Consider the following 65,003-nt stretch of genomic DNA (forward strand, 5'->3'; position numbering starts at 1 on the left):
TCTAAACCTGTCCATCTCTTTTAAGATAGATAACTATTCTATGGGGGAGGGAGTGAAGATGAGAACCAAGAGACTTGAACACAGACCCCCACGAGACTAAAAAAACAAAAAAATAAATAAAAAATTAGGCCTGCAAGCAACATGGAATTCTTTCCATTATCTTACAGTTGGAGAAGACAGTTCCATCCTTTTTATTTCAAGGGATTGGAATTGACCGATTCATGTACAGATTTGAGAGTTAGGGTAGATGCTGGTCAATTCCTAACCGATTCAGCCTGATTTCAGTACCATCTGAATCCCAATTCCGCGTTTTGAATCTTTGATGATTGTCACTTCGGGCTCATGGAAATAAACTGTAAGGGTGGCTCTCAGTAAAGATTTCATAAGAGTGTCGATTGGTTGGTTCGCTCCAGCTTCAGTCGGGCTGAACCGGTTTTGAATTGGTAATGGGTCAAACTGAAAACCAATTAGTTAAGCAACACTTTTGTTCATTTCTAGTTCGGGCTGCTTCGATCTTTTATGTAATTGTATCGGATTCACTGTTAGCAAAAACGTGTTTAAACCATTTTAAACATGTTTTGCCATATAATTCCCAAACATATGGTAAAAAAAACCAAATGTCAAACGGCAAGCATTCCCATTTAAAACGCGTTTAAAACACGTTCCTGTTTTTTTTGGTGTCGTTTTAAGACCATGGACTTAACTGACCATATTTTTCTCTCCCGAACTCTTACCGGTCTGATTCTTTCACCGACGTAAAGATGACTTGAAAGGTTAAATTTTTCATGATATCACCTTCAACTCAAGTTCAATGCACAAATACCGAAAATTGAAGCATGCATTTCAAATAAAAATTCCTCACTTTATATGAGAATAGTGTCTTTTTTTGTTTCCGTCTTTTTGAAATATAAACGTTTAAAATCCGTATCGTACGTTTTTCGTTTTTTACTGTTCTCTGTTTTCTTGACTATTTTATTTGATCGTCTGTGCTCAATTTTTTACCGTTTAAAACCCGTATCGTAAGACTCCTTTATTTGTTGTTCCCGTTTTTGCTAACTATGATCGGATTGGCTTTATGGGCCCTTATCAACCTTTTTTATGAGGAAAAAAAAAAACCATGATGTCGTTATCCAGGTGTTACCCCAAAATACCACTTCTCAATCCTAGTTTTCTGGGCTAGAAAGTGAGCAACCTCCATAAGACCATGATGTCGTTATCCAGGTGTTACCGATTCAGGTTTTCATATAGGCTTTGTTTGGTTGTAAGGGGAATTAAAGGGAAGGGAAGAATCACATGGGATTATTATTATTATTATTGTTATTATTATTATTAGGGAAAAAGATCTCTACTTGGTGTTTCCTATGCCCTCTCGCAGGGCACCATGAGATGATGTCTCTGTCCCCTTGGTAGATACCCATGCGTGCTCCCCCATTGGTCCAGACGCTTGTGTAGAGACCATGCAACCAAGTAGAGATTTCTTGCCCTTATTATTATTAATTTATGCTTATCACAGAATTTATAGGCTCCATTTAGTTGCAGGAAAATTAAAGGGAAGGAAAGTGAAACTTTCAAACCTAAAAATTATACTTTTGTAATTATCATCCCATATGAATTACTAATCATTCCATAAGGCTTTGTTTGGTTGAAGGGGAAGGAAAGGGAAGGAAAGGAAAATTTTTCAAACTTAAAAAGAAACTTTTGTAAGCATTATCCCATGTGATTGTACAAACTACTTATATTTCTTACCATATTTAATAATGATATATTTTACATGTAATATTTATTTTACATTTTAAACCAAAGGTAAATAGATGCAAAGTAAAATGGAATTTAATAACCAAATATGAAATGATTTGAAGTTAGTGATATTGTCACATGGGGGTAATGATTACAAAAATTCCTTTTTCAAGTATAAAAATTTCACTTCCCTTCCTTCCCTTTAATTCCACTTGCAACCAAACGGAGCCTAATGGATTGGAAAATTTCACTTACTTTACATCTAAATCCCTTAATTTGAAACATAAACTGATCTAAAAGATTACAGAATATGGTAAGAAGTTTAAATAGTTTATGGCGAGAGAACTCGAATCATCGTGTATCCCTTGCACCAACATGTGGACCAATGAAAGTACGTACAAAGACATTGGTTTGGATGAAATTTTTTATTTCATGGGGGGCTGAATGATCTTTTCATCAGTTCCTATGTTGGGCGCAGGAAACCATGCAACCGGTTTGTGTTCTTTTTCCCATAGCTTATTCAATCATGTTGTTGAATAATGATTTCGAAAAGTTAACTTTTTAAGTTTAAAAATATTCATTCCCTTCCCTTTAATTTCTCTTTGCAACATGAGAGAGCCTAAGATTTGCATTTTATCATCAATTTATTAAGGTTCTTTTCTAAACGGCAGACATTGTTGTTCGGATTGATTATATATTAACTTACAACCAATTCAACCATAGCATGCTCTAACCACGTTACCTGGTAGAATCTGCTGTGTAAAATTGGCTCGATTTATTTAATTAAAAATTAAAATGGCCCCCCGTACAGTTAAGAACTTTTTTGAAAGAAAAAAAATCAATCCAAAACGTGAAGATATGTTATACGGTGCTTGGGACCACGGAGTATTCCTATTGAAGCATTCATGGAGGTCGACTAAGTGACTTTTCTCCATGCCACTATTGCCATCCATCAAAAGATCCAATTCTCTCTTTTATTTAACCAATGAAACCAAAAAAGTTAATAAATAAAAGATTTTAGACGTGTTCATGGATAAGAAAAAAATATTCATGGATTTCATTGAGCCGATATATATATATATATATATATATATATATATAGAGAGAGAGAGAGAGAGATAAATTCCTTATTTGAATTGGCTGGTTGGATGCAAAAGTTTGAATGAAGCCAGTACATGCTTACCATAAAAATATAGAGGTAAACAGAGACATGACCTGTTACATATCAATTCAATTTTCTTATCATTGAAGGAGGTTGCATCTTTGGGTGAGAGATACAGAAGGTTAGAGAGAGAATGAAAGAATCATATCAAAATCCTAAACAAAGGACTCTTATAGGATGAAAAACCAAAAAAAGAATAATGGGGAGAGAGAGAGAGAATAATAATAATAATAATATAACTGTCTTGATTCTTCAACAATAGCATCACCAGCCTTCTTTCTTCATTTTGGTTATTTAGAACTTTCTTTTAAGAATTTTGGACCTCCTTTTCTCATACTTGCCCTTACCTCCCTGTACCTACTCCACAGTCAAACAAACTGTCTGTATGTATCAGTTACAACCCAAACCCAGACGCTTGGGATAATAATAATGTCAATTTCTAAATCATCACACTCATGAATCATTGAGGGCGGGCTTTGGTTTGGTGCAACCGTGAGGTTGCTCTGATCAAGTGGTTATAGGTTCTTCTAAAAAATAGGGGAAAGGCTGCGTATATTATGATACTCTTCAAACCCTCGTGCATTAGATACGCCCCTTTTTCACTCATGAATCATATCTCCCACCAGATTTCAGATCAACATGGCCCGGCCCCACTCACGGTTCGTGGGAAGGAAGAAAGTATTCATCTGATCGGGTTGTGTTTGGTTGCTAAGAAATGGATAGAATAGAAAAGGAAAAATATATATATACACGAGTGAGCTTGCCAACCAACCATAACCCTAAAACCCCAGACGTGGATTTTTGTACTCTCGCATTCTTAACATGACATGTGCGGGTGTCGGAATCTCCGGTTAGAATGTCAGAAGGACCTTTTGGGAAACCGAAAAGGATTGATTCGGTACTACGGCATGGCATGGGCACGAAGAACGCAAATTGTAGAATAGTAAAGGTAGGGTGAATACCTGCATTAGGAGCCATGGCAGGAGGCTTGGAGATGAGAGTAGGAACGGTAGTGATGGGCCCCGCTGTTGTGGGAGGGAACATGTGAGCATGCACTCCCATTGGCTGCGATTGATGGAAATGGTAGAAAGGGTACACTGGCATCACTGTATTTGCGGCGTTCACCATCCCTTGTCCTCCTGGGTACACCTGCGGCGAGTAGTGAGCTCCGTTCACGTACGAACCTCCAGTATAGCTTAGTTTCTGCGCATCATTCACCATTTCGCCACGTCAGTCCGATTAACCTAAACACTAATCAAAATTAAAAAAAAAAAAAAAACCTGCAAGAGCCATCTGGACCATCAATCATCAAATGGGTCCCATCCCGTGCGGTAGGGCGTAGATGGAGGAACTGATGGATTTTCTTACCGGATTGTAACCAAAATCAGCCGCGATGTAGGCGGGAGAGTACCTGAGGAACGAAAATATTCCAATCATTCGAATCAAATCAATCCGGCTAAATCAAATCGAGGAAAAGAAAGAAGGGGATAGCATTCTTTGACAAGTTACCCATAGAAAGGAACGGCCTGATGGTTAAGTTGATGGTGATTGTGGTAGGGAGAAGCCGGGGTCCTTGCCGGGTAGTACCACTGCACTGGAGTTGCAGGTGCTGATGACGTGGATCTTGGTCCAGCGTTAGATCCTACATTATCATCAATTCATCAGCTAGATCAGAGACAATGTGAGAATGGCATTTTGGTAAATAATATTAACCAGAGAACACGAAGGGTAAAAATGAAAAAAGAAGGAAGAGAAGACCTTGTTGTGGCTGCTGCTGTTGTTCGAGACGAGCCCCTTGGGTTTGAGGAATGGAAGAGGAAGAGTTAGATCTAGGGCGACGAGCACCAAGCGAGGCGAGGTTGCAGTTGGCTCTGCGCCCGTTGATTACCGGTGTCGCATCCTCGCACGCCTTTTTCGCCGCTTCAGCCTCCTTGAACGTCACCTGCAGACATGAAATTGAAAAGAGAAAAAAAAAAAACGAATCTCTCCCGTGGTTAAAATCAAAACTAGCAAAACAAACACAATGCACAGTTAACAGATCCGATCGATAGTGTGGATGTGGGAGGAAACTTACGAATCCATAACCCTTGGAACGGCCCGTAACCTTGTCGGAGATGATGACGGCCTCCAAGATCTCGCCGTACTTCTCGAAGTGTTCTCTCATGGTCTCCTTCTGAGTCTCCCAAGCTAGTCCTCCAACGAACACCTTTGTCAGCGTCGTATCTCCAAACTGTCCCATACTGTTGATGTTACCGTTGTTACTGTTCATCATCATTGTCTTCCTCCTCCGAACTTAAACCAAAACTCACTAAACCTCTTTCTTGTTCTCTTCTACGATCCAGATCACTGAAGCCTCCGCTGCAAACTCCAACTCAAATTCTTCTCCTTCTTCTACTACTCCAAGTCCATAATAGCTTCTTCGGTAACAGAAGAGATTGAGAAGGCGGATCTGGGAGCGCTTGTTGAGGGATATATCATATGGAGATCAGAGAGAGGGTAGAGCTGTTTACAGTTTACAGCTCGGGATGGAAATAAAATAAGAAGAGAAAACACAGACAGACAGGCGGACAGATAGACTTTCCTTAGCCCAACAACGTGGTCTGACTCTCTTGGGCTTTTTCTCTCTCTCTCTCTTTCTCTCTTTCTCTCTTTCTCTCTCCTACATGCATCAGGGGTTACACTGCTGTGTTGTACAGTACAACTGTCTACTAGTTAATTGTGAGGAAATGTTTCCATGTGTTGCACATGCATGTACATCCCAGGAAAACGGTAATTCATAAAACGTTGGGCCCATCGGATGGTCTAGATCGATAATGACAGCTGTACATGGAATGTAAGGCGTTGCAAACGTCCATGCTTCGTGCCTTCCACTAGCAACTAAGAGATTTTTTATTTATTTTTTGGTAAAAAGCAACTGAGAGATTTGGAGATTTGGAGGACCCATGTTTTAAGGTTATTAACACCAATTCGTAAAGAAGCTTTTATTTGCTACTTTTGGAATTTTTTGCTCCCGCAAATACCCTTTTAATTAGTTCATATTCATTAGGAGTTACGAAATGTGTAACGGCGGCATACCATACGGGGTTGGTCGGTTGGGGACGCGGTGGAAAAGTGTGCAGAGGAGGTGTCAAATTCTTGGCTGAACCGGTCGGATGGATTAGAGAAAACCAAATATTGGTTTGGTTTCATTTTGGGGATCCGATAAAAAACAAACTTCCATTAACTTTTGAACGGTCTGTCATTTTTCCAAACATCACAAGACGCCTTTGGATTGAGAACATGGTCTAGATTAGCTATGCATCAGATTTTTCATTCAATCAAAATCCTTTCATTGTATTGGTATTGTTGCCGTTAGAATCCAAACTATCACACGGAAAACTATCCTCTCCAATTCCTTAAAGTGTAGCAGTGCGACAGTGCTAGGTGGAGATGTCGACACCTGCCAACTACCTCATCCAACGGTCCATATCAATGAGCTTGGACGATTGGATGTGGCAGCTGCCAAGTGTCGACATCTCCACCTAGCACTGCCGCATTGCCACACTTTAGGAATTGGAGAGGATAATAATCCACTATAACACTGAGTGGAGACCAGTACACCAAAGACCAAATAACCGAATAGAAAAGGAGGTTGGAGCAAACTTCGAGGAGGATTCTTTGATGCTTAAGTTAGTATTCTGAGCAATAGAAGTATGAGCTAGAAATTGAGTGAGCAGTTAAGGTTAATAAATGAAAGTAGCTGACAGTTAATGAATAACTGAATGAATCTTTTACCTTTGTATTGGATCCTCCTATATATAGGATGGACAATGGTGTCAGAATAGGGCCCTACCCTTAGCAGCGGTAAGGAAGCCGAGGTACGAGATATCATGATGGCAGCTATGCTCCATTGGCTCTGGCCCGACTATACTCCACTTGTTCTGAACTGGTTATGATGGCAGTTGTGCTCCACTGGCTCTAATGGCAATTGTGCTCCACTGACTCTAAACTGCACATGATGGCAGTTGTGCTTCACTGGCTCTGAACTCGTCATGATGGCAATTGTGCTCCACTGGCTCTAAACTGCACATGATGGCAGTTGTGCTCCACTGGCTCTGAACTCGTCATGATGGCAGTTGTCCTCCACTGGCTCTAAACTGCACATGATGGTATTTGTGCTCCACTGGCTCTGGTCTGGTTGTACTCCACTTGCTCTGAACTGGTCATGATGGCAGTTGTGTGACACTGGCTCTAGTCTAGTTGTACTCCACTTTCTCTTAACTGGTCATGATCACAGCTGTGCTCCACTGGCTTTGTCATGGTTGTACTCCACTTACTTTAAACTGGTAACATGTAGATCACTCATAGGAAGGTCAGATTTCTACATATCAGGCATACATCTAAAATATATGCGTCCATATATATCAATACTCTAGCAATTATTTTGCACTTTCCCAATTTTGAGCTGTAGATAGGAAGACCCATGAAAATAGATAGGCTCAAAGTTGTCTTGTGACTTATAGGAGCATCACAAACACTTGTGACACCAATAATTTTCTTTTGGGAGAAAGAACGGTGATAGGTTGCAATGCTACGCTAGTCACAGGCGTCTCTCTCTTATGAAATGGCGTATTTGCTCCTATTATGGGAAGAGATAGTGCTAGTGTAGCGTACGCAACCTGGTAGCATTCTTTCTCCCTTATCTTTTGGGAAAAAGAACATTGCATGATCGCGTAGCGTAGCCTTTGCACCCAAACACAGGAATGTACAAAATTATCACCCCATCCTGTTATAAAAAATCTCATCCATATTGATGCCGCTATTCGCACTCTCATTGGCTATGCAACCAGACAACGATCTCGTGCCCTTATCTTCTTTATGAAAAATCAGAATCAAACTGAAAAACAATTGAATAAAGAACTGATAAGAACTTATTAAGCCGAACCCGATGTAAGCCCAAAACCAAACCTAATCCAAACCAAATATCAACTCAACATTTCAATTCGATTTGGTCTGGTGCATAAGAGAAAAACCAATTTGGATCAACTAAACCAACCTGGGTTTGCAACGGACCAAGGAGGCAAGGATATGGATCCCAGCCTGTATACCACTGTGTTGATTCTGTTTACTTGTTTACGGCGAATTCTATAGTCTCTTGTAGTAATAAGTAAAAATCTAGGAAAGAGAGAAGATGGAGATGGAGTAATTACTACGATGAAACAGAAAAAGTTAAAACGGGACAGCTAAACAGAGTACGGATAACGTGAAGGTACAAGCGGCCATAACGGATTTCATCGTACCCGACGTTTTTAGAATTTAGAGTTTTTGAGAAGTGAGACACCTACCTGGAAAGCTCCTTTCGATTCTGTGGGTGCCAGACGGTGGGGTGGGGCGCTCGTGTTTTTTCACTTTCACTCCCCTCGGTAAAAATATCAAATAAGACAACAAGTTAAAACTGAAACAACGTTCTAAGTTCTAACTAGTGACTTGTTAGAGAGATCTTAACCGTTGGATGAGGAGAGATGATGGTTGGTCTCTCTGGAATCCTCGCCCTATACAGATAGGCGCAGGAATCCTAAAGACCCAGCCGACGACAGGGAGGTAAGTGCTCTTTAGAAGGGCTTCGGTTTCAGGATATTTCGACATTCCCACCCTCTCTCTCTCTCTGCGCTTGGACGAAGCAGTCAAACACCAAATGTCCAAATCTATTACGAGTCAGAGTCGACAGAACCGTGAGAGCCAGAGGGAGAGATTCAGAATGCAACATTTGGGGTTTGCCCCTGGTTTTAGTGCCCGGTATCGGAACCAGTATCGGTGAACTCGGAAATGGATACGGTATCAGATCAGTATTGACAAGAATTCATTGTATTGGATAAATTTGCCCTGATCTTCTTTTAAAAATAATTTTTTTATTGATTTATCCCTTGTCTGTACGTGTGTCACTGATACGGTATCGATACAATATTAGAATCGACAAGATGCAAAACCGGTATGAATCACCCGTATAACCATGGGTTTGCACTTGTAACAAAACCAATAGTAGTAAAATACCTAAATACCTAAATACCTTCACCTACCTATTACTTCTACAAGGGTGTCAATCGAGCGGTTCGGTTTTTTGATTTTGGTGTGAATTTCACAAAATCGAATCTATAAGGGTTTTTTTATTTTGGTTCGTGTTGGGTTTGGCTCAGTTTCGATTTGTATTATCAAGATCAACATGGTTCAGTTTGAAAACCAAGTATGACCTGGTTTTTGGTAGGGATTAGATAGGGTATTACTTGGTTTTCTTAGGGTTTAGGGTCAGTTTCAAGTTTCGGTTTTGGGTTCAGTTGGGCTAATCGGGGGTCTTCTGTTTAACATGAACTGATCCAAAACCGAATAGGGACATAGACAAAAGCCGAACTAATAAGGGCTCAATTCGATTTCGTTCAACCTCAATTAGGTTGGATCATGCCGGTTTTATCGGTTCGATTTAGTTGTTGACACCCTTACTTCTATTGTCAAACTTGTGAATGCTATCTTTATCAAAAAAGGGAGGAAAAAGGGAAAAAAAAAAAGTAATGCTACCATTTGGGCCTACTGGCCCTTAGAATTTAGCTCGTCTCTAGGGAGGCATGCACCCAGGGTGTTGCCAGAGGGCATCCAACGGTCGAACTGTGCTGCACACATCTCAACACATGCCTAGGGATGTGTGCAGCACAACCCAATGGCTTGCAGTACCTTGGGCTTTCCTTGCTCCCTGGACACGATCCTAATCCCATTACTTAGGCCTTAATGGTATGAACGGTTCAGTTTTAGAGGTCCCACTTCTAATTAGACGGACCATGATTTAGACTAGTTGTAAGGGCTCTATCTGTCAAATCAAATTGTTGTTATCGAAGTCTTGGTCCAGTGGTCCATAAATAGAATCTTAACCCACGTTTTTAAGAATTGGAATCCGACCTGCTGAAATGGATCAAGCTAATCGATTTCGATCAAGTCAGAATAATCGATCCATGTGATCGAAGACTCCATATATATTTAAATCTAAAAATTTTAGTCCAAAGTAAGTAAGGAAAGTTTCTCAATCTATGATTCAAAGTTTTATTAAATTACTAAAATACCATCTTATGTAGATGAATATAAAATACAAAATGACATCTTTTATAAGTTTAGCTATTTTTTCCACTCATTTTAAGTTGAAATTGGACTAATGAGATACTTGTACGAGCCTCTATTACATGAATTAACCCATGTACTGCCATATGACAAATAGTGAACGTTATACTTTACTAAACATAGTGATAGTATAAAAATAACTCAAAAAATAATATGGACATATAACGTCAAACAAGGATTTGTGACGTTTGTAAGCTCACAACTTGCCACTTGGCAAACAATTGTTAGCATTTGGGTGGGTATATTTCATTGGTTGAATTTTCTGAAAGTGAACATACTATACTAGTTAAAAGTGTTTTTTTTTTTGTGAAAAGTTAAAAGTGTTTTCAAAGCTTACAAAAGTACAAACATATACCATTAACCTGCATCATTACATATTAGAGATTTATATGGTATTTCTTGTAACTCTCCATAACTTTGAACCATGATTCAACCCATATTATATTTTTATAGGGAAAAGGTTGGGCACACCGCGAGGATGCCCAGCATGTCTCATCCTTTATCCTCCTCCATTTAGAAAAGATCATTTTGCCCTCGTATGTCTAGCCATGTGATTGGTGTATGTCACTAATTTATCAAAAATTGGTGGCAGGCCTAACTCTTCCATTCTTATATTAAGCTGAAAATTTACAAGTGGGTTAGGTACCGAATCCTCTATAGTCATGGACTCGTCTAAGTCCACATCATTTCTTATCACATGAATGTTAACATTTCCCATAAGAGAATCCTCTCAATGCAAATATGAGCTATGGATTGAGAGAAATGCAGGAACCCTAAATTTGCTACCACCTATGGATATTTTTCATAATGCTCATAGTATTAGGTTTAAATTTCGTTCTCTAGCAGAGTTCATTTTCCCATATACATATTTTAGAGTTTAGAGTTTAGGGCGGTCTTTATATATACATATTTCTGAATGCGTTTTAGACCTAGAATCAATCCCGAAAATGCATACTAAATAGAACCTTAGAATCCAAGGTTGCAATTGGTATGTTCTCTTGAAATGCATTCTAAGTCCAGAACACATTTTGAGATCAAAGAACAAAAAAAAAAATTGTTTTAAATGCATTCCAAACAAAGACCAAATATATTGATATTGGGATCTGCGGGCTTGGATCCAGATCCTCTACTGCCGAGCTGCCAGGCAAGACCGTGCTGCCCAAACATGGTGTTGCACGCAATGTCCGCTTTACTCCTGCCCAAATGCCTTGCCCGAGTGAGAGTAAATCGATCTTTGCACGCATCACCGTGTCTGGGCAACATGGTCCTGCCGGGCAGCTCGGCAATAGAGGATCTGGATCCTGCAGGCTTTGCATTGGACTGCCCTTTTGGGTCAATTGCCATGGTTTGACTTGGTTGACTATTGAAACGCCGTTTGCCTCCTCATGTGGATCATAACGGAAGACATGTCTCTCTCTCTCCGTGTACAGTAGGGTTCAATGAACTTAGGCCACGTGAGAATCGTCTCCCAGATTTTATATAGTAACGTGGCCAGCTGTATAGCAAAAGGATAATTTGGTCATTATAACAACTTGAGTTTGACCAAAAAGGATGAAAGGACCCCTTGAGAGGACTGGTGGGGGTGGTGTGAGCTGGACCACCTCATAAGGTGTGAGTTGGATTTTGCATGATAGACAGGTTGCAGGCTTGCAGCTAATAATGTACTCATCTTCTTCTTCTTTAGCTTTGGCATCTTAAAAAGCCACTCCACAGCCCTTCTTCGCCTGTGGTTCGTATTTCTATTTACCAATACGTCACCAATCATCAAGCCCGGCTACCCGGATGGATTGGAGTTGAAGTGTATTAAAGTCCAATTCGAATTGGTCCGACCAAACAAAACGATTGAAACCAAAATGGACCAGGTATAACAGAAACACCATAGCCAAAAATAGGACTGCAACAGGGTTGGGTTGGGCTGGGCTGGGCTTTATAAAACCCTAGCCCAACCTTGAGTCCCCTTAGTTGGGCCCAAGGCTGAAAAATTCAACTCTGATTCGCCCTCAGGGTCGAGCCGGGCTGACCCTGATTGGCCCCAATCATGAGGAAGGGAAAGGAAATGCATGAACTGGAATAGACCAAAGAGAAAATTATCAACTTTACGTAAAATAACACTATAATAAAATGTATTATATCACATATTATCTTCATATATAATATATTATATAATAAAATATGGGTGACGTTTAACATTTATAATATATATTATATCAACATATATTTTATGGTATAACTTAAAATAGGGTCGGGTCGGGCCAGACTTAGCTTGAGGCCTCAACCCTGACCCGACCTGACCCTAACTTAGGGCTAAAAATTTCCAACTCTAACCCACCCTTAGGGTCAAATATCTCAGCTCAAACCCTATTCGGACTCAGGGTGGGTTCAGGCTGACAGGGCCAAACTTGTACCCCTAGCAAAAATAAAAAATACAGATACAACCCTAAAAACCAGGAAAACCGATTTCTGAAAAACCCAAATCGAGATTGAATTTCACCTTAATGGTTTTAATTTGTTTAGGCCTGTACATGTCAAAAACCGATTCAAACAGACCAAAATCAGATCGAACCAACCATTAGACACCCCTTAGTCGGAGCCCTTGGAGGGTTCTGCTTGGGTGAGTTGGCGAGCTCGTGCCGTTACGAAATGATTGTCACGTCGTGGTTTTGGGTCTTTGCCGTACAATGCGCCTTTTCTGGTTCTAAGGATTCTTACGGGATCGCTTGGGGCGTAGCTTTTGAGACTTCATTGAGAGAGAGAGAGAGAGATACATCTGTGATTGATTCCTCAGACACAAACCCCTTCATCTGTGTTTCACGTGCAACTGGGGATGGTCCCCCTCTCCGGAGAACGTGCATCTCACGTGGCATGAGCCACGTGGATTACGATAGGTGAGGGATTTTTTATTGGGGGGGGGGGGGGTTGTAAAATGATAGGCTAGGGATCGGTTGCCAGTTTGGGAGGAGACTGCGGCAGAGACTGCGGCTGGGGCCCGGTGGATGGCTCTTTGGTAAATTCTCTTATTTCTCCAATTGGAATTTATATAGCTTGACACGTGTTAAAAGGCTTCCTAAATTGAACCTGGTTAAAAAAAACCAAAAAAGACAATTTCCAATATTTACGAAAAAGAAAATAAAAATTACAAAACAATTAAGACGTATTAGGCATCGGTGTATCCCTATTGGTATAGGGTCATTATCGTCTTCAGTTTCCTATCTGGTATAATCGTTCGATTCCTCTCATAGTGGGTTGGAAATGATGAATTAATCTCTTGCTCAAACACACTGCCCAAGTGAGGTTAAGTTGTCATTTACACCCCTTATGAGAGGAACTGGACAATTGTACTGAACAGGTAACCGGACAGAAAAAAAATTCTATTAGTATCACTTGATACCATTTTTTAAAATCATGCGTAGGATTAGGGGTGCAACTGGGCCCGACTAGGTCGAAATATTTTTAAAACCCCCATTCCAATCTTAGGTACCCTTAGTTCAACCTAGGCCTAACTCAACCCTAAGTCGGGTTAGGATTTTGCAACTCAAGTCAATCCAACCAGCTAGTCTGACCTTAATTGACCCTGATTGGGTCGGAGTGGCCGTGATTGACTCTAGCAGCCCCTATTTTTTGACAGTTTAGGGTTGGGCTAGGTATGACTAGCCTTGTTTTTTGACCAAATGTATTGTATTATTATCTAACAATACTATAATTATAGATTATATCTAAGATCGAATTGGACCGGTTTTAGCCCAACCCAACCCAATCCTACCCTATCCTAGGCCTAAAATCTCAACCTTAGTTCAGCCAACAGATTGAAAAGCGCAGTCTAGGCCTTGTTGGGCTCAGGGCGGGTTTGGGCTAGTTTGGGTGGGCAACTTGCACTCCTAGTAAGAATACCGATCAAGTGATCATGGGTGGCCATCGGCAGACAGAATTTGCCTTGCAACCCGATCCAATTCAAATGCATCTAAAGCATCATACATGCCTAGCGATTCGAACTGGTTCAAATGCATCTGAGATTTTTCTTGTTTATAATTTTATTTATTTATAAAAAAAAGGGAGAAAGAACGCTACCCGGTTGTGCGCTTTTGTATACCTTGCATGGCTCCCACACCTAGACGCAAAAACCGCTTTGGGTACTTGGAAATGACTGCCTTGCCCCATGTAAAGACGAAAATTCTAGATGCCCAAGGCCGTTTCTTTAAACTTTCATTAAAAAAAGAGATAGAAAGTAAATCTCTCTAATACTCCTCTTCATTCTTTACCCGTATCACTGAGTTGCAAAAGGTTTCCATTGAAATCTTAAGGTACATATGTTTAGGTTGATATAAATTGATTCTCATATATATTGTTTTGACTTTTTATGATTCAAGATTATACTGTTATGAAATTTTCATATTAATGCCATAAACAATTTATACCGCTGAAAATACTATTCTTAACTAAGGTTAATTAACATTCATATTATTATTCAAATCATAACTCATAACAATACTTATCGTAAAAAAATTTATTTTTTATTTTCAATATTTCTTAATATTTATTCATCAAACTCTCGTGCACGGTGCATCGCATGTTTGTTTTATATATAGGGCTTAACAAATGTTTTTACTTTCATAATTAACTTGTACATTAAATATAATCAGAACTTTAAATCTCTTGGCACTAGCAAAATCGAAAGCCATTCCAAGATAGATATTTTTTCTTTGTTTTTAATGTAATCAAACTATGCCAGTTGTCAATACAATACTTTTGTAAAGTCTATCGTATTTGAAGAACTTGATCAATTGAAAAAATATGTAAAGTCTATTGTATTCAATTAAGCTATGCCAATTGTACATCAAAATTTCTTTAATCTTTGATATCAGTTCCCAGGAACCCATATTGCATCATAGGGGCTGATAATGATGTCAACAAAAAATGACCGATGCATGGTACGACTCAGTTCCACCATTATTCTTGTTCATTTTAAGTGTTCTATTCACAGTTGCCAAGTTTTCATGATTATCTATATATAGTTCTTGTACAACACGTAGTTGTTCATTTTCAAGTGTAAAAGCAGTTGAGATAATTTCTATAATTTTTTTGGAAGAAAGAATGCCACCTGGTCGTACAACGCATGCTGTTCCTGTGCCCAAACACAGGGGCGTGTGTAATGACCACCGCACCCGCTAGAAAGATGGAAATGACTAGGGATGCGACAGTCATTTTGAGTCTCTATGTTTGGGTGCAGGGGTGGCATGTGCCGCGGGACGAGTGGCATTCTCTTTCCATTATAAATATTGCTAGGTTAAAGATGTAATGATATGTGATGGGTGTAGACTTAAGGTTGAATGTGAAAAGTTGCTGTTAAATAGGCAAATCTGATTGGGATTTTCTTCCATCAGTATGCATACTGAAGTATAACGCTTCACCATGTGTCACATGCTACTAGTACATGGGTTAGTCAATGTGACAAAGAACCCCTGACAAGCATTTCATTGGTAATTTCAGTTTAAAATTGGTAGAGGACATAACTAAAATTGCAAAAGATGTCATTTTGGTAATTTTATCAAAACTTTGAATCATAGTTTGAGCAACTTCCCTTGTTTTCTTTGGAGTAAAATTTGGTCATTGAAAAGTGTGTGGGGTCTTCTATCATATAGATTATAACCCATGTACTATCAAATGACAAATAGTAAAAACTTCACTAGGCATAGTAATGGTGAGAAGGATCTCTTAACAGATACCCCCACCCCCCGAAAAAAAAAAAAAAACAAGAGTCAAAAAGGTAAGAACATTATGCTTAAACTTACTGTTGCTTCGGGGAGGTTAAGTTTGAGATCATCAGATCACAATGGAGCAACCTTACCGTTGTGCCAATATCAGTCCGAAGTCTCGTCAATCCAACTCGTTCGATCCTTATATGGAAAAACCCTAAAAGATAGGATCTGGATCCTCTACTGCCTACCTGCCCAGTAGGACCGTGCTGTCCAAACACGATGCTGCGTGTAAAGACTGTCTTACCCCCACTCGGGCAAGACGTTTGGGCAGGGTTAAGGCGGACATTGCACACAACACCGTGTCTGGGCAGCACGGTCCTACCGGACAGTTAGGCAGCAGAGGATCCAAATCCTAAAAGACATTACAAGACCGATCCATCAAAATTATCACTTTTACATTAATAATTTCTATTTTCATCGCTAGTATATAATCTCGTTGATCACTGTCAAAATGAAACATTTCTTTTCCGACTATTGATTAGCACCCACAATATCATTTCCTTGTCCCAACCGGGAAGAGACCACCATTATCAGATTCAAACAGACAAGCAGGGTGACTTGGAAATTGGAATAGCCTATGCTCTATGCTACCAACCCTCAAATCATTGGTGTGGAGGAAAATTGGAATTGGAAACAATACTAGCTGTTGGTTTGACCCCTGGATCCCTTCAATCACAGGAAGTTCTATTCAGATTTACTTTCTCAATCATTTCCTACAGTGTTTATTAATGAAATTTTAAAGATCCTTAATTCAGATCGTGATGATCAATGGAGATGCAACTTTTCTAATATTGGGAGGTTTTCCACCCAACTGGATGCAAAATTCCCCTCCAAGCAAGATGGTGGTGCTTTTTTTGGAAAATTAAGACATGCGAAATTTTAAATGTTCTTGAGGCATGTCTTAAATGCACGATTGCCTGTCAAAGCAGAGCTTTCGAAATGGGTGGCGATCGATTCTACATGTGTTTTATGTGGTTCTTGTGATGGGTCCATGTGGTACTTTTTTCTATCATGTGATTGGACTGAGCGTCTTTGGGTAGCTGACCCTCTCGGATTGAGAACAGAGCTTCTCTCCAGCCTTTCTCTTGCATGGTTGTGTCTCTCTCTATTTCACTCTAGAGCTAGCATTGGATAAACAATCCTCTTATTGTTTTTTCTCAGTTTTCATAATTACTTGTTATTATATTTGGTATGTAAGTAACAATGTGATCCATTGATCGATTAAAGCTGATTCCCTTCTTATGTTCGGGTCTATAACTAAATGGCTTGGTGACTTGAACATTTATTCCCCATCCCTTTTATCTACTAATCTTCTCAATGACTGATGATTACAATTAACTATAGTTTTTCCCAATATGTATCTAACCTCAATGTACACTGCCCTGTTTTAATATGCGTAGGCATTTCTGACCTACAAGTAGGATTAACTAGTTGGGTTCTGTTTTTTTTTGCATTTTGATAGCTTGCCAGAATGGTCTATCTTCTGCAGGTTCTCAATCAATTTCGGATGCGATGAAAGCTGAGCTTATAGGAATACTGAAAGGATAGGAAGAAGCCAGAAAATCAAGTATCATACCACAAGAGGTCTGTTGCAACAACAAAGACCTTCATCCCTCTGATAACATCAAGATTCCTTGGAACCTAGTCTCTCCTTATCTTTAATTAGCAACTTAACCACTAACTTATCCAAAGTTCTTTTTAAATTATGGATTGACGACTTTATGTCCGAGCTATTAAGAAATTTAGCTCTCAAAGCCATTTTGGGTACAGATGCTATTCCCTTTAATAGCTAATTTTGTTAATACTTCCGACGTTTAAGATATAGGGATATTTCTTTTTTGGGAGAATGTTTTCTGTGCCACAGTGCAGGTTGCGCTCAAGCACATGGGTCTGCCACTCAGGGGGTAGGATGATCATTGCGCCCACTCTCATGTGTTTGGGCGCAGCCTGCACTGCGGCACAGAGAACAATGCCCCTTCTGTTTTTATGCCATCAAAAAGGAAAAAAAAAAGGGCATTGTCTGGTCGTGTAGCGTTTGAATCAGCACGGGTCAATGAGAGGGCGTACAGGAGATCAGTCCAAATGAAAATTGTTATTTGAAAATTGTTATTTCACTGGGGCTGAAGGGTAATTTCATGGGATCCTGTCTACACAGAAAACACGCGACCAGTTAGCGTTCGTAACGAAATTTTGAAACACCCCGAACTCTTCTGATAGTCTCTCCCTAGTCTTCCCGCTAAAAGTAGATTCGCAATTTGCAGAAACGTCTCCGGTGTCGCAATGTACTGTGGAAAGGAAGGTGCGAGCAAGCATTTCCACTCGATCGAAGTGAGCGTCATCGCCAATCTATGGCCCACTTACTTTCCAGAATCCTCCATGGATGATGACAAGCTCCAACTCGCTTTACATCTTGCCCATTTCTTCTCCAAACCACCTGGAACAAGTCTACTTTCACAGGTACGCTCAGAAACCATGATAAGTTCATTTTTCTCTTCACCAATTCTTTCGTGCAGAATCTCTTTCATTTCGTCTGAGAAGTTTAGGGTTCTTGTGTTGCGCTTGAGCCTGAATTGCAAATGTTTGTTTGCCCTACCGTCACTGGTTCTCACTTGCTTTGTATTAATCCATCGTTTTTTTTTTCCTTTTCGTAATCGATCAACTATAGTTATTTTATTGGAAAAATGTTGGCAAGAAGATCGATTACATTCTGCGAGGTGTTTCTGGATGAGGATTAATGTTAAGAACATAGGAAAGTAACACAGCTCAACGGTGAGATGTGTGAACGGAACTGAGTTTTCGAACCCTAGAAATTCATGTCTGAGAATTTAATGAATTGCTTGTTATACTCTTTAAGCTTTGAACCCGGTAGACTTATTTGTGACTTGAGAAACTAGTTATGCTCAAATAACATGACCAGGTTAAGGACGATGACGGTTTCTTCTTCTTGCCAATTGACCTCCAACAACTTCGGAAAATATGTGAAGTTGAGAAGTTCTTCGCGGAGCTTGAGAAAGATCCTAAGAATGCCATATCATGTATGGCTATCGCAGTTCACAAGGTATATAGTTAAAGCCATAAAACGTCACATTACATTCAATTATACATTTGCTTGGGATTAATAGTAGGTTTATTCTGTACCAGGCTTTGTTGCCCAAGTTGGACAATTGCATCAAGATAAATATTCGGCTGCATAATTACCCTGAGTCAATGATTGCTTTGAAGAACCTAAAAGCTGCTTATATTGGTCATCTCAAAACTATTTACAGTTTTCAGTCTTTTCATGGTTTAAGCTTTGTTAAGTAGAAAAAGATGAATGACCTCTGTTAGTCATTTAACAGGCAAGCTTGTATCGGTGCGTGGTACAATTGTCAAAGTTAGCACTGTCAGGCCTTTAGTGGTAGAGATGGATTTTACATGTGCCAAGTGTGGCACTGAAATCACGAGGATCTTTCCTGATGGAAAATTCTCACCACCATCAGTTTGTGCTTTCCATGGATGTAAGAGCAAAAATTTTAACCCAATAAGGTCTACAGCCAGGACTATAGATTTCCAGAAAATAAGGCAAGCACTGCATATTCCATCCTTCATCAATGTTACTTTCACTACCTATTTTTGGAATATTTCTGATGTTTTCATTTGTCTATTCAGACTTCAGGAGCTGCTAAAATCTGAGAATCATGAGGAAGGCCGAGTGCCACGAACTGTAGAGTGTGAGCTGACTGAGGATCTAGTTGATGCATGCATACCTGGAGATGTGGTGACTGTTACTGGAATTATAAAAGTAATTAACAATTACATGGATATTGGAGGGGGTATGACTGCTATTTCTCTTTTACTTGACGATTTTGCCTCACTTATGATGCTAGATTTTATTTCTGTCATTGAGGTTTATTCATGTTCTCTTTTTGAGGCCATGGTGCCTTTAGCAGATACCAAAGTCAATATTTATCATATTTTCCTACAAGTCTAATATTCATTCAATAAGTTTGGCATATTACTAACTGATGATGAGGTTTTTCAATTATGGTTATACAGAATTTTTTTGTGCATTCATGCCTGGGGAAGTTCTTTCTTAATTGCTGTTTTACGCAGGTCTCTGATTATGCTCTTGTTTCATAAAATCTGTTGCATGATTCTGTGTTGTCATGTGAGTTTTGTGCCCTTTAAAGATGGAAAGTAGCTGTTTGATTATGCCCTTGTTTCATAAATCTGTGGCTGCAAATATTGACGCAGGCATCCAGGCATGCTGATTGATATTTTGCATAACTGACATAGAAGGCTTATCTTGTGGATTTTTTTGGGGGTGTAAATTTTCTATGCCTTCTATCAGTGTATCTGGACATGACTATCTTTTGTCCAAATCATTACTAGTCCTGTTTCCTGCCCTTTTTCTATGTAATTTTAGAGACCATGCCATTAAGTTGATGCAAAACCGATGAAAACTACAGAATTCAGATAAAGTAATCAAGGTATTCTCAAAATAGCATATATTTTTAGCAACAGTTTTCCCCAGGTTTTGTCAAGTACATTACTGAATTTGCTGTGGAAATTTATTTTTAATGCCTTGATCACCATATTAATTCGAACTATCTGTAAGAATGTGACCCGATTTTGCTTTCCCCGTATGGCAAAAGTTATTGAATCTCACCTTCTGTACTTTGAACTCTGTGCACTTTCAGGTTCTTTATGCTATTTCTTGGGATACTAGAGATGGCTGTCATTTAACAGACATGTTTGTGGTCCATGTAGCATACATCTTTTGTTTATAGAAATTAATATTTTTGCTGAAAGAATACATTTCTTTTGAGAGTAAGAATATATAGGTCTTGTGTAGCTTCTGATAGCTATAATTTTCTGTAGTTCTTGTGTAATACTTGTATCAAAAAACATTTTTGTCCTACTGTGGTTGAATATGGTGCTTTATTGTTCCCTTTGTGTTAGGAGTTGAGCCTATTTTATATTCACAATAATGAGTAATGACTCTTTCATTCCTATCTTAGTTGTCTAGCTCTAGCATGCATGTGATTGTATTGTGACTTCTAATAATGTTAATTTCCAGCAACTCATTTTTCTTTTCCATTATTCTACTGGAATATGTTGGTGTTACTTATGGAATTGTCTCATGTTGGATGTATCAATGCAAAGTATTTGTTTTTACAAATCCATGTATTGTTATTTAGAATTTGTAAGTTGTTTGTCAGTGGAACTAATCCTCTCAGCTTTCTTTATATGAAAGACACAAACTCAAGAGAATTTTGACAATGTCAGGGAAATCAAAAAGCAAGAATCAAGGTTTATACTATTTATATCTAGAGGCAGTTTCAATTAGGAACTCGAAGTCCCAGCCTATACCTGAGGATATGCAAGATGGTAGTGCTGATGTTAGAGCTACGGAGCTGTTGGATTTGTATTCATTTTCTCAAAGGGATCTGGAATTTATTGTTAAGTTCTCAGAGGAGTATGATTCAGATATCTTCCGTCAAATACTTCAGTCTATTTGTCCTTCTATCTATGGCCATGAGCTTGTCAAAGGTAGACAAAATCTCTTACAGTTATGAGTTTTCATTGGTTCTTCTTATTGTATTGTTTTATAGAACTTGCATAGATTTCAGTTATCTGTTGCTAATAATCTTGTTGAAAGTGAGAATATTAGAATTGGTGAATAATTTCTTGTTGGATTATTGCTCAAAATAATCATCAAAATTGATACATCTCAATTGTTTAACCAGACGTACTCATGATTTAGAAGTATGTATGGTTCTATTTGAATTTTAGGCTTTGTCCTCTTGTTTCATTAGATGAGGGTTTGGGTAAATTAGATTGTCTAAGCATGTTTTAAGAAGAAGAGTTTTTTCTCCCTTCCTCCTCGTTTCTCTCTCTGTTTTTCTGAATCTCAGTGACACTTATATTGGCTCACCTTGTCTATGCCGGTGACCAGATTGGTACTTTTATACTAATTTTTTTTTTCACTCTTTTTTCGAAACAGCCGGCATAACACTATCATTGTTTGGAGGTGTGAGAAAGCATTCAGCAGATCAGAACAAGGTCCCTGTTAGAGGAGACATTCATGTCCTTGTTGTTGGTAGATATAAACCATCTCCTGTCTTCTGAGTCAAACTTTTGTGGGTTGTTAAGTTGTTTTGCTTTCCATTTCTGTGTTTGGTAGTGTTTTCTTGTTTTTAAATTGACAGCTTATGCTGCTGAGACAGATGAAAGCATAAGAAAACATAAACTTTTTATGAAAACTCTATCATAGTTTGCCTATATCATGGGAATTAACATTAATATCTATATTGTTCATTTTCAGGTCAAAATTATTATGAAATTGTTCAGCAACTAAAGATTAAAAAAAGTGATGAATGTACTCAAATGTTTGAATTTTATGTTGCCAGGTGATCCTGGGTTGGGTAAGAGCCAACTGCTGCAAGCAGCAGCTGCTGTTTCTCCACGAGGCATATATGTATGTGGTAATGCAACAACAAATGCAGGTCTCACAGTCGCCGTTGTGAAGGATTCTATGACAAGTGACTATGCTTTTGAGGCTGGTATATATGAAGCACATTCATCTTCCTTTGTTTTCCTTTCAAGCTTTTCATTCTTCCAATCTTTTGGATGAACTTATTGTTGGATCGTGGAACACGAGAGGGGGGGGGTAAATTGGGTTAAAATGAAAATTCTCTCAAATGAATTCCTCGATTCATCCAAGACACAGAACTCCTTAAAGAGAGCTGATGAAGAAGAGGGTGTGTAAATAAGGTTACAAGAAGAGAAATTGAGAGACAATTTAGACACAAGATTTGTAGTGGTTTGTTAACTTGCCCACATCCACTCCCAAGATCACACTTGGCTTTGACAGGTTCACTATCTCTAACTCACTTACAAAGCTTTTAGGAGATCAACACAAACCCAAGTGATTTAGGCATACTCGCACCTAGTGGTTTTACCAAGGCTCACCACTAACAACCCAAACAACTCTAACTACAAAGATGAGAAGATAATTCAATGGCTCAATAGCCAAGATACAAAATTTAATGCACAATTAAAAGCCCCTGACAAGGTTGGTATACAAATGAAGGCACAATGAATGAATCTCACAATAGAGGCAAGGACATTTTAGAATGTTCAATTGATGGCTCAAAGTGGTAGATTAAATGTCCCCAACAACCATCTTAAATAGTGTTCAAAGGGGGCTAAAAAAACCTTGTCAAAATAGGGTCCAACAGGCAAAAGACACCCTTACCGGTCAACCACCATTTTCAGCCGGTCGTCCAGATGGAAGTGACTGTTACTATATATTGCTGTTTTATAGCCGATGAATAGTAGCCAGATCGACACCGGTGGACCACCTAAGTGACCGGAAGACTTCCGGCTGCTGCCAGTACAAGAGGTGGCAAAAGCCAACTCTCTGTGGGTTTGCAGTCGATAGCTGCTGTTGGACTGGTGAAGCGACCAGTTCATCAAATCTCTCGGGTATAGGATGCGGCTGCTATTCCGGAGAGCCGGTGACGCGACCAGATGCCTCTTTAAGTTAATTTTGATTTTGATTTTGACTAACTTAGATACCAAACTTATTCTAATATGTTCTTAGTCAAAAGCACTCAATTTTGGTCAAGTTAATTCTCGAGGTCGGTCAACCAAAGGGTCCTAAGTCAAGTTATGCCTTGGGAGATTAATTTAGGTCTTTTGTTTAGGTCCTAAGTGTCCATGGTGGGAGAATCACTTTGCATAGGATTTTTACAAGAGATATACAAATTACATAGTAAAAATCCCGAGTCTAGAGATGTCTTCAAACCTAGTCCTTGATGAATACCGTTGAAGCTCTTGACCCATTGTTGGAATGGAACATCTCCAGCAAACTTGGTCTTACACAAGACACATGATTTCCATTGAATTGTCACTTGCTGCCAATGATGGATGATCAAGAAACCTTGACCAACCATGAAGTCATTGTCACAAAACATTATGCATACTTACACACAACAAAAAAAGGGAGATATAATACAATTATATCAAACATATTCCCATGGTTTAGTTATCACAAAAAATCAAATAGACAATTCCTCAACACTTATAATGATCTACAAGTTAGAAATTAGGTGCGGATCGATTCTAACAAGGGAACAAGGATTAACAGTTAGGGGAAGGAGAAAAAGGAGGAAGAAGGAAGAAAGAAGAAGAAGAGTTCGGAATCGTGAGGGAGAATGGACTCCACTCAACTATTTTCTTCATTAACAACTTCTTGAAATTATATAGGTCTCCCTGGGGAGGTGAAAGGTAAAAAGAATAAAATATAAAATTACAACTTAACATGACTTATAATAAGCCAGTGACAACAATACCCCTTACAACCATAGTACAAAAACTCGTTTCGTCTCGGTCAAAATCTCAGAAATTTTGAGTATTTCAGTCGAGCCGAAACGAAACGTAACCTCGAATTGAAAAAATATAAAAACTCGATCAAAATTTCAGACATATACCGAAATTTTGACTATTTGTAACATCTCGCCGAAATTTCGGCAAGATGTTACAAACTTACTTTATAAAAGGTAAAGGTCTCGTGAGTCGTGAGTCTCGGTCGAAATTTCGACCGAGAGCTCACTAGCCTTGGTTTTTTCACTTTTTTTCCTCCCATTTCTTCCTCTTTCACTTGTTTTTGGTGATTGTTGATATCTTTGAATCTTCGCCGCATCTACGCCGAAATCACCTGGGAAACACAGTATTGAACCTTCTTAGTACATCAGTGAAGCCTTCCTAAAGCCGTCATATCATAGTGGATTAGTGGTTAGTTCTTCACACTTTGGTGATTCATATCCTAGGATAGGTTACCTTCAGCATGTTGATGATGCAATTTACATGGCAACTGTGGAGGTCTATACTCGTTTCTTCTCCCAGACTATGACGTGGCATTCATATGTTCTACAGTCAGAGGACAATGCACATCGGCTCCATCGGACTATGAGTGGGGTTGATCCTGGACGGCGGAGTAATTATTATTAGTGGGGTTGATCCTGCACATCGGTTCCATCGGGCAATAGTCGGCCATCAAACGATAGAACACATTGTCTATCGTCCAACTTCTCTTCTCTCCTTTATTTCTGGGTTTGTCACAACTAAAAGTGTTTTACTAACAAAAAAGATGCAACTATGTTTGTGAAATGTTGAGGGCTGACCGAGAGGAGGCTACAAAAGCAGGATTTTTTTCCCTCTAAGATTATCATCCCTCAGTGTAGGGTCCAATTTTCTTTTTAAATATTGCAAAAGAATTCTCTAAATGTGACCTAGCTAATATATATGCATGGAGAGAAATTTTTTAGCCTTGGACAACTCTAACCTCTTTTTTCTGTTTCTCTGGGCTCACCTTCTGATGTAGATCCCAGCCCCATTCATGGGCTGACATGCAGTCCCTAATCGAAGGAAGAAGATCTAGTCCAGCCAAGACCAGTCAGCTCGAGCCTAACCAGTCCCTAACTTTGGGACAGAATTGGACAGAATTGGACCAGCCAATTTGTCTTCATCAAGCCATTCCCTTAGCAGCTTCTCAGCAGCAGCTTGTAAGCAACTTTCAGCAGCAGCTTGTAAGCAGCTTCTCAGCAAGTATCTACTACTATTCTCTTAGCTAAGCCCTCACTATATATAGAGGCCTTATTGTAAGTTTTTGAAAAGAATAGAAATGAATGAAAAAAAAATGTAAGCTTGCTTTTGCAAACCATTGTCCTGAGAAAGGCTAAGAGATCAACTGAGAGAGTTGAGGGTGAGAGGCCCACGGCTGAGACAACCCTCTATCTCTCCATCTTCTCTTCTATGTTCTGTTTTATTTGCTGATTTGTTCCCTTAATCTGAAGTTTATTGATTGAGATCTAGATCCTGCTTGGGGTTAGATCATTCGTGATTTAACCTTACATTAAATTGGTATCAGAGTAGACAGACTACCATGGAAGTCATTGAAATTTTGAAGATGGAAGAGCAACAAGAGAAGAGAGACTCAATAATCACAGCCATTGAATCCATTCCGGAGATGTTGGTGTGTGAACCACAACTTGATAATGATTGGGCTGTTGATGATACCAAGGAGAAGAGTGTGAAGACACCCTGGATGATAACAATGACATCTATGAAGTTAATGTTGAATTTCCAGCAATTTCTATCGTCATGAAAGAGTCAGCCCTTGATGTTCCGAATGCCGAGGCTTACATTGAAGAATTTAAAGTAATCAAAGTTAAGGCAGTGAATGATGTGGAAGTTGAACACGTGGAATTTGTTATTCCACCAAAGTACTTTGAAAAACGAACTCCACACATTCTGGATTACATCTGTATCTTCAAGGAACTGCAAAAATATTTGTTTGGACAGAAATTTGACATTCACCACACCAAGCTTAACCCTACCATCTTCAAAATTCGAGGTCGAATTTTTTCTAGGAGGGGGAGAGCTGATGTAGATCCTAGCCCCATGCATGGGCTGACATACAATCAAAGGAAGAAGATCTAGTCCAGCCAAGATCAGTCAGCACAAGCCTAACCAGTCCCTAACTTTGGGACAAAATTGGACCAGCCAATTTGTCTTCATCAAGCCATTCCCTTTGCAGCTTCTAAGTAGCTTCTCAGCAACAACTTCTAAGCAGCTTCTCAACAAGTATCTACTACTATTCTCTTGGCTAAGCCCTCACTATATATAGAGGCCTTATTGTAAGTTTTTGAAACGAATAGAAATGAATGAAAAAAAAAAAATTAAGCTTGCTTTTGCAAACCATTGTCCTGAGAAAGGCTGAGAGATCAACTGAGAGAGTTGAGGGTGAGAGGCCCACGACTGAGACAACCCTCTATCCCCATTACCCTTCTATCCCTCCATCTTCTCTTCTATCTTCTGTTTTATTTGCTGATTTGTTCCCTTAATCTGAAGTTTATTGATTGAGATCTAGATCTTGCCTGAGGTTAGATCATTTGTGATCTAACCTTACATTACCTTCTTTCTCATGCAATGTTATCTCCTGCTATATCTTAATGGGGGTAGTCTGTGGACATCCACCCACAGAACCAAACGGTGGAAGCGTGGAAATGGGCATGCCTCATCCTTTATCATTTATCCCAATTTCTTTTTCGTTTTCCCCCTCTTTCATCCTCTTAATGTGCCTAGAAAGTTTCCAGGAAGGCAGGTGTTAGCGCACATCTTTATTAGGATGGAAGAGAAAGAAGTCTTTAAAGATAACCAACAACCCATCTTATCCTCTCTCTCTCTCTGTATTCCCTTCTTAATGAAATGCTAAGCTACAACCCAACCTTGTCTACAACAACAACCATAACCTTATCCCAACTAAATGGGGTCGGCTACATAGATCCGAAAAGATCATGACAGTAATAGACATAAGAGCAGTAGAAGGAAGAAAAGGTAATAAGGGATTAAAAATAAATAAATAAATAAAATAAGGGTTTTTGACAAATGCCCCCTGAAAATGCCCATTTGTCCAAATACCCCCTACAACTTTTCTAATTGCAAACTCCTCTCCACTTTCAAAACATTGTAGCACTTTTGTCCTTGCCGTTAATTTGGGATGTTAGATGTTAGTTTTAAGGAATCTAATGACCAAAATGCCTTTCTGATAATAACCCACAAAAATTAAAGAATAAAATGACCAAAACGCCCTCATCTTCCCCAAATCGATTAGGGTTGAAACTGGAAATTTTTTCCCCAAATTGGCTAGGGTTTGAACCCATCTTTTCTTCATGTTCTTCTTATGATCAAACTCTCACTTGAGTACTTCAATCTGTTTCAGAGTGGTTTTTGAATAGAGGTCAACAATGGATATCGATTGGGTTCATTACCTAAAGGGCATGTTGAAACCGATTGCGACACTCACAGTGGTTTTAATGGCTGTGGCTCTGTCTTACTTCCAGAAGCTTGGGTTAGGGAAGGAGATGCTCTACTTTGTTACAAGGGCTTTTCTTCAGTTGTCTGTGATTGGTTTCGTGCTTCAGTTCAATTTTAAATCGGAATAACGGTTTTTGGATTCTCGGAGCTTACTTGTTCATGGTTTGTTTCCTTTATTTCATTTCCTCCACTACTTCAGCTACTTTCAGCATTAATTCCTTATTTTCTTCATGAAACATTCATGAACAGTGGTAATGAATTACTTTGGCTGTGATTGGTTCAGGCAAATCTCTACTGTTGCTACTCAATTTTAATTTTTTTAGAGATGGGAGACCATATGATCAAAAGACGCGGCTTTAACTAAAAACAGCATTGCCTATATCTCCAAAAGTTTGAAAAGATGGTGGAAATGGTGGTAAAATAGAGAGGTTGAGAAGTAGAAAGCATCTTGTGTGATCTTCTGGAGGATACTCTTAATACACACTTCTGTTCTGACTGGAAGAACTTCTGCAATAGAAATGCTGTTTCAATTAGACAATATTGCCTTTTGAGGATAATGTTACACTTAATTAAGTTATTTACCCCCATTTTTACATTCTATTCATGTTCTTGCAGATCTCCATTGCTGCTTACACGGCAGGCAAACGTACAAAACATGTACCACATGGGAAGTACATTGCAGGAACCCAATCGATATCCATTGTTGACCTCTATTCAAAAACCACTCTGAAACAGATTGAAGTACTCAAGCGAGAGTTTGATTATAAGAAGAACATGAAGAAAAGATGGGTTTAAACCCTAACCAATTTGGGGCAAAAATTTTCAGTTTCAACCCTAATCGATTTGGGGAAGATGAGGGCATTTTGGTCATTTTATTCTTTAATTTTTATGGGTTATTATCAGAAGGGCATTTTGGTCATTAGATTCCTTAAAACTAACATATAACATCCCAAATTAACGGCAAGGACCAAAGTGCTGCAATGTTTTGAAAATAGGGGGGAGTTTGCAATTAGAAAAGTTATAAGGGGGCATTTGGATAAATGGGCATTTTCAGGGGGCATTTGTCAAAAACCCATAAAATAATATAAAATAAAACTACTAAAGGAAAAAAGCCTAAGCAGTAGTCAAAGCAACATCCCAGGAACATCCACCTACGAGGGGTCGGTTACTCGGGTCCTTGTCCTCCAAACAACTCTATCCACAACCATACTAGGATCGAGCCCTACCATATGCATATCTTTTCTCACTTCTCCAATAGTCATTTTAGGCCTGCCCCTACCTCTTTTAGCTCCTTCAAATTGAATCTGGTCACTCTTCCTTACTGGTGCATCAATGGGTCTCTTTTGGACATGACCAAACCACCTCAAGCGGCTCTCACGAAGCTTGTCCTGGATTGGTGCAACTCCCACTTCAGTTCTAATACAAGCATTCCTTATCCTATCTCTCCTGGTCTTGCCGCGCATCCTCCTCAACATCCTCATCTCCACTACAACCCAACCTTGTCTCTAGTCCTTAAACTTGGTGAGCCAGATAATTTTACGTGCTTGATAAGAAATGGATGAATATTCATTCTTCTTGCTGGCATGTTTTGGTCTGAAACACATTGTGCTACACCGATAAGAAAATTTTGGGGATTAACATGTTGGTAATAAATGGAGGTCCATGAGCTACTTCATTATCTGGCTAGAACAGAATCATTTTATAAACAGAGTTTTGGTGACAATATCATCGTTTTTAGTTTACAGGAACAGTATGCACATAAATTATTATTCATCAATTTTATTTAAAGTTGATCTGCCAATCCTAATGATATAAATTCCAAGCAGGTGCCATGGTTCTTGCAGACCGTGGATTATGCTGTATTGATGAGTTTGATAAAATGTCTGCAGAACATCAGGTTTGTGACTTTTGTTTCTATTGACCAGCCCAATAAGTTGTGCATATGGGATTTAAGACTTGGGTGGTTTATCCATTTTTTGTTCATCTTAGTCTCTATTAGAAGCCATGGAGCAACAATGTGTCTCTGTTGCAAAGGCTGGACTAGTAGCAAGTTTATCAGCACGTACTTCTGTGCTAGCAGCAGCGAATCCTGTTGGTGGCCATTATAAGTAATATCCTTTTACCATTCACTTCAGGCTCCAATAATCTTTATTATGTTCTAAGATTTGTTCTTTCTTGGTACACCATCATAAAGTTGTTTTGTGAAAATGACCTCAATATTCAATACGACAGTTTCAATGAGTAAAGTGCGCACTGTCAGAAAGTATGGACAGTAATATGCAATATGAAAAATATGGAAGCCATTTTCATACACAAACACACCTCATATTGCATTGTATGCTCCATATTTTCCCGTTGATTGCTACTTACGTCCAAAGGTTATGACACTGCATTTTGGTCATTGATAACTATGATGCATATTTAGGTCATTCTCCCCCCCAGTTGGTCGTTTTTTTTTCTTTTTTTTTTGGGGGGGGGGGGTGTGTGGAGGGTGGAAGTAAAGTGACAGCATGAATCTCGATTACTTGAAGCTTCTTGTCTTTCATCATGATTATGTAAATATTTACTAGAGGCTCCATTTGTTTTGATTGATTTCAGAATTTGAACTTTCATTTATATAAATTATTTTGTATGTCTTTGGTATTTTTGTCATTTTTCTATTGTTTATGAGAAAGAAGCACATTTAAGCATCGTTGAATTAGGATAAGAATTCAACTATATGATGGGGTTAGTGTCCTCAATAGGTGGTACTTGTATCATGGATCAAGATGCCAACATTTTTTTCTTCTGGAAAACAACATCCAGAAATTTAAAATGGTAGTTGTTTTTCAAAACTTTGTATTGTGTTTCAAGAAAATATTTTCATGTTTCTTTAGACCAATACAATTTCCTTTTGCCTTCAGCAACATCTGCAAAATATTTTCGTTGAAACAAACATAGCCTAAGAGAATCTTTGCTACAATCAAGAACTTTTTGCTACTCTTTTTTGGTGAACTAATAATTATTGCAGTTCGTATGGCCCTTTGTATTCCTTTCATGTGACAATTTCTTCAGAAGCAAGGAATTAATTTTTCTTTTCTATTGAGAGTTCGACTTTTGGGGCCATTGCTGGACCAGTTATAAAAGGTTCGGGTTGCCAGGGAAAATGCCCGGGTTCAAATATTGATAATAACCATTTTGCGTAAAAGTGCCGAAGGACCTCACATAGGAGGGACTGTCTCTAAACTCATCCCTCCCAGGACCTCGCATAGGAGGACCAGCACTGGGCCATGGCTTTTTTTTATTGAGAGTTCGACTTTAAGATCCATGAATCTACTAGAATTTATAAGCCATACTGTTAACTTTTTCTTTTATTTTTTACTACACCTAGTTTTCTAATAACTTCGTTCTGAAATCCAATTGCAGCCGTGCAAAAACTGTCAACGAGAATTTGAAAATGAGTGCTGCTCTCCTCTCGCGATTTGATTTGGTCTTCATTTTACTTGATAAGCCTAATGAACTGCTTGATAAGCAAGTCTCTGAGCACATCATGTCAGTAAGTTATTGTCTCAAACCTACATACGTGGGTGCATGGTGATATGTGAGTGTTGTGTCATACATTCCTACTTTAAATGTACTTGAACATGGCATGGGAAATAAGCATTCATCTTCACTTCCACTATGTAGATTCTTAAGCATTTACACATGCATGGTGATATGTGAGTGTTGTGTCATACATTCCTACTTTAAATGTACTTGAACATGGCATGGAAAATAAGTATTCATCTTCACTTCCACTATGTAGATTCTTAAGCATTTACACATGAATGATTTGGTCGGGACAGCTGCATTTCGGACCTCTGTCCTGAGCTCACACATGATTGCATGTATAGGGAGGCTTAGAACTTACATAAAAAAAGGATGTACACAGTGCACGAGGCTCCCGCCATCGTGGGGTCTGCGGAGGGTCATATTGTATGCAGCCTTACCCCTGCTTTGGGAGAGGCTGTTTCCTAAAAGTTGAAGAATGGTACATAGCTATGTACTGAAAGTGTCGTCCTTCTTAATGATATGGTGGAATGCATGGATGTCTTGTGCAGCTTCATGCAGGATATGGGGAGAATTCTGGAGCCAAAAGACAACGAAGAGGTAATGCTGTTAATTATTTCTTCATCAAATCACCTAATTAAAATCTCTCTTTAACAGAATATGCATTTTATTTTGAAAAGATGCGGCACTGCACGATGATAAAGAGACAGATTTGAGTGTAAAAGGTAGTTCTTTAGCTTCAATGTTGAGACTTGACCCAAAGAAAGACAGAGATTTTGTCCCTTTGCCTGGTCCACTTCTTCGCAAATATATTGCTTATGCAAGAACTTTTGTCTTCCCCAGGTGATCTTGACAGAAACTATTCCTGTTGGTTCTATCTATAGACTCACCCAGCAGAACTTATTTGAACTTTTGTTGCATTAGGATGTCAAGAGCTGCAGCAGAAATTCTACAGAAGTTTTACTTACGATTGAGAGACCGAAATACTTCAGCTGATGGTACTCCAATAACAGCTAGGCAACTGGAAAGTCTAGTGAGACTGGCAGAAGCTCGTGCAAGGTTGGATCTAAGGGAAGAAATAACAGCTCAAGATGCTTTGGTGGGTTCGTATAACAGAGCTAGCTTGTTAATTCTGTCCCCCTGAATTTAAAATTTTTATGATGCTTTTAAAACTGAACTCCATTATTAGCACATTTTGGCATGACGGTTGTTTAACAGCCAAACCATCTGGGTGGAAAGGTCCATAGTCCACACCCTGACCCCCACACACATACACATAGGATCAACAGCCATTTCCATCTGTAGAAACCGCTTCCTCTAAAAGGCCGACCTTAAAGGAAAGGGAGGAAACAATATGTATATCATACAGGAGCTCTAACACGGCGGACTATCCAAAGGGGGACACGGGTGGATAAATAATTTAACACCTGCCTGCTTCCAGGGGGACTCGATACCGTGATCCCTGCCTGCTCTAATACCATGTAGAAACCGCTCCCTCTAAAAGGCCAACCTCATAGGAAAGGGAGGAAACAATATGTATATCATACAGGAGCTCTAACACGGCGGATTATCCAAAGGGGGACACGAGTGGATAAATAATTTAACATCATCTGTATGACCACAGGGCCTAGCAGTCTGTGGAAACACTGTTCTCTATCTGTCAACTACAGAGTACAGAGTGATTCTTGAAACCAGACATGGCTCAAAAGAAAGGAAATCCAAGCCATAGCTGCTGAAAGGATAAACCATAGCCTTCAAGGAATGCCTTCTCAAAACTACTCTTTGATGAATGTTATTAAATAATAAGTTGCTCAAATAATTGCTTTGTAGTTCATTCATATCTACAGTTTGGTTAGATGTGATACTGCTAAAAATTTGCAGAAAACTATACATGAGTACAACCTCATCCTTGATTGGAAACTCAAGATTTACAACTTCTCTTCAGAACTTTGCTTTGCATTAAAATATCATGGGTTGCAGTAATAGCACACATTTCGATTGAGCCCTGAGCTCAATCATTATTGTTTCTCTTTCTACACGTTCTCTGAATTGTAGACAAAACAATAGACTTGTTCTTAATCTCTCCAGATACATCAATGCACCATCATCTGGTTTTGCAGGATGTGGTTGAAATAATGAAAGAATCTTTGTATGATAAATACGTAGATGAGCATGGTTTTGTGGACTTTGGTCGGAGTGGTGGGATGAGTCAATCGAAAGAGGCCAAAAGATTTCTTAGTGCCCTCCATAAACAATCAGAGTTGCAGCAGAAAGATTTGTTTACCGTATCTGTAAGCTGTCTTCCTTCTCTGTTTGCTTTAGCAGTTGCTGCTTTTCCTCCCTCTTACAATATAAAATAATGAAATCTCACTGCTTTTTCAGGAAATGTACAGTTTGGCAGATAGGATTGGCCTTAAAGTTCCAGATATTGATACATTTTTGGATAACTTGAACAGTGTTGGTTATCTACTTAAGAAGGGACCTAAGAAATATCAGGTACTCCTCAGACTATCCATACCCAACTCTTCCAAGTGCTAGAACCAAGGGCGGGGGGGGGGGGGGGGAATCCTTTCCCACAGCTAAACCCAGTGAACTGGCAAGCTTGGTCCATTCTGTAGAAAATTGTTCCTAGTTCTTCATCACAGAATCAATCTAAGTGCTTCATATTTATCATAAAATTGATTTCTTTAGTTCAGACTGCAAATGTTGCTTGGCTTCACAGCAGAACCACAGTAACAATCGGTGATCTCAAATTTCTCTCATGCAGGTGTTGTCATCATCTTATTCTCGGAGTCAACAATCATGGTCTAGGGGCTAAAGTTGTTCAGCATGAAAACAAGGTTGAATTATATTTCTTTATTCTTTTGTAAATATTTTATGGTTTACAGTACTTTGTATGTGTTTCCCATCACTTTTCTGATGCTAAAATAATCTGTCATTCTTTTGACAGTTTGATGATTTTGCGCATATGGACATGCTTGTTTGTGGTATATATTTTATTTGGTTATCTAAAAAATCCAAGGTTTAAAAACTCGGAGTCGGTACAGAATCGGTCTCCATCACTTCTGATTCAGATCAGATTGGAATTGGCCGGGAGTCAGACAATACCCTAGAAAATAGAATCAGGAAAAAGAAGCATAGATTTCCAAAATTTAGATTTTTTTGATTGAAAAATCTTGTAGATCTAGCTAGAAGAGCTAAGCTTCATCAATTTTCTGCACTTTTAGGGACGCAAAGGAGAAAATGGCCAAAAAAGGTGAACTATGTATATTCATAGCTGATTCCATATAAAAATTCTTGGTTGCCTCACCGCCTTGATAACTATGCTTGTAATTAATATTTCCTATTGTTTTGCAGGCATACATTGTCCTGGGCACATCAATGCTCATGTCCGACCAGTGTTGGGAAAGATATTCCCCAATGCCCGGTCGATAGAGACTGTTGCAATCAGAATAATTTTGTTTTAGCCTTGATTAGTGCTGCAGAGAACATCTGTTCAAGACTTCTCCGTAGTAAAGGCCATCACGATTGTGATCTTGAAACACTTGCAAAATGGTATCCATTTGGGTGTCCTAGACATTAGATTTAGATGTTTGTTTGAAATTTCAAATTTCAACTGAGTGTAGAAATAGTTCTTACATACTGTTCTCTGCTTTCACTTCACTATTAGAGAATGAGAAAAATGAATAGCTCTGTAAGAGTTCTCTAAAAGCCCATAAAAAAGAAAAAAAATTCCATCTATATAATGCATGTAAAAACAAATGTTATTACTTGTCTTGATCATATCACAAAGGGGCCATTGCTTGGTGCCATGGTAAAAAAGCTTGGGCTGCCAGTGGGTTTAAGTCTGACAGTGGCTATGCAAAAATAACCAAAAGGTTAGGGCATCTCCAATCCACCTATCTCTGGGCACTGGGATTTGCAGTTGTGGTGCTTAAATACTAAAATATGTTACATGTATGTGTAGAACAAGATATAAAATGCTACTGACATGTTTGTTGACATATTAGATAAAGCCAAACACTACCATTTGGATGATGTGTCTGGAGAGATGTATGATCTTATAAGTAAATTTCCATTCTGTACAAAGTTGCTCAGAGCAGACACTCCAATTTTTCCTTATATTCCATTTCTTTTTGTTTTTGGTAAGAAGAGAGGTTATTTTTTTTTGTTGTTAAGGTATGTTATTAGTCCAAGAATAAGAAAAGATATACAAGAATGCAATAATATTACAGCTGAAATATGTTTTCAGTTTCTCAGAGATATTCTATCAACCACCAAAAATTCATATAGTTTCTTTCCTGCTAAAGAACCTTAGTTTCACTCTACAATTATGTGCATGTTATAACAGAAGTATCCAATTGAATAGTAGACTTGACCGTAGATAAAGATGCAGTAAGACTTATACATTTGGATTTTTCATCCATTATGAAGGCACCCGTCTTCTTGCAACTGAAGTTACCCCTGGTGTACAGTATGTTACAGTCTCCGGTGGTTGAGCAGAGTCGCCATTACTCATTAGTGTCATCACCATCAACTGGTTCAAGTCGCCACTCACTCCCATAGTATGAGTTTGGAAGTCCCAACCAAAACTTGAAAGCTTCTGCTGCCCTTTTCCTCTCACGCCTCCGGTCCTGCCTGGCCTGTGATGCATGCTTACTAGTAAACATCCTTGAATGCATTTCGACATAAATTTTTGTGTATTTTGTTTTGTTGGGTGATATCCCATTCTCTTCCATGCACGCCACAATCTCCAAAGCCTTCCTAAAGAAAGCAGCCCTCACACAGATGTCAGCTAGAGTATCAAGAAGCCCTTCATCAGGCTTCAATGGTGGAGAATTTGAAGAAATCCCTCCTTCCTTCTTTCTGCACCTGTCCTTAATTTCATTCCAGAGCAAAAGAGCCTCTCCTGGTTTTCGAGCTAATGCAATCCCACTTGCAAGGCTTCCATAAGTAGCCACATCGGGATAAAACCCATCATTCTCTCTCATCCTTTGAACGATCTTCTTGGCTTCTTCAATCAAACCCACTCTACAATATCCTTCAACCAACATATTCCATGCAACCAAATCGACTTTCACTCTTGAGTCTTTGAGCATTTCGTCGAACACCTTGTTGGCTAGCTTTGGTTGACCAGATAAGGCAAAGGCTTTCATCAGTGTGGTGTAACTGATCTTAGAAGGAGCAATTCCACGTGTACGCATCTCGTTGAAGTAAGCAAGGGCTCCAGCACTATCATCTATAAGTATGCATCCATCAATTAAGATGTTGTAGGAGACGACATCAGGCTCGATACCAGTATCATCAACCATATCTCGAAGCAGCTCCTTGGCCTTCTCTATCTGTAGCTGCTGGCAGTATCCCTTGAGGAGGATGTTGTAAGTTACGAGGTTTGCAGATACACCGATTCTTGCCATCTCTGCAAGTACTTGCCTTGCCCTTTCCATTGCAGCCACTTTGACGAGCGCAGACACAACGGTAGTGTACGTGACGTGGTCTGGATGGCTTGCTGAATCGCTCTGACGCCGCATTGCCTCGAGCATTCTGACCACATCACTTACACGGCCATCTTTCATGTACCCCTTCATCAGAGTGGTGTAAATTCTAGAGTCCGGCGCGTAAGTTTTGGGTAACACTGGTGGTTCATGAGTAGTATTCCGTGTCATTGATTGAGGAAGCAATTTCACGAACACCTCGTCGTCATCAGTCTGGGTGGAGTAATACTTGTATGAGCCCCTGAGGATTCTGCAGAGATCCCTCCGACCTTCTCTCATTGCTTGAACCATCTTCTCTGCAGTATCCAAATCATTGAAGCCAACATAGGCCGCCACAAGAGAATGGAAAGTAGAAATGCAGGGTTGAATTCCTTGATCCAAAATCCGTTCCAAGACAAACACCAGCAAATCTTTGCGATTAGCTCTAGCGCAGAGCTTGATCATTACATTGTAGGTGATGACATCAGGCTGGACGCCAAACTCGCGCATTTCGTTGAATATCTGCACATATTTCGCAATGTCGCCGATATTAGCGCAGGCATTGAGCACAGCATTGAAAGCAGCGGTGTCGGGCTTTGCATTGGCTGCCAAAGAAGGGTCTGCAAGGCGACGGACCCGCCGGGTTACGGAATTGAATAGTCGTAGGGCCTCAGTAGGTCCGTCGTCGCCAGAGGCAGCAAGGCGACTGACGACGGCGCTCCATGCCTTGACATGGGGAAGGTAACCGGAGCGAAGCATGGACTTGATGATTGAGGTAGCGTAGAGGGTATGACCGGCTTTGGCAGCAGCGACGGCGAGGAGGCCCAGGGAATTGGAATCGAGGCGGTGAAGCTGCCGGTCGTCGCGGAGGCGCTGGATGATGGACTGAGCTCGGGTGAGGCCATGTTTTGTGTTTTGATAAGATAATTGGCAGACCAGCCGACTCAGGCATGTTGGGCTGGGGAGAAGAGTGGACTGGCTATATCTAAGCCACGCCTCGTCGGTCTTTCTTTCTCGGAGAAGCGTTAGGAGGGCTTTGTCATCGTCGGCGTAGTCTTCGGCGGATGTGTCGGTGGTAGCGGTGGCGACTGAGAGATTCGGCTCAGTATGTTGGGTGGCGTGGGCTGGGAAGGCGTGCGAGGGTTTATAGGTGGTGGAGTGAAAGGGTGTCGGTGGAAGGCTTGATGGAGTAGCAGTCCAATGAATTGGAACTGAAAGTGAGAATGTAATTGCAGTAATCATCTTTGGTCCATTTACTAGGAGAGAAGTGAGTGATGGGCTCTGTTCAAGCTCTCTCTAGCTGAGAGTAGAGAGAGAATGAGAAACGATGAATTTGTTTGGGTGGACAGCGGTTGAACCACGTTGAACGATCTTGTCCTCTTCTCTTTCTTTCCTTTTTCCGTTCTTTTACATGTATAATCCGTTCATGGTTTCAACCAGGGCAAAAGTATTATGTCCGGAAGCGTGGCTCCTGCGCCAGACACAGACCTTTGGGAAATCCCACCCTTTTGATGTTTGTGTGTGTTTCCCATTCGAGAATAGAGGGAAGGGGGGAATACTGCCGGACAGAAAACCCTCCCCCAAAATCATATGGAAAAATGGTTCCCACATGTGGTAGTGGTTTTTTTCTATATGATCTATTTTAATATGGGAGAGGGTTTTTTGCAAGGTATTTTGACGTTGCAACAATGACAGGTTAGAAAATGGTATCATCCATGTAGATCCACCCCCAAGGGTAGCTCAGTTGGCAAAGTCGAACACCTCACATTAAGAGAAAAAAAACACCATGTAGGAGCCACTTGGTCAAAATAGGGAAGAGAGAGAGAGAGAGTCAGTGTGGTGCCATTGTTTGAGTATAATTTTTGGTGATAAAGCATGGAGATACATATATATTTGGCGCGAAAACCCCGCAGGGGGGGACGCACTTCATTAAACCCTAGGGGGCAACAAAGGAGATACAACGTTGAGGAGATCATCTGGATAGGAATGACACCACATACCCAACTGAGGGTAGAGCAAGGCCCGTTTAGAAATAGCATGGGCAATACATTTACATTTCTACTAGTAAAAGAAAAAGAGTAAGAATCTAGAGAGTGCAAAAGGTTGCGGATATCTCCCAAGATGGTAGAAGCTTCGAGGGGTGGAAGCACGGACTTGTCAAGGAGGCACCGAATCAGAAGCTGACAATCAGAATGAAAGGAAACTTGCCTGATGTCCTTACCTAAGGCAGCCTTAAGTCCCAGTCGACACGCCAAAGCTTCACCAATAAAAGCCAAGGAAGGGAAACCATGATCAGTAGTCACCATATAGAGCTGCCCACTCGAGTTGAGAACTACGACACCCAACCCCATGGCCCTCGGCCTAACAGAAAACGAAGCATCAGAGAAGATGTGGAAGGATTCAGAGATCATGGAAGAAGAGCTCTAAGTTTGCAAAGGGTGGCTAGGAGGAGTAGGGTCCGCCATTGAAGAAATCTCAGCAACAGATCTGTGCACTAAGTCCAACCAAGCTCTAAAGGGCTACACTGTTTGGTGAAAGGTCATGGCATTTTGCCTTTTTCAAATTTCCCAGAGGATAACAGCATGGGTTACAAAACAGTCCTTTTGCTCCTTGTTGCTCAAACAAGGCCGCTTGCCCCAATGAATAATCCAATCAGCCAAGCACCAATCTGGGATAAGGGTCGCAAAGAAACACATGACGTAAAGCAAGCATGTTGGGCTTGAAGGCAAAGTAGCAGGGCATTCTCAACGGTTTCACCATCATGACCACAACAAGGGCAGGAGTCAAAGAGCAAAATCTTCCTATGCTTAAGGTTTGAGAGAGTCCCAATGCTGTTTAAGCACGCTTTCCAAATAGAGTGCAGAACTTTGGGGGGAGCTTTTGAAGACCAGATTACCTTCCATACAACCTTAGAGATTGAGCAACTCTTGGAACTTGAAGTAGAAGTAACTGGGATAAGCTGGGATCCCAACCGATAAGTTGACTTCATAGAAAAGATACCTTTAGTGTGGGCCCCCCCAATAAAAAGATGGTTATAACATTTAGTTCATCACTTTGGTGACAAAAAGTTGCACCCTTTAAATATTGTCACATGACCGGATGATGTAGCTGTCTTGATCGTTTGATTTAGAGGTCATGTTTTAGATTGGCCATGGTCAATTTTTACGGTTTAATTCTACTAATTCGACTAAATACCCTCTTTTGTATTGGCACCATGGTTTTAACTTCTAAGTATAGGTATTGTATTGACATATCAGTCGATATGTATCAGTATCGCCAGGGCGATAACTTTACAATACCAATATGGATTAGGCGTATCAGCTAAAATGTGGATCATTTGACGCTGCTACCAGTCGTCTGTATTGGTAATTATATCGGTAACGGTCGAGACCAATATAATATGGGTAAATTTAAAACCGTTTAAGTTAATGGTTATGGTTCCTTATAAATCATGGATTTTTATGTTGTGGGCTTTGTATTTCTGTTCAGGCTTAATGGGCTTTGGGCATTCATCAAGTTTAATGTACCTCTTTTATTGAAAGGGTTTTAAAGACCTACTAGGCTTGAAGTTTGGGTCATAAAATGTTGGAAGGCTATCGGAAAATAATCTCCTCCAGTTCCCTGGTGCCTATAATAGGGGGGGAGAGGGGAGAGGGGAGAGGGGAGAGGGGAGGGGGGAGGGTGGACCCGACCTGGGCAGGGAGAGGGTGGTCATTGTCCTCCCCCGTATTATAGGGCAGTGGGGAAACTAGACCGGGCAGAGAACTGGAGGGGACAAAGATCTGAAGTCTATCTTAGAATAAAGCATTCTGAACTGGACTAAACCAGGCCCAGATGGCTTAATTAGGCTCGACCCAGTTGATTTATTCCGTTAACCTGACCTGGAAATTCGGATAAGGGACCACTAACTCGACCAAGAACCCAATTTTTTACATGTACAACCCATCTATATCCTTCCCATCAATCCAATAAGTTTCCGCATTGCTATTAATTTGCCTATTATTATAAACATAGTCAATCTCAAGCATTGATCAAACACGTGTAACTTAAAATCCTTAGATTTAACAAAAAAATCCCAACCATTGATCAAACACGTGAAACCTAAAGTCCTTAAATTTCTAACTATATTATTCAATATGAAATTAGAAGATCTATAGAGAGAGAGAGAGAGAGAGAGAGAGAGAGAGAGAGAGTGATTGGTTAGATGAAGGAAACTTCCAGTGTTTACTCTTTAATATTATCTCCTTCCAACTTCCTTTTCAATTTGGTTTCTTAAAAAAAAAAATAATGGATGAAACTCTTTCTTAGAAAGACAAGTGGCATCTTATCAGTGTTGTACATGAAGTATTACCATAAACTCATGGAATCACAACCGTCCGTCCTTACTAAACCGATATAGTCCCACTCGAACTCCAACTCTAATTCCAACTAGAATTGGTAAATTACACTGCGTATGTACGTTAGATCGATCTTTGTTTGGAGAGGAACTCTATCTTAATATTATTCTACAACTTAAACTCTTTCAATTAAATCAAACCCTATATATAGAGTCAATCGATACATTGTATAGCCATTATTATAAGAAGATATATTGATATCAGATATAGTATAGTTGAGTTGAGTTGAGTTCAGTTCTGGTGCGTGCTCGACAATGGAGAAGGGACGTGCCATTATATTCTACTTCTTCCTCATCTTCACTCTTCTTGTTTCCTCTTTCTCTCTTCTTGTAGTTTCTGATCAAGAAGCAAATAATCACAAGATTACTGCTGTGTTTGCTTTTGGTGATTCAACTTTAGATCCAGGGAATAACGATGGATTGACAACTCTAATGCATGCTGATCACCTTCCATACGGTCGTGACTTCCAAGGTGGTATCGCTACAGGTCGTTTCACTAATGGTAAACTCGTTACAGACATGATCGTTTTGAGTCTAGGGATTAAGGATTCAGTCCCAGCCTACCTCGACCCAAAGATCACCAACAATGACTTACTCACCGGTGTCAGCTTTGCCTCTGCCGGTTCCGGATTGGACAACATGACTGCCGATATAAGTTCTGTTATCAAAATGTCAACTCAGTTGGTCCACTTCCAAGAATGTATTGCTCGAATCAAGTCTACAGTAGGAAACGCCAATGCAGATGAGATCATCGAGAACGCTATATTCACAGTTGGTGCTGCAACCAATGATATGTTGTTTAACTATTACGATTTACCCACAAGGAGGGTGGAGTATTCCTTGTCCGGTTACCATGATTTCCTTCTCGGTAATCTTGAGACTTTTGTCTCGGTCAGTAATTAATCTTTCTTATGTTTTTTTTGTTTTCTCTTCATATTCGTGAATTATCGTAATTTCAATTAATTCCTTATTAGTGGGTAATTAATCATGTTTGTTTTTTTGTTTCATATATTGTTATGGATGGAAATTACAGGATCTTTATAGAAATGGAGCAAGAAAGATTTCGATAACGGGTCTCCCACCGGTTGGTTGTTTGCCAATTCAAGCGACGGTGGGTACCATCACACCGGGTCCAAACATACTACAACATAAGTGTGTAGTTGAACAGAATGAGGATTCACAGGTCTACAACGCCAAGCTTCAAGATTATATCACAAGGTGGGAAGCTACACTCCCTGGTGCTAAACTTGCTTATGCGGACATCTACACTCCCTTGATGGACATGATTCTCTACCCCGATAAATTTGGTAAGTATGCATACAATTGTGATTTAATTAATCTTATTTGATTAATTAGCTTTATATATAGGTTTATGATGTACCTATTCCTTATTGATAAATTGGATAATTGGTTCTATTTATAGGTTTTGAACATACCTTAAAAGGGTGTTGTGGGACCGGATACTTAGAGATGGGTGAACTGTGCAACAGTGTGACTATACCAATATGCTCAGACTCTTCCAAGTATATTTTCTTTGATGCCATCCACCCAACACAAGTAGCTTACCAGAATATTGCCAATGTCATGCAGCAAACTGTGATTCCTCATCTAGCTAATTAGATTAAAATTTTTTAGATTGCTTTAGATATTTTTTTTTCACTTGGATATGAAAACATAATCACAATTTCTTTAGAATAGTTCATAAGATTTCACTTCTTTTTCTTTGGTAGTTTAAAGTCTGTTTGCTTTTTGAATGATTTGGAGTTTTGATTAAAACCCCTTATTTGTAATAATTAGTTACAGCATGGTTAATACATATTTGCATTATACAAAATTAAGGTGTACTCTCTCTCTCTCTCTATCCTCCCATAGTAATGCTTGGGAATCTTGAAGCATGTGATATATTCATCTGGGTTTTGATTGGATTGCACTAAGATTAGGAAATACCTATCTATGGTTTGGTCTGACCAGGCCGGTAAGGGCAAGGCATAAAAATCTGAACCCATATTGTGATTGAAATTTGATGGCTAATTCATAATATTTGTCAATCCACGTCACCCTTCTATGTGACACAATTGGATGCACAGAGACGTGATAAATTAAGTTATATGTAAAAGCAGATTAAGAAACCTGATAAAATAACCTCATCAATATACCTATACCAAATCATTATTCGGTACAGTATCGAAACCGTATCGATTCACATCCTTATTCCTACAATCCTACCTCCTTCATTCTCTGATTCTCTCTTTTGTTTTATTCTTTTTAATTTTTTTAACATTGATACGGTTTGATTCGACATACCAATTTGATACTAATCTGATACTGATTTCGATTGTCATAACACTATGGCAATATAGCATTGACATCATAAGGGTAGATTACACTATAGCGGTAAATCTTGCTATAGCACGAGATCGCCATATCGCCATAGCAGTAAATTGGCATACGACATATCACCATAGCGGTAGATCACATCATATATAGTGCGACAACTGGCCATAGCAGTAGATCATCATAGCGACAGATCACCAAAGCGGTAGATCATTCTATAGCAGCATAATGGTATATCGCACCATAGCTACCAGAGGATCCCAACTCCAAAAGGTAAGAACCCAAGCCGGATTTAGATCCTCTCTCATGCGGATGCGTCTTCAACGCCCATCTGACGGTTGGGCTATCATGATGCAAACTCATGCACACATCTCGATGCACATCATGCCATCCCAACCGTCAGATGCACTCTAGAGAGGCACCCACGTGGGAAAGGATCTGTTTCTACTTAAGGCTGACCTAGTGTTAGGCTGTAACTATGGATCTACGTTGGCAAGTTTTTAATCAATGGAGAAAAAATATAAGAAAATAATAAAATAGATAAATTTCCAAAAAAATATAAGAAAATAATAAAATAGATAAATTTCCAATCATCACCCTGCCTGTCAATTTCCTCAATTCCCTCTAATAGAGGGAGGTGGACCCCATCCGAGCAGTGTGTTTGGGCAAGGGGTAGGGTGGTCATTTCTCCCCTATTAGATGGAATTGAGGAAATTGAAGGGCAGGTGAATTGAGGGGATAAAGATGGACTCGGCTCCTATCTAGCGTGTAGCGTCGGACACAGTGAGGCATGAAAAGACCGTCTCACCCTTGTCCGAGTGCCTTGCCCGAGCAGGGGTGAGGCGGTCTTTTCATGCCTCACTGAGTCCCACGCTGCACATTCAGCCCGGGTAGGGTGATGGACAGAATCCTTTTGGGATAAAGATCCGCAAATTATAAGCTTACATGGAGTGCAACTACTAGCTTGACTCGGCCTGCCCGATCGCCCTACACTACTGGCCCTTCAAAAGGGTATAAGAGATGAAAGTGGAGGAAAGGTCTGAACACGAATCACAACCGTCCATGCATGGTAAGCCCATGTAGTCCACTCCTCACTAGTCTACCAAACTCTTCCAATCCAATCAAAGCCTATATATATATAAGTAGCTAATTAATCTCAGCTCTCCCAACAACTTATAAGATTGATCTAGTGCTGATGACCATGGAGAAGGGACCTACCATTTCTATCTTCTCCTTCTTCTTCCTCTTCTTTAGTTTAATTGTTTCCAATTTCCCTCTTCTTGTGATTTCTCAAAATGCAAATCTCACAAAACCTCAGAATCACAATATTACTGCTGTCTTTGCTTTTGGTGATTCAACTTTAGACCCAGGCAATAACGATAGATTGACAACTTCAATGCGAAGTGATCATCCACCATACGGTCGTGACTTCCAAGGTGGTATCGCTACCGGCCGTTTCACTAATGGCAAACTCGTTACAGATATGATTGTCTCGAGTCTAGGGATTAAGGATTCGGTGCCAGCCTACCTTGATCCCAAGATCACCAATCATGACTTGCTCACCGGTGTCAGCTTTGCCTCTGCTGGTTCCGGATTGGACGATATGACTGCCAATATAGGAAGTGTTATGCACATGTCGACTCAATTGGCCGATTTTCAGAAATGCTTAACTCAGATCCAGGCTACATTAGGCAATGCAATTGCAACTAAGATCATCCAGAACGCCATATTCACGATTGGCGCTGCAACCAATGACATGTTGTTTAATTACTATGATATACCCACAAGGAAGGCCAAGTATTCATTGCCGGCTTACCATGATTTCCTTCTCGGAAATCTTGAGATTTTTGTCAGGGTAAGAAATTATTTATTTATTTATTTATTTTGCTAAAAGTTCAAAAAAGAAAACTAGTCAAAGAAAATAAGTAAAAGAAAACTGAAAGTGAAACCACATTTGGATAGCCATCAGTAGAAACAACCCTCACAAGACCCATCCCAAGCACCTTCAGCATTATCATCAACAAAGGAGATGGGAGCTATTAGCGAATCAACCTAAATTTAGATCTTCCTTGTGCATCCTATAAGACTTCATGCTAACAAAATGGGGATATTCATCCCAAAATTTATATGTTTGAGATGAAGCTGTGTTTTTAGCCAAAAAGTCCACAAGCTAGGTTTCCTTCCTTGTAGAAATGGGAGATTTGCCACACAATTGAGTCAAGATAGATCTTTGCCGACAGCCACTGATGAAGAAAAATAACCGGCATCCTTTGGTTCACAACACATCAAATCGTCGATTTAGAGTCAGATTCAATCCATGACCGCCTTATTCCCATACATATAGCATGTTTAATACTATCAAAGAAGGATAAAATTTGGCTGCTGCCCGGGTTGTAGCCACGTTCCTGTAACTCCAATCATATGGGATAATTTGGAATCCCTTAGGATATTTTGGAAAATACTAAAACCTAAAGGGGTATTTGTGAACCCAAAGGGGAAGGGAATTATTCCAAATTGGAGCCTGCAATTGGGGGCGGTAGGAACATGGGTTGCAGCCAAAAATTTTCCATTAAAGAACGCTGGTAACTTTTCTTGGTTGTCGTGTATTTTAATTTCATTGTTATGTAAATTACAGAGTCTTTATAGAAATGGAGCAAGAAAGATTACGATAACGGGGCTTCCACCGGTTGGTTGTTTGCCCATTCAAGCAACTGTGGGTACCTTTACACCGGGTCCTAACACACTAGAACATAACTGTGTAGATCAACAGAACATAGACTCGCAGGCCTACAATGCTAAACTTCAAGGTTATATCACAAGGTGGGAAGCTACACTCCCTGGTGCCAAACTTGCTTATGCGGACATCTACACTCCCTTGATGGACATGATTCTCTACCCCAACAAATATGGTACGTACACAATTGTGACTAAATCTTATTTCATTAGCTTTATAGGCTTGAGATGTGTTATTCCTTATTGAGTTAGTTTTAGAATTGATTTTATTAGGTTTTGGGCATACCCTAAAAGGGTGTTGTGGGACCAAATACGTAGAGATGGGTCCTTTGTGCAACAGTTGGACGCCAGTTTGCTCAGACTCTTTCAAGTATATTTTCTTTGATGCCATCCATCCAACACAAACCGCTTACCAGAATATTGCCAACGTCATTTAGCAAAATGTGCTTCCTCATCTAGCTAATTAGATTAAAATTTCATACTACTTTAGATATTTTTTGAGTTAGTGTTCTCTGTGGGGGAGCAAGATTCCTGTGTGCATGCGGGGGCCAATGAGAGCGCTCACTGATATCATTTTTTTTTTGGTCAGATGCATTGATATCATGGGGGGATAGGATTTCTATCTTTCATGGGGAGTGGGGCGGTCCTTTTGCCCTTCAGATATTAGGATGTGTTTTATGCACTCCCTCATAGAGAACTTTCTTCCATATATTTTTTTTTGTTTGACTTAGATTTGTAAACATAATTATAATTTCATTATAAAAGCTCATAGGATTTCACTTCTTTTTCTTTAATCGTTTTAATGCCTTTTTTAGTTTGAATGATTTTGAGTTTGATTAAAACTCTATATTTGTAATAATTAGTTTCAACATAGTTAATAGATATTTGCATTAAACAAAATCAAGGTATTCTCTCTCCATCGTAATGCTTATTCACCCTTTTATTTACATAAACATCCCAATTTGGTTTTCTTTTTTTAATGTTCTATGACACGATAGCTCGGATCCAGGCTACAGTAGGCAATGCCACTGCAGCTGATATAATCCAGAATGCCATATTCACAGTTGGTGCTTCAACCAATAATATGTTGTTTAACTATTACGATATACCCACAAGGAGGGCGGAGTATTCGTTGTCGGGTTACCAGGATTTCCTTCTCAGAAACCTTGAGACTTTTGTCAAGGTAGGTATATAAGAATTTTTTTTTTTTTTGGGGGATGAATGAAAAATATGTTAAAGAATTGAGCACACAGAATCTTTAGCTTCCTATTTCATTAATTTTGTTATGTAAATTAATTAGGGAGAATTTCCTAGATCTACTAGATTAAAAAAAGATTTACAAAACTAGTAACAGTAAAATATATTTTACATTCATAAGTTACTTAATTTAAAAAGATTTACCAAACCCCCATATGAGTAAAAAAAAATTAAATGAATAAACCAAAATGTCCCAACATCTTTCTCTCTCCTTGTTCTTCTTCTCCAATGGAACCAACCACTCTCTCCTGCAACCACTCCCTTGATCCCCCTTCTCCTTGCAAACCCGCCCTGCACCAACACCTCCACCGCCAGCCACCCTTCTCGCTGGAGAAGGAGGGTGTTTTATTTTCTAAGCATCCAAACTGCCATGAAATACCTGATTTACATTGGATCATTTGGTGAAAACCAGGAATCACGGAAGATTGTTATGTTATCACCCTGATTCAGTTCTCATGACCAATAGGTATTCACACCTCCACCCAAAATTGAGGAATTTGAAGTCTTGTGTAGCATGAGAATCGCCATAGGTGTGGAACGCCAAGTTCTTTATACTGACTGAATTCAATTCTTAGTACCCAAACAGGTGCTGAACGAGCTTCTCTCCCTAACTTCAGAAATCTCCAATGTCTTGTTGCAAATAGCTGCTCTTTGGTAAAAATTCAGGGGTAACTCTCCACATCCTCATTTCCAAGTCTTTTTTTTTTTCCCAATTGAAATAAACATTTATGGGCCATCGTCACTCAGAAGCAGATCCCACCGTCGTTTGAGGATAGAGAGAAGAGGACTGAGGGACTGAATTTCAGTAGTGGGTTTATTGTTCTTGTTCTTCTTCTGAGGATTTCCTTTGCTACTCTAAACAGAGGAATTAATCGTATCATAATCACTTAATAGTATGACCAAGAATCAAAAAGAAACATGAACTGCAGGGTTAGGAGGAACCAGATTTAGAGAGAAAATACGACATTCACAATCTGTTGGTCAGATGGACTAGGTATGCTGGTTGAAGGGTTTATAGGAATAGAAATATAATTTTCAATATTAGGAGACAATCCACTGGTCAGATGGTAAGTTACGGTCTGGACAAAAATTAGTAACTTTCTAAAAGAGTGATCCTCAGTTCTGTAACTCCTTGCGCAGAACAAAGATAGGGTCTGTTGTGATAAAGAATTTAATATGCTAATGCGGGACGAGGGAGGGGTGGCTGGCGGTGGAGGTGGTGGTGCAGGGTGGGTTTGCAAGGAGAAGGGTGGGGCGGGATTGCAGGGGAGGGGGATCGAGGGAGTGGTTGGTTCCGTCGAAGAAGAAGAAGGAGAGAGAGAGAAGGATGTTGGGGCATTTTGGGTATTCATTTAACTTCTTTTACTCACATGGGGGTTTGATAAATCTTTTTAAATCAATTAACTTATGAATGTAAAACATAATTTACAGCTACTGGTTTTGTAAATCTTTTTTTAATCTAGTAGATCTAGGAAATTCCCCTAATTAATTACAGGGTCTTTATAGAAATGGAGCAAGAAAGATTACGATAACGGGTCTTCCACCGGTTGGTTGTTTACCGGTTCAAGAGACTGTGGGTACCGTCACACCAGGTCCTAACATACTACAACATAAGTGTGTAGATGAACAAATGTGGATTCACAGTCCTACAACGCCAAGCTTCAAGGTTATATCACAAGGTGGGAAACTACACTCCCTAGTGCCAAACTTGGTTATGCGGACATCTTCACTCCCTTAATGGACATGATTCTCTATCCCAAGAAATATGGTAATTACACAATTGTGATTTAATTATTCTTATTTGATTAGCTTTATAGGCTTATGATGTATATGTTATGCCTGATTGATAAATTGGAATTGTATCTATTAATTAGGTTTTGAGCATACCATACAAGGGTGTTGTGGGACCAGATACATAGAGATTGCTGGTCTGTGCAACACTGCGGCGCCAGTGTGCTCAGACTCTTCCAAGTATATTTTCTTTGATGCCATGCATCCAACACAAGTAGCTTACCAGAATATTGCCAATGCCATTCTGCAAAATGTGATTCCTCATCTAGTTAATTAGATTACAATTAATATTTATCCTCCCCATGTATTTACATAAGCATCCTAATATGTTTTTTTTTTTTTTTTCTTATATGATGTGATTACCCATAGGAAGCCCTTATGTATTAACATTCTTGTGCTTAATATTATTTATACATCTAACGGCATATATAGATGTAAAGAAAGATTTTCATGTGATGTAAAGGTAAGCCCTATATGCCAATCTTGACGCTTGTGATCAAATTTTACTTATTGTGAATACACTTATATGTGTTTTGGATTCATTTGGGCTTGCTTGGATTGATCCCAGATGGGCTGCACTACGATTTTTAAATTCGTAAATAATCTAAGGTTAATTTGTGGTTGAAATTTGATGCCTAATTCACATCACCCTTCTATGTGCATGACACAATTAGGTATACGGTTGTCCAAAAAGAGATATATATCCTGTTGATGGAAAAAGTCTGTTATGGTGTGAGTATATGTGCCTTACAAAACTAATGATAAATAATTAACCTCATTAATTTCTTCTTACCTCATGTGTCAAACAATTAGTTCGGTTCGACCTGTTGCTAAGCCAAATCAAAACCAAACCATTAAGGAAGTTTTCTATTTCAATGCAGGTTTCGACCCTGTTTGATCTAGAAATCCTGAGTGTGGTGGTGCACATGCGATGGATAGGAGGATTTCTTAATTTTGAAATTCAAATTTTGAACTTGATCGGTGCCATTCAAATGGAAGCTCGTCTACGTGGCGAGCTCTGGTGCCGTGCCACAAGGTATGTAGCACGACCCCGCGCTACAGAGGAGCCGGATCCCTCTACCAACATTAATCCCTTTGAAGAAGTTAAACTTACAATGAACATTAAGAAGTCTATCCCTCTTCCTTATGGTAAAGGAAATTTTGGGAATTTGGGTTGTGATTGGAGAAGGGTGAGGAGAGAGATCGTCCATTTTTTCAGGGCGAGTCCCTCGCGCTAGGCGGCGGGCAGGATCCTAATGGGAGCCGTCGGGCTCTAGATCTGGGATGCTTCCTAGGCTTCCCACCAGTACTGGAGGCTCCTCTTCAGGCGGGTGGTTGTGCCTCAGAGGGGCCAGAAGGCATCTCTGAGGCGGCCCTAGTGCAAAAGTCTTTTGCTGCGGTGGTGAGCCAACCCTCGCTGCCGGCGATCGAATCACTTCCAACTGCTGTTACTGATGGCTCTTTGACAAGATTGAAAATCCCTCAGTCCGTGTATGAAAGAGGGATGGGTAAACACCAGTTTGCTCTGATCGGGAGGGTGAACTATCACCCCTTTTCAATGGAAACCTTGGACTCCACTGTGAAGTCATTATGGGCGTTTGTCAAGCCGGTGGGCCTATGTGCTCTGGGTAAAGGATTCATTCTTTTTCGGTTTGACTTAGAGGCAGACATGACTGCTGTTTGGAGGAGAGGCCCCATTCGGGTGGACGGCCAATTAATACGGCTCCAACGATGGCGCCCTGACTTCTATGTTACGAAACAGGACATCACGCATTGGCTCAGTGGATTCGATTCCCAGACCTACCGTAGGAATACTGGGAAGAAGAGATTATCCTCTCCCTAACCAAGGCAGTGGGCAGGCCGGTTGCTATTGATCGTAAAATGAGAGACTCCCTCTTCAGTCACTTTGTTAGAGTTTATGTGGACATTGATGATTCGATTCCTAGGGTCGAGGATATCTACGTGGAAAGGGAACAACGAGGTTCTCCTGAGTCATTTGTTTTCAAACAATCTGTTGTTTTTGAAGATCCACCCTCTCGGTGCAGCTCGTGCCGATGCTATGGTCATCGGGCTGCAGAGTGCCCCCATGCAAAGAGTGCACATGTTTTCGGATCGGAGGTCACAGGTGCTTCCAACAACGAGCGGCCCAAGCGCCGGCGACACCGACGGAGGTGGCAGCCCGTGAATCCTATGGTGCAAGAGCATTGCGATGCTAATCGTTTGGAGCAAGGGAAGCGGTGGCGTGTGGAACTGAAATGGTGGGTGTTGGGGGTCTCCACGGTTCTCCTCTCCCGGGTTTCTCGCATGACAGTCCTCTTAGTGACGGGGTGCTTAGGGCCCCTCTAACTTTGGCCCACCGGTCTAAGGTTACCACGCTCTCCCAGGAGGGGGTGATGGAAATGGAACCCCACGGCAGTTTGGACTCTCAACCCTATGCACATGACCCGCTTGTGGTGTCTCCAATTAACTCCACGCGTGCGGCTAAGTCAGATACCGCCCACAGGCTGGCTCTCGGTTCATCTCTTAGCCCCTCTGGCAGCTTGTGCTCAGGTGGGAAAATTGAAGTGGTGCTGGGGTCCTCTCCTTCCCCCTCGGTGGTCACGATGGAAGGAGGTGTGGCGCCTCGTCTCTCCTCTCCCGATAATGGGAGGACGGTGGTGGTAGAGTTTGACTTGTCTTCTTAGACGGAACAAGGGTTGGATGACCAGAACCCCATGAGAAGTGGTAGCCGTTCCAACTCCCTCTGACAGCCAAGCCAGAATGATGTTCGAAGGAGTTCGAGGGTGAAGGAGCGTGTGGTGGTGGCCCGTGGCAGAGGTGCGCAGTGTATGGGGAACCCACATCCCAATCTAAGTCATACTATTCTGGAATATTAGAAGTGTGTGCAATATTCGAGCCAAGGCAGCGTTGCGCTCCTTGCTAAAGCAACACAACCCTGATGTGTTTTGCTTGGCAGAACCAAAAACAGCTCCACTGAAATGCCCCTTAAAGTTCTTTGCCAGAACTACTCATTGCGAGGAAACAGACGAAACCGGCATGCCAAACGGTATTCTCTCAAGGGGGGAGCCGGACTGTAGAGTAGGGGGTTGGGGCTCGAGTTGGGGTTGCATAGAGGAGAGTTTTTGAGCAGAAGAGCAGAGAGAAGATGTGAGTAGCTCAGATGGTGGGGGGAAGCCAGACTGTGGAGTAGTGGGTTGGGGCTGGGGTTGTTATTTTAATAATGAATGACTTATCTTGCATGTACAATACCCCCAAAAAAAAAAAAAAAAAAAAAAAAAACTTATCTTGCATGTATATATCAACCGGTTTACATAAATGGTTTACCATTGGCTTAAACGATTTGATTGCAAGCTTCAAGATTGGCACATAGGGCTTACTACTACATCACAAGGAAACTTTTCTTCACATTTATATATGTCGTTAGATGTATAAATAATAAGCACAAGAATGACAATCCATAAGGGCTTCCCATAGGTAAATTTCACATTTGGATCAACGGTTTCTAATTATCGTACCAAGGAAGAATAATAGCTGTGTTGACTCCCTGGCAAGGAGAGCACTATTGATGACGTGTACGATGGTGTGACCCATTTTTTATCCATGTCTTGTTGATCTATGTAATCCTCGGCCAAAGCTTTCACGTTTTCATAATAAAGCTCTTTTTATCCCAGAAAAAAAAAAAAAAATATATATATATATATATATATCGTATCATAGAACATTAAAGAAAAACATATTGGGATGCTTATGTAAATAAATGGGGGTGGATAAGCATTACATGGAGAGAGAATACCTTGATTTTTTTTAATGCAGATATGTATTAACTATGTTGAAACTAATTATTACAAATATAGAGTTCTAATCAAACTCAAAATCATTCAAACTAAAAAAAGTCATTAAAACGATCAAAGAAAAAGAAGTGAAATCCTATGAACTCTTCTAATGAAAAATTATGATTACAAATCCATGTCAAAAAAAAAAATATGGAAGACAGTTCTCTATGAGAGGGTGCATCGTACACGTCTTAAAACCCAAAGGGTGAAATGACCGCCCCACACTCATGAAAGACAGAAATCCTACCTCCCATGATATCAATGCGCGCTCTCATTGGCCCCAACATGCACACAGGGATCATGCTTCCCTATAGAGAACATTGAACCAAAAAATATCTAAAGTAGTTTGACTTTTTAATCTAATTAGCTAGATGAGGAGACACATTTTGCTGAATGACGTGGACAATATTCTGGTAAGCGGTTTGTGTTGGGTGGATGGCATCAAAGAAAATATACTTGGAAGAGTCTGAGCAGAGTGGCACCCCATTGTTGCACAAAGGACCCATCTCTATGTATCCGGTGCCACAACACCCTTTTAGGGTATGCTTAAAACCTAATAGAACCAATTCTAAGTTATGGCCAAAATCTTCAAAACAAACTGAATCATGAGGAACACATCTCAAGCCTGTAAAGTTAATGAAATAAGATTTGGTAACAGTTTTTTACATACCATATTTCTTGGGGTTGAGAATCATGTCCATCAAGGGACTATAGATGTCCGCATAAGCAAATTTGGCACCTGAAAATGTAGCTTGCCACCTTGTGAGATAACCCTGAAGCTTGGCATTGTAGGCCTGTGAGTCCATGTTCTGTTGATCTACACACTTATGTTCTAGTGTGTTAGGACCTAGTGTAAAGGTACCCATAGTTACTTGAATGGGCAAACAACCTATCAGTGGAAGACCCGTTATCGAAATCTTTCTTGCTCCACTTCTATAAAGACCCTGTAGTTTACATAACAATGAAATTAAAAAACATAACTACCAAGAAAAGTTACAAGGCTTCTTTGATGGTATTAAACATGCTATACATATTGGAATAAGGCGGTTGTGGATTGAATCTAACTCTGGATCAATGATTCGAAGTGTTGTGAACCAAAGGATCCCGGTTATGTTTCTTTATCAGTGGCGGGCAGCAAAGATCTATCTTAACTCAATTATGTGGCAGATCTCCCATTGTTACAGGGAAGGAAACCAAGTTTGCCAATCTTTTGGCTAAGAACGCAGCTTCATCTCAAACATATAATTTTTTGGATGAATATCTTCATTTTGTTAGACATGAAGTCTTATGGGATACACAAGGAAGATCTAAATTTAGGTTTATTCGCTAATGGCTTCCATCTCCTTTGTTGATGGCAATGCCAAAGGTGATGGTGATGGAGATGGTGTCTTGTGAGAGTTGTTTCTACTGATGGCTATGCCAAAGGTGGTTCCATTCTAAATTTTTTTTTGTCTTTTTTGGAATAACTATTTTTGCACTAGGGGTGCAGAGTATGCCTAGACACATGGGGGTGGGAAAAATGACCGATTCACCCCTTGAATGACCCAAACCCCACCCATGTTCAGCCCCATGTATCTGGGTGCAGCCTACGCCCATATACGCTCCAAAAAATGCTTGTGCCATTTTTTTTGTCTTTTTTTTTTTTAATAATATTTCTCTATTGATCTTTAGCAAAAACAAAAAAGAGTAAGTAATAATTTCTTACCCTGACAAAATTCTCAAGGTTTCTGATAAGGAAACCATGGTAAGCCGGCAATGAATAGTCCATCCTCCTTGTGGGTGTATCATAGTAGTTAAACAACATGTCGTTGGTTGCAGGTCAACTGTGAATATGGCGTTCTGGATGATCTTATTTGCGTGTCATTGCCTACTGTAGCCTGGACTGATCTGAGCTAAGCATCTCTGAAAAATCAACCAATTGAGTTGACATGTACATTGTCATAGTTGGCAAGGCTGTCAACATTTTTGCAGGTATTGTCAAGTCAACAAATATTTTGGAAGCTGACGTATAGGGGATCCTTCATGGGTGGAATGTATACAAAAAACAAAACTGCTCCATTAACTCTTCTCTAGTGAAAATTTTAAAATCCCATGGCACTCTTCTCTGTAAACCGTTTGTGTAAACCGGTTAATATATACATGTAAGATAAGTCATTCATTATTAAAATAATAATAATCAATTAAATCAATGTTAAGTTTACATTTACTTGAATTAAAAATTAAAACTTGTAAACAATTATTATAACCTTACAAGTATTGAAGATATAAAAATAATCAATTCAATTCAATGTTTTTTTTTTTTTTTTTTTTTTTTTTTTTTTTTTGTGGTTAAAAAATCATGCATATAAAAGAGAATTAGGATATACAAAAAGACAAGGAAATCTAGAAAACAAAAAACAGGAACTGCAAGGTCCAATCACCTCCTACGGCAAGACCCTCAATGTTAACTTTACATATATTTCAAAAAAATAAAAAAATAGTTTCAATAATAAAAAAAAAGTGTTTAACCATTTAAAACCGTAAACCGTTGAAATCGAAACCATTTAAAACCAAAATCGTTTAAACTGAAACCATTGCTCTATGCTACAATTGCGGCACTTCAAAAGGCGTGATTAGAGATGAGAGAGGAGGAAAGGTTAAGGTTAATCGAGTGAGTATGTTGGAAAATAACTCAACGAATCACAACTGTCTGAGCAATGTAGTCCTATATATATATATATATATATATATATATATATATATATATATATATATATATATATAATTAAGAATTAGAACAGTGTAAATAATCAAGCAGTACATGGTGGTCGTGAGTGTTGGTTGACCAATAAGTACTGGTACGTATTCTCAATTGATTGACCATGGAGAAAGGACGTGCCATTTCTATCGCCTTATTCTTCTTCACTCTAGTTACTGTCTCCTATTTCTCTGATCTTCTTGTAGTAGTAGTAGTGGCTTCTTCTCAAATTAATCCTAAGAATTACAATATTACTGCTCTCTTTGTTTTCGGAGATTCAACTTTAGACCCAGGGAATAATGACAAATTGACCACCTCACTCCGAGGTGATCATCCACCATACGGCCGTGACTTCAAAGGTGGTATCGCTACCGGCCGTTTCACAAATGGGAAACTCGTTACGGACATGATTGTTTCGAGTCTAGGGATTAAGGATTCTGTGCCAGCCTACCTTGATCCCAACATCACCAACCACGACTTGCTCACCGGTGTCAGTTTTGCCTCTGCTGGTACCGGATTGGACGACATGACTGCTAACTTAGGAAATGTAATACACATGTCAACTCAATTGGTTGATTTCCAAAAATGCATAGCTCGAATCCAGGCTACAGTAGGCAATGCCACTGCAGCTAATATAATCCAGAATGCCATATTCACAGTTGGTGCTTCAACCAATGATATGTTGTTTAACTATTACGATATACCCACAAGGAGGGCGGAGTATTCGTTGTCGGGTTACCAGGATTTCCTTCTCAGAAATCTTGAGACTTTTGTCAAGGTATGTATATAAGATTTTTTTTTGGGATGAATGAAAAATATATTAAAGAATTGAGCACACAGAATCTTTAGCTTCTTATTTCATTAATATTGTTATGTAAATTAATTACAGGGTCTTTATAGAAATGGAGCAAGAAAGATTACGATAACGGGTCTTCCACCGGTTGGTTGTTTGCCGATTCAAGTGACTGTGGGTACCGTCACACTAGGTCCTAACATACTACAACATAAGTGTGTAGATGAACAAAATGTGGATTCGCAGTCCTACAATGCCAAGCTTCAAGGTTATATCACAAGGTGGGAAGCTACACTCCCTGGTGCCAAACTTGCTTATGCGGACATCTACACTCCCTTGACGGACATGATTCTCTATCCCAAGAAATATGGTATTTACACAATTGTGGTTTAATTATTCTTATTTGATAGCTTTATAGGCTTATGATGTATGTGTTCAGCCTTATTGATAAATTGGAATTGGTTCTATTAATTAGGTTTTGAGCATACCATACAAGGGTGTTGTGGGACCGGATACATAGAGATTGCTGGTCTATGCAACAGTGTGACGCCAGTGTGCTCAGACTCTTCCAAGTATATTTTCTTTGATGCCATTCACCCAACACAAGCAGCTTACCAGAATATTGCCAATGCCATTCTGCAAAATGTGATTCCTCATCTAGTTAATTAGATTACAATTTCACAGGAATATTTATTCTCCCCATGTATTTACATAACCATCCCAATATATATATATATATATATTAATGTGATGTGATTACCCATGGGAAGCCCTTATGTATTGCCATTCTTGTGCTCAATATTATTTATACATCTAACGACATATATAGCTATAAAGAAAGGTTTTCATGTGATGTAATGGTAAGCCCTATGTGCCAATCTTGAAGCTTGTGATCAAAATTTTACTTATTGTGAATATACTTATATGTGTTTTGGATTCATTTGGGCTTGCTTGGATTGATCATTACGATTTGTAAATCCTTGTATAATCTAAGGTTAATTTGGTCTGGCCAGCATCGAAACCTGACCCACATTGTAGTTGAAATTTGATGCTTAAATCACATCACCCTTCTATGTGACACAATTAGGTACACATAGCAATGTTCAAAATCCAGGTATCGGACTCGGTATCAGTCATTGTCAAAACCTTTCCGGACCGCGATCGGATCAGTACAAATTGGTCAGGATTGGTCAAAAAACCCCCCAAAATCCGTTTTTATGGATTGGGTCATGTCTCGGTCAGATCAAATCAGTCAATATCGGTTGGTATCGGTCAAGATAATATTTTAAAAAAAAAACCTTAAAAACTTTGAAAAAAAATAAAAAATATTCAGTCGGATGGGTCAAGGATCGGATTGGCTAATCCAACCGAGTTGACTGATCCAAGGAACGATCCAGTCAAACCTTGTTGTATCAGTCTAATTTTGGGATCGGCCTCAACCGATACCGATCCAATCCGGTCGATATCAGCCAATCCGATCCGAGATTCAAAACCATGGCACAACAACTAGTTAAAGTTTTTTTATTTTTTTTGATAAAAAAGAAAAAGGATTATATTAACTAAAAAGATTGCAAATTAGTACAATGTTCATAAATACAAGGTAAATCCTCTTTAGTAGCTAGGCTAGCCCTAAATTTTAGCCAGGCTAGTAAATGATCGTTCGATATAGAACGAAATGTGTTATCCTTAGACTTGACCGAGATCTGCAAAAAATAGATTAAGAGTTCATAAGGCCATGGAGATTGGGATGGAGTTGGATGAAGTCTAGGCAGCATTTTGTTGGAGCACCAAACTTCTTGCAGCTTCAAACTTCTCTTGGATGCAAAATTTAACCCGGTAGTTATCCCAACTAGCTCTAGTTCCAAAACATGATGGTTCTTAATCAAACCTGTAGTGAGCAAAATGAATTGGCCATCTAACAAAATGCCAAAAGCTCATCCAGAAAAATCTAGGTCTCTGGAATCAAACTCTGCGCATAACAAAACAAGAAATTCTGAAATAGGTAAATCAGGCATGGAAGATTCAAGCAAGTCCTTCTCATTAGAGTTATTTACAATCAGGGATGAAATTGGGGTGGGGGAAATATTGAGATCCTGCAACCAGATTGCTACCCTTCTCAAAAGCATGAGAGGATTAGGCTTAATTGACTTAAAACAAACATTGTTTCTAGTGTCCCAAAGAAAATAACAAGTGGTAAGGAAAACAGAAAAAAACCAATTGAGCGTGGTTTTATCAAGCCTTCGAGTCAATAGAGTAGATATGAAGAAATGTTTCATAGAGGGTGGGTAAGAAACTCGGTTTTCAGACCCAAAGGACCAGGTGTCCAGATATGTTTAACCCAATCATTGGGAAGAAGATATGCCAGAGGGTCTCATTACAAGTGCCACAGAGGGCACAAGTGGGATCGATCTGAATCCATTTTGAAACAATATCCTTAACTGGAAGCCTTGCATTTAATACACGCCAGAAAAACATTTTAAACTTAGGATGCAATTTGAGTTTCTAAAAAAAATTCCACCAAGTAAAAATAGAGAAATCACGACTAGGGGAGTGAGAGTGAAAAAATTAACCACACACTAAGTGCTAAAATGGGCATCCTTAGCTTAAGTGCACCACTAGCTATCACTAGAATCAGATATGGGAATATTGGTAATATTCGAGACTAAAGACGAGGCAGACGCTCTAAGCTAGTTGGTTTTCCAAGTGAGATTATTTATAAACAAGCAAACTTTTTCGGGAAAGGTTCTTTGGGAAGAGTTTGGGTGGATTGTAGATCTAGGAATGGAAGGGATCCAAGGGTCAGTCCAAAAGAAAGTCTCTTGACCATTACCAATCCTTTTGAAGCTAAAGGATCTTAAAGGACTGATAATTTTTGTAATATTGTTCCTAGATCCATGATCTTTCTTTTAAGGCGGTTCTGAGATAAAAAAGGGAGGAGTTGGGAAAATAAAGGGCTTTAAGAGTCCTTTCCCACAGGGCATTGCCTTCAGTTAGTAATCTCCAGCCCAATTTTAGGAGAAGAGCCTCATTTTGAACTCTAGCTTTCCTAAATCCTAGACTGCCTTCAGAAATGGGATGACTAATTTTCTTCCCCGAAACAAGAGAATTTTTTCCTTTCTCCTTCAGAACCCCCGTTCCAAAAATTATGACAAATGCAATCAATTTTCCTACATATGTTTTGGGGGAAATAGAAACAATATATGAGATATGCAGGTAAAGGTCACAACACTGATTTGATTAAAACACTGCACCCTGCAAAAGAAAGAAAGTTAGATTTCCAAGAAGACAATCTATTATTAATCCTATCAACCAGAGGGGTTAAACTTTTACCTTTAGATCTGTGGGGAAACAATTTAAGAAATGTCAAGGATGAAGCAAAGACGGGATTTTTGTGCCAGAGCGACATTCTTGCTAACATGTATTTCACTTTTAGAGAGATTTATCTTTTGGCCTGAAAGATCAGAAAACAAATCAAGGATGGCCTTAATTGTTAAAAGGTCCTTAGGCACAGCTCTACGAAAAATGAAAATGTCGTCAGCAAACAATAAGTGAGAAATCTCAAGAACAGTTCTAGCCACTTTGATTCCCTGGAAGAGGTTCAGTTCCCTGTATACAGACATTAATCGAGACAACACCTCCATGCCTGAGGTAAACAGGTAGGGACTAAGAGGACAACTCTATCTAATACCCCTAGAGCCCTTGAAAAAACCAAAGGGACTCCCCTCAAGTTTGATGGAGAAGGAAGGGGAGGAAACCAAAGCAAGAAGTAGTTCGCACCAACGATTTCCAAAGCCAAGGAACTTAAAGATAAAAGAGAGGAAAGACCATTCGATCCTATCATAGGCGTTAGACATATCGATTTTGATGGCAACATATCCGAGCTTGCCTTTCTTGTAGTTAAGAAAGTGAAAATTTCTTGTGCAATGACAATGTAATCAGAAATTTGACGACCTGCCACAAAAGCAACCTGGCATGGGGAGATGAACAAGGGGAGAAAAAACTTTAATTTGTTGGCAATAATTTTTTGCAATTATCTTATAACTCACAGTACACAGACTAATAGGTCTAAAATCCCCAAGCTTGGAAGCAGAATCAAATTTTGGAATGAGACAAATTAGAGTGTGATTGATTCCCTCATGTTAATTAAGGGAGGAAAAACAATTATTGATAAAAATTTGTAAATCATCTTGTAAGAACCATGGATTCCAAAAAATCCAAATTCCCCCGACAAGGGGTTGGTTCTTTCTCTTTATTTTTACTTTTTTACCCTCCTTTTCATTTGGATGCCATGTGGCACATCCTTATGGACTTGGCACCAATGGGCCTTTCCATGGGCCGAGTCCAAATATTCCCTTCATTTATTTTTATTTATTATTTTTTGGTGTGTCTGAGACGGAGATCGCCGGTCCTCTGCATGCCGTCATTGCCAGGGAGGGGTGACAAAAATCAGGTGTCTACAGAATGCCCCTCTTTGACCGAGACCTGTGTACCAGTCGAGAGGCAAAGACAAGAATCACCATATTTTGTCACCCAGAGCATGTACTGTCGACATCCTGCTCAAGGATGGCGGAGGTGCAAATGCAAATGCAAATCAAATGATAAAACCAAAATCAAAAAAATCGATTGACAATTCATGCAAAATCAAGTAGTAAGTGTGTGCTACTGTGATTGGCAATCTGCCATGGCCAGCCAATACTCACTAGTATTGACTGAACAAAGGATGCGCATGCAAAATGAAATGCAAAAAAATGAGATGCTTCCAAAAATCTGAGGGAGTACTCTGGCTTCAAGGGACTTACAAGAGGAATTCCTGTTTTGACTAAGAATTTCAAGAATAAATAACTAAATTCCAAGAGACAAAAATAACTAATATCTTCTGAGACTTTCTGAAAATCCTTGGAAGTTTTATGGGCTTCCAAGAATTTCTAAGGGACAAAAATAAATAACTTTTCTCTCTGAGATTTTCTGAAAATCCGTGGAAGTTTTACCGGCTTCCAAGAATTTTCAAGAGACAAAAATATATAACTTTTCTTTCTGAGATTTTCTGAAAATCCGTGGAAGTAAAAATCCGTGGAAGTTTTATCGGCTTCCAAGAATTTCCAAGGGACAAAAACAAATAACTTTTCTTTTTGAGACTTTCTGAAAATCCGTGGAAGTTTTGTCGGCTTCCAAGAATTTCAAGGGACAAAAACTGGATGCTAATTTTGACTCTGGTGCTGATTCTGATGCTAATGGATCACTACATGTACTGAATCTAAGACACTGCATCCTGTGCCTAACTGAAACTCTTCTAGGATCACTATCTATAGTAAACCTAAGACACTATTTTTCATGCTTAACTAAAACTCTTCTCCAGGGATGCAATCCAAAGGATCATTCTAAAATATATGAGGATACACCATCACTCGGAAAGGTTCTACGAGAGCTAAACAGATTCACACTCAAGGTGATTTCAATTTGGCACCATTCTAATCAAAGATCATAGAGGACTGGTTCATGGCTCTCTAGGTGAGTTGGTGGTGGACAAAAGGCTCACGATAATGAACTTTGAAAGTTTTGATGATTAGATGCTACGCATGAATGGGTTTGATGGTGAGGTGAGGCGAGTCTTTCCTCTTCAACAGAATCATCCCAATCCGAACCAAAAACACAAGCATACCCCTACACTCTCTTGTTGTTCCATCCCCGTCAACAAGGATGGCATTCTTCTGCTATCAATGGGTATCTGGATCCAAACATGATATTGAACTTCTTATGAGAGCTCTACCCCTTGCAACCTTGTTTTCTTTTCCTTTCTTTTTCTTTCTATTTCCCTTTCTTTTTTTTTTCTTTTTTTTTTTCTTTCTTTCTTTTTGCTTCTTCTTTTTCGTTTCTCTCTTTTTCTTTTTCTTCTTCTCTTTTGTTTTCTCTCTTTCATCATAATAGATAGTATTGGGATCATGAGGGAAATGGCCAAAGGTCATGCCTGGACTTGAACTCTGGACCATATGAAAACAAGTGACCCGGAAAGAAGACAACGCTATTATTTCAGAATGGCGAGCTCACAAGAGAAATCACGCTAATGAAGGATTAGCATAGCAAAGAAGGACTAAGAGGTAAAACTCTTGGGAATCCGCCGGAATGATAGACGGTAGTAGAAAGAGTTTTCAGTCTGAGCAGACCATCTTCTGATGATAAAAGTAGCGACATTTTGAACCCTTTCGAGAAGGAAAGCTCAAACAATGGTTGACCGAGCTTGAAGTTGACTTCTCAGACTGCCTACGTATCCTAAATAAATCAAGAATCAGGTCGGACGTAGTTCTTGCCACCGATGATATGCTAATGTCAAAATCTTGATAGTTAAGTTCCATCATAACCGAGTGAGGTCGAAGCTACCGGAGGAAATCTCACTGCGTCTAGCCTAGGAAGACTTTCTTAGGTTGTAATGGGGCTTAGGACTTGGCTTTAAAGGGAGGTAAAAGGCTCAAAGTATGCTCCCAAAGTCTACTTGGAATTGTGACGCCTTTTGCCACCAAAGTTTCCCCCTCTCCTTTTCATTTTTGTGAGGACTTCCTTTTTCTTGTCCCTGTTTGGGCTCATGAACTGACATTGTCTTTTCTCTTCTTTTTCTCTTTTCTTTTTTTGTTCTTTTTTTTTTTTTCTTTTTCTTTTTCTTTTGCCCTTGTTTGGGCTCAGATTGAAATTTTCCTTTTTCTTTTTGCTTTTTTGCTTCTCGCCCCTGTTTGGGCTTAGATTGAAATTTTCTTTTTCTTTTTTCTTTCTTTCTTCTTTTTGAAATTCTTGTTCTTGCCCTTCTTCTTTTCATTTCTTCCCCCTTTTTTTTTCAAGTGCACTTTTCCTTTTCCTTGCCAGGCAACTTTGGACTTTGGCATGACATTTCCGAATCAAACCCTGGGAGTGGATAGGATTAAGCGATTGAAGGGTATCCTGGTGGTGAGCTATGGGTGGCCCATAACAAGGCTTTCCAAAGAAAAGGCCAAGGCCCAAAGAGGGTGACTATTGGAATTCAAATGCTTCTGGGATTTATTCAAGATAACAAGTGACCAAGGATGGCTTCCCTTAATAGGCTAGATGAGGTAAGATTCTCTTTTAAGCTTCTTGCCTATGGAAAGCTCAAGATCTTTTACTATCAAGAGATTGACACCAACAATGAACAAATGATCACTATTGAACTTTTCCTTCCGTTCCTTTCTTTTCATATTTTTTTTGAAACAAGTTAGGCCACAGAACATCGCAAGATTCACCATCATTTCTTTTCATTTCTTTATCACATCCTAGAATTTTTGAAAAAAACAAGCTTGAAAACCATCAATTCCAGGAGCTTTGAGGGGGCCATAACAAACACAACTTTTTTAATTTCCTCCAAAGAGGGGTGGCCACATAAAAAACTATACTCCTCAAAAGAAACAACAGGAGAAAAAAAGCATTCCACAAAACCAGCATCCAGAGTGTTTGAAGATGTAAAAACCTTGCGTAAATGGTTAGCAAAGGCATGGACAATATCATTAGGATTGGAAACTTTTTCACCATTATCTAGAACTATATGGTCAATTCTTCTTCTTCTCAGATTAGTTTTAACCACTGAATGATAGAATCTTGTGTTACTATCGCCATCCCTGATATAACTATGTCTAGATTTTTGAAGCCAAAATACTTCCTCAGCATAAAAAATCCATTTAAAATTGTTTGAAATAGAAGCAAGGGAGTCACCAGGAGGGGAATCAAGGGTTTCAAATGTAGAACAAAGATTTTTTTTCAAAACCTCGATATGGCCAAAAACGTTTTTGTTCCAACCTCGAAGAAAATTAGAAAAAGAGATCAATTGACAATGAAAAGGATCCTTTGAAGGGGCTAACCAGAAGATCATACAGATATTAGAAATGTCCAGATGGTGAGTCCAAGCAAGTTGAAAATGGAACAGCTTTCTAAAGGAAGGTCTAAGAGGAAGAGTGTTTAGAATTAAAGAGTTATGTCTGCACAGATGGAAGAGAGTTTCTTCAGAGAAGTGAGGGGGAAAAATTTAAACCAGAGAGGTGACCAGAAGGCTCGGTCTAGACATTCTTTTTTGAGGTTAGCTGGTTTATGGCGGTTTGAATAGGTAAATGGGGAACCGAAAGTTTTAACTTCTTCAAGAGAGAAATTAGTAATAATATCATTTAGGGAGATGGTTGAGGATGTGATGTGAAATGGAGTTCCTACCATCTTCTCAGTTTGGGATAGTACTTCATTGAAATCACCTATGATACAGAAGGGTTCAGGTATTGAAGAAAGGATGCACTACAAGAAAAATGGTCATTTATTTACAATGGAAATTCAATTCCATGGTTAAAACTTTATTACGACGGGAATAAAATACCGTGGTTTAAAGTCTTATCTATCACGACGGTATTTTATTACCCTAGTTAATGAGATCTTAAACAACGAAAATTATTAACCCATCATTAAAAGTCACTCTATAACAACGGTAAAA

General features: G+C 39.5%; 5 protein-coding genes across 6 annotated transcripts; 3 read left to right on the top strand and 2 right to left on the bottom strand.

Annotated features, from left to right (window-relative positions):
* Window positions 1–3,188: 3,188 nt before the first annotated feature.
* Window positions 3,189–5,256, bottom strand: LOC122651340 (probable RNA-binding protein ARP1). Of its 2 annotated transcripts, none has more exons than XM_043844689.1 (6): window positions 4,974–5,256; window positions 4,658–4,841; window positions 4,409–4,541; window positions 4,268–4,310; window positions 3,862–4,102; window positions 3,189–3,256 (listed from the first exon to the last, which is right to left on the bottom strand). In XM_043844689.1, the coding sequence occupies exons 1-6, from the start codon at window positions 5,172–5,174 to the stop codon at window positions 3,243–3,245; spliced, it is 816 nt and encodes a 271-aa protein (XP_043700624.1). In that variant the 5' UTR covers window positions 5,175–5,256; the 3' UTR covers window positions 3,189–3,242. The 2 variants fall into 2 exon arrangements, with proteins under 2 accessions (XP_043700624.1, XP_043700623.1); XM_043844688.1 differs by having other exon boundaries at window positions 3,189–3,276.
* Window positions 5,257–18,001: 12,745 nt separating this feature from the next.
* On the top strand, window positions 18,002–34,160 carry LOC122649777 (probable DNA helicase MCM8). The gene is made up of 17 exons (XM_043843017.1): window positions 18,002–18,249; window positions 18,710–18,850; window positions 18,934–19,036; window positions 19,131–19,353; window positions 19,441–19,604; window positions 21,061–21,324; window positions 21,779–21,874; window positions 22,185–22,337; window positions 29,484–29,554; window positions 29,647–29,765; window positions 31,063–31,192; window positions 31,737–31,785; window positions 31,866–32,028; window positions 32,110–32,284; window positions 33,306–33,476; window positions 33,568–33,681; window positions 33,953–34,160. Exons 1-17 carry the CDS (start codon window positions 18,073–18,075, stop codon window positions 34,001–34,003), a joined length of 2,364 nt encoding a protein of 787 aa, XP_043698952.1. The 5' UTR covers window positions 18,002–18,072; the 3' UTR covers window positions 34,004–34,160.
* A 1,236-nt stretch (window positions 34,161–35,396) lies between these two features.
* LOC122651365 (pentatricopeptide repeat-containing protein At3g09650, chloroplastic) lies at window positions 35,397–37,934 on the bottom strand. Its single transcript, XM_043844732.1, has one exon. It carries the CDS (start codon window positions 37,899–37,901, stop codon window positions 35,697–35,699), a length of 2,205 nt encoding a protein of 734 aa, XP_043700667.1. The 5' UTR covers window positions 37,902–37,934; the 3' UTR covers window positions 35,397–35,696.
* Window positions 37,935–41,310: 3,376 nt separating this feature from the next.
* LOC122649582 (GDSL esterase/lipase At2g40250-like) lies at window positions 41,311–48,037 on the top strand. Its single transcript, XM_043842787.1, has 5 exons — window positions 41,311–41,580; window positions 41,664–41,726; window positions 44,708–45,070; window positions 47,132–47,305; window positions 47,966–48,037. The coding sequence occupies exons 1-5, from the start codon at window positions 41,311–41,313 to the stop codon at window positions 48,035–48,037; spliced, it is 942 nt and encodes a 313-aa protein (XP_043698722.1).
* A 7,827-nt stretch (window positions 48,038–55,864) lies between these two features.
* LOC122649584 (GDSL esterase/lipase At2g31550-like) lies at window positions 55,865–56,530 on the top strand. Its single transcript, XM_043842789.1, has one exon. The coding sequence runs from the start codon at window positions 55,865–55,867 to the stop codon at window positions 56,528–56,530; it is 666 nt and encodes a 221-aa protein (XP_043698724.1).
* The last annotated feature ends 8,473 nt before the right edge of the window (window positions 56,531–65,003 follow it).

This window comes from Telopea speciosissima, chromosome 2 (assembly GCF_018873765.1).
Source record: "Telopea speciosissima isolate NSW1024214 ecotype Mountain lineage chromosome 2, Tspe_v1, whole genome shotgun sequence".
In the NCBI taxonomy this organism is placed as follows: Eukaryota; Viridiplantae; Streptophyta; class Magnoliopsida; order Proteales; family Proteaceae; genus Telopea; species Telopea speciosissima.

What these genes read in the sequence shown, in the direction of transcription:
- LOC122651340 (XM_043844688.1), bottom strand. Translation starts at nt 5,174, where the DNA reads ATGATGATGAACAGTAACAACGGTAACATCAACAGTATGGGACAGTTT. An exon ending in CAGGCCGTTCCTTTCTATGG is followed by an intron (nt 4,311 to 4,408) that starts GTAACTTGTCAA and finishes TTCGTTCCTCAG; the next exon opens with GTACTCTCCCGCCTACATCG. An exon ending in CTGATTTTGGTTACAATCCG is followed by an intron (nt 4,103 to 4,267) that starts GTAAGAAAATCC and finishes AATGATGCGCAG; the next exon opens with AAACTAAGCTATACTGGAGG.
- LOC122649777 (XM_043843017.1), top strand. Translation starts at nt 18,073, where the DNA reads ATGTACTGTGGAAAGGAAGGTGCGAGCAAGCATTTCCACTCGATCGAA. An exon ending in CCTAAAAGCTGCTTATATTG is followed by an intron (nt 19,037 to 19,130) that starts GTCATCTCAAAA and finishes GTCATTTAACAG; the next exon opens with GCAAGCTTGTATCGGTGCGT. An exon ending in AGAACTTTTGTCTTCCCCAG is followed by an intron (nt 32,029 to 32,109) that starts GTGATCTTGACA and finishes TTGTTGCATTAG; the next exon opens with GATGTCAAGAGCTGCAGCAG.
- LOC122651365 (XM_043844732.1), bottom strand. Translation starts at nt 37,901, where the DNA reads ATGATTACTGCAATTACATTCTCACTTTCAGTTCCAATTCATTGGACT.
- LOC122649582 (XM_043842787.1), top strand. Translation starts at nt 41,311, where the DNA reads ATGGAGAAGGGACGTGCCATTATATTCTACTTCTTCCTCATCTTCACT. An exon ending in AACTCGTTACAGACATGATC is followed by an intron (nt 41,581 to 41,663) that starts GTTTTGAGTCTA and finishes CACCGGTGTCAG; the next exon opens with CTTTGCCTCTGCCGGTTCCG. An exon ending in AATGCTTAACTCAGATCCAG is followed by an intron (nt 45,071 to 47,131) that starts GCTACATTAGGC and finishes GCTCGGATCCAG; the next exon opens with GCTACAGTAGGCAATGCCAC.
- LOC122649584 (XM_043842789.1), top strand. Translation starts at nt 55,865, where the DNA reads ATGGAGAAAGGACGTGCCATTTCTATCGCCTTATTCTTCTTCACTCTA.